Raw genomic sequence first — 55,145 nt, 5'->3', positions numbered from 1 at the left:
CAGTTGGAAGAGTTTGTATATCATTTGTGATTCCATTTTGAATCTCCTTTAAGTAGCATATAGTTTTAGTGGTGTCCTGTGTGTGTGGCCGCTTTAACACTTCCTCTCCCGAAAAAAAAAGCTTCTCAATGGCACTACCTTGAAAAATACAGGACACATGAATTAACAAAGCCCAAAAGACAGTCAGATGGTGAAAATAATGGAAAAGCACAGTATTCTAAGCAGACTTTAGTTTAGCAGACAAAGTGCTTTATTGTATTTGAGCAAATGCTTATGGAATGGAGTTTATTATTATTATCGTTGTGTTGAACAATAAACATCATAGAACATGAGTTAGCCTCCCTCACAGCACACAACAGTTTACTCCCACTGACCACCAGCAGACAGCAATACACACACAACACTTTAGCAACAGTTAGCAAGGACTCTGGGTCATCATTACAGACCGGACACAATCTGCAGGGAAGATCTCTCACCAAAACCTTTATAGTCATCTAGTCTGTCTGCCTATTAATTCCAACAAACTTTTTATTTTGTAACAGTATTTTGTTTTATTGGAGTTGATTCCATGAGTATTATCAACTTCAAATCCTTTCTGAGGAGAAATTGAGAAAATTCTGCCCCTGCAGATTCTGTCAAGCCCAAGTCATCATGTCTTATTTCCCAAAACAGTTAAAACTCCACATATAAACCTCACACTAGTCTGTCCCAACAGCTGTGAACATTAAACACCCATCTGTAACACACACTCACACACACGCACACGCACACACACATTAAAAAATGTACAGATTCAGTCAAACCGGTACATTTACACCTTACAATATGTTAAAGCTAATGGGTGGGGTCGTTTTGACTGTAGATGAACGCACATAGATAGGAAAAGTTGCTTTTGGCAAAATGGTAGGTTTAGTAGGGGGATATTGAAGCCTTTACACAGAGGGTGAGGGTTGAAGGACCAGCCAACGATGGACAAAACCAGCCACCTATATCCAACTGGACTGGGGCTCAGTGGGTAAGGATATGTGTCATTGTCCAAGTCTGTGACATGGCAGCATGTTCTCTATGGATCCAGCCTTCATCCTCCTAGAGCAAAAACAACGCTCTGTTTTCTCTCAAAGTGTGCTCACCTTGACTACAGGAAGCCATCAAGGCCAAACAGAGCTGTATCCTCTTTTTGAGTCCTGTTCGTGAGGAAAGTGAGAGCTGGCCAGTGGGTGGGACGTTTCCCCTTAACCTAAAAGGTTAGGGCTTAGTGAGCAGTGACAATGCAGTGACGTTAACATAAGATGGTGGACAGGGGGGAGCAACTCCTAAGAGTTTAGACCGCGTCTGAAATAGCACCCGATTTCCTAAATAGTGCACGATCTATGACCAGAACCCATCTAACCCTAATCCTTAACACTAAGTGGGCTCTTGTCAAAATAATTGCACTGTTATGGGGAATATGGTGCAATTTCAGACACACTCAAACTTGAGAGGAAGCCGTCAGAGGACAAGCACGACAAACACCATCACGACAGTCACGGACACACACCACTGCCACGACAAAACAAACAGGTCTCTACTGAGACAGAAGCAGCGAGGAACGAAGGGTTAATATCAGCACAGATGCCATCTCCACACCAGGGAGGAGGTAGACGTTGTCCCTAGACACTGATCTATGTTCAGATTTGCAGATGGTAAGGTTAGGATTTGGGGAAGGTAAACTAGATCAGTGCCTAATGACTAAGTTCTACCCATAAAATTACCACAACAGAAACTGATATTTTAGTTTTGTTTGAAAACTGAAAGTCAATAAAATTGTCAATTTGACTCCATAACAATAATAGATTGAAAACACCTACTACACAGGGAAAAGGCGGAAAATAAAGCTGGGGATACATCTCAAAGTAACCACCCTATTATTAAAATAAACTTTAAACTTTGTAAAAAAAAAAAATAATAAAAAAAAAGTAAAAATGTAAATAATTTGGAGTATAAAGGCACACCTCTTACACAGTGTATATGATACAAACACAGTTTAAAGCACGGTAAGGAGAGACTCAGATGGGGTTAAGTCTAGGAGAGCTACAATGGATATAAACAGCCATAGACAGCAGGAAGAAAGCGTATTCCTGCAACATGCATTTCTTTTGTTTTTACAGTACGTACAAGCATTGTACAAATTCAAGCAGTATCATTCTTCATATAACACAACACTGTCATTCACTCAAAGGGTGGTGCTTTAAAATACAATTATATTTAATGACTTAAATGCAATGTAAAAATATATGTGAATATAATCTATGCATCTAAAACAATATGGAAGATTTTTGCTTGGGATAGAATAGTAGAGGACGATGTTACTGGTTTTATGTTGGTTACCCATCACAGATAAAACACCAAACTCTTCTCACTTGGTACAAGTCAGAGCTATATATATATATATGTATACAAAACATTAGGAACACCTGCTCTTTCCATAACATACTGACCAGGTGAATCCAGGTGACCACTATGATCCCTTATTGATGTCACCTGTTAAATCCACTTCAAATCAGGGTATGAAGGGGAGGAGACAGGTTAATGAAGGATTTTTAGCCTTGATACATGGATTGTGTATGTGTACCATTCAGAGGGTGAATGGGCAAGACAAAAGATTGAAGTGCCTTTTGAACGGGGTATGGTAGTAGGTGCCAAGCGCACCGGTTTGAGTATGTCAAGAACTGCAACGCTGCTGGGTTTTAAATGCGCAACAGTTTCCCATGTGTATCAAGAATGGTCCCCCACTAAAAGGACTTCCGGCCAACTTGATAACTGTGGGAAGCCTGAGTCAACATCGGCCAGCATCCCTGTAGAACGCTTGACACCTTGTAGAGTCTATGCCCCGATGAATTGAGTCTGTTCTGATGGAAAAGGGGGTGAAACTAAATATTAGGTAGGCGTTCCTAATGTTTTGTACACTCAGTGTGTATATGGTTCTGGTACAGGTATAATGATATTGTGTTTCCCTTGTTAAGACCACAGCAACCAGTCAGGATCGTATGCATAACATTTGGTTCCTTTTTGTGCAAAATATACAAATTTACCAAGTCAATTCAAACCTGCCAAATTCCGAGACAAACAACCTTTCAAAAACACCAACAAGTCTGAATAACAGGCAGACAATGTTAAAAGGAGAGGTTGACAGGTTGGCATGACATCACCACTTAAACAAAAGCATATTTTTCTACAACCCAGCACCTCTTCCCCACCCTCCCCTTCTCCCTCTCTCATGAAACCCTGAGACACACGTCCGATTCAGGCCTGAAACATATGTAGAGATCTTTGTATGTCTCGGGCTCCTCCAACTCCGGTCCTGGAGAGCTACTGGGTGTGCAGGCTTTTGTTCCAGCCCAGCTTTAACACACCTGAAGCAACACAAACATAGGCGCAGACATATGCATACGTACTATACACACACGTACACATGGATTTTGTTTGGTAGATATGTGGTAGTGGAGTAGAGGCCTGAGGGCACACTGTTAAATCTCTTATGAATGTATTGTAATGTTTTTAAAATTGTATAACTGCCTTAATTGTGCCGGACCCCAGGAAGAGTAGCTGGTGTCTTGGCAGCAGCTAATGGGGATCCATAATAACTACACATACAGATTCAAATAACCAACTAATCAAGGTCTTCAGTCTGGACCACAATTAGCTGAATCTGGTGTGCTAGTGCTGGGCTGGAGTAAAAGCCTCCATACCCAGTACCTCTTCAGGGCCGGGGTTGGAGACCCGAGACAGACAGATGTGGGTAAGACTCTGGTTCAGGCTGGTACGATGCCAGAGGTAAACACTGGGCTGTCTGTCCTGAACACACCCCTCCTCTCCCTCTGCTGCTCACTACATTCAGGCCCTGTCCCAAACCCACCTGTAGTCCCTCCTACTCCCTAGTGCCTTCCAGCCTAGACACTTTCCCTCGTCCCTACTACACCCCCATCAGAAATCTTGGGGCACAGTTCGATAGCTTCAAACAGTGCTTTTGTTGCAGCACATGTAACGGAACAAAAAAATCCTATGTTTAACAACATAAAAGTGCAATGATTTGTTTAAGGTGCTGATGGCAATGCAGGATCAAAAGGTCCATGAAAGATCACAACACCGCCCTGCCCTGTCCCACAGGAAGTCACACACCAACTTCCTAATATCCAGAATGACACAAACCAGATCAGTCAGTGATGTCATAAATCACACCCAGCTCTACTGACCAGCTCCCTGTCTTACTAAACCAGGCTCTACTGACCAGCTCCCTGTCTTACTAAACCCAGCGCTACTGACCAGCTCCCTGTCTTACTAAACCCAGCGCTACTGACCAGCTCCCTGTCTTACTAAACCCAGCGCTACTGACCAGCTCCCTGTCTTACTAAACCCAGCTCTACTGACCAGCTCCCCGTCTTACTAAACCCAGCTCTACTGACCACCTCCCTGTCTTACTAAACCCAGCGCTACTGACCAGCTCCCTGTCTTACTAAACCCAGCTCTACTGACCAGCTCCCTGTCTTACTAAACCCAGCGCTACTGACCAGCTCCCCGTCTTACTAAACCCAGCGCTACTGACCAGCTCCCCGTCTTACTAAACACAACTCATCTTAACTTATCTTGTATATCGAGGGAGGGGTAGAGGAGAGCAGTGTGTGTGACAGGAGGATAGCAGTGTAAGTTGAGAATGGAGGAGTAACATCCACTGCCAGGAGGAGGGTCTAAAGGGAAAGTGATGGATGATGGGACAAATAAGAAAGTAGCTTTGGCTGGGGCAGGGCTGTACTAAATGGCGATTGGATGGTCTGGCTGAAGGCCAATTGGAAGACTGCTTCATACTTCCTGAAGACGAGCGATTGGATAAGCCTCAAGGTGCACTTCCTGTTTACTTCATCCTATACTATTTACTCCGAGTGACCGCACTATTGTTATCCAATCACAGCCCTGTTCATCCTCATTCTAAACACCCCCCCCCCAAACAGGAATGCAGAACAACAAACAAAAACAATGCAGGGTGAGGACGTGGTGTTAAGAGGCAGTAAAAAAAACATTCCCAAAGTAAACAAAACAAACTAATATAAAAGTACTGACTAGAACCTAGAATACCATTTCCCCTGTTCAATGTAACAGAGATCAACGTAACAGAGGAGAAGATGAATGTAAACAAATGATGGTATTAGCTGCTGAGAGGGACACCCTTGCTGACGGAGAGATAGAGCGCAATACCCCCACCCTCAACCATCCCTTCTCTCCATCTCTCCTCTCCCTAAGTGCCCCCTCCCCTTCCCCTGGGGGCTATGAGAGAATGGTGGTGATGAAGTCGTAGAACCTCTTGGAGTACTGCTCTGGGTTTACCGTGGAGATTTCAGCTCCCGCCTGCAGGGGGAGACACACGGTGGAAGACAGTCAGTCAAGGGAGGAAACCCAAACACACAACATTTACACCAACAGAGAAGTAGGCATGCGACACACACACACACACACACACACACACACACACACACACACACACCCCCGTGTTTGACGGTCTTAGCAGCATGAGCAGCCTTCTTCTTGGCATCGTAATGTTGCAGAATGTCAATGACCGCCATGAAGTACACCTCCTTCCTAGGAGCACCTGGACACAGACACACAGGATTATCCCTATATTATGAACTGGGTGGTTCAAGCCCTGAATGCTGATTGGCTGACAGCCGTATACCACGGGTATGACTAAACATTTATTTTTACTGTTCTAATTATGTTGGTAACCAGTTTATAATAACAATAAAGCACCTCAGGTGTTTGTGGTATATGGCCAATATGCCACGGCTAAGGGCTGTATCCAGGCACACAGTGCTGCGTAGTGCCTAAGAACAGCCCTTAGCCGTGGTATATTGCTTAATTATATAACATGAAGCCACCAGAGGGCTACAACCACACTGCTCATCTATTTGGTATTTCTGACCCACTGTTTTGAAGTGAACCCTTTGCTTTTTAGTCTCCTGTACCCCTCCTTCTATCCCTTTCCTTCTCCGCCCTCCTTGCCCCTCTCCACTCACTGTCGTTGCTCTTGATGGCATAGACGTCTATGGTGGGGTCAAACTCCCCCGGGGACAGGGGCTTGGTGCTGTCCAGGGTGTTACTGGGGGAGTCAGGGGGAGTGCCAATCCCTCCGTCACTCTCCCCCTCATCATCCCCCTCGTTATCTTCACTCTCCACTTCCTCCTGCTCAGCCCGCTCCACGTCATGGATCCCCACCAGCAGACTGTAGTCCATCAGCTTCAACTGGGCCAGGAACTGGAGGGAGGGAGAGGGAGGAAGGAGACATAGAATAAAGTCATGGAGAGAGTAAAAGGGGAGAATGACATTTTTGGTAAGAGTGAGACCAGGATGAATCCAACCCAAGTATTTATTCACTCACACCAGAAGAAATAACAGAACCACACACACCTCCACGTCTTTACGTAGTTTCTCCAGGAACATCTTCTTGTTGTCATCGTCAATGTAGATCTTCTGTCCATCGTTGATGAAGTCGTTGTCCTTGTAGGTGGGCAGCTCCTTGGCCTGACACACCACACAGACAAACACAGTCAGGACAGCAGAGGACACACCTGGACTTTATAACTAATTACATTATTAGAAAGGAGTCCGAAGGTACACTCTTTAAAATGATCCAACTAACTAACTGACTCATTGAATAAAGTGATCTGTGACACATAACGACAGTTAAAGACAGTGGGAGCTGTATGGAGGCTTGTGAGTTTCCAATGAGCCATCTGGCTACACAGAGGAAGGAGTGAGCAGGAAATGAGGTCACAGCAGCAGCACTGCTCAGAGAGCTGACAGAAGCAGTTCTACGGCAGCACGAGAAAAGCGGCCACACAAACCCACACACATATAGCAACAAAGACCACAAACAATTCTGCAATGGCCGAGGCTCCCTTGCACACTGAAATAGGTGAACGTTGTAATAATGTGGAGAGTCAACCAGCAGGTAGAGGCACACTAGTACCAGCTACAGACATCATCCTGAAAATAATATACATTGCAAATATCCATCCACCCATTCTATGCATCCTCAATCTCTTCCCAAACACTCATCTTCCTGATCAACCACTAAATCGCTCAATGATCAGTTCAGATATCAGAGAAAGTATAGAGCATCTCATACAAGCAGTAGATCAGGTACTGTACGTAATGGTTGTGGTTCAGAGGTAGACCGGTCTGACATGGTAGAGTAGCAGTAATAGGCAGAATAGATGAAGTGAGATGAAAATAGCCGAGAGAGAGAGAGAGAGAATGTGAGAGAAAGAGGGAGAAAATGAGAGAGAGAGACAATGAGAGCAGGGTAGAGAAGAGATCGATCAGAGGACCATTGCACAAGGCCTTCAATCAGGTGACCAAAGGCAGTTTTTTGAACGGCATCATCATAGAATGACATGAAGGATCTCTTTGGGCTCGATCATCATTACCAGTGCGCTACAGGAAGTTTGTGGCACATCGGATGTGAGTGAGGTCGCTCGATAGTGAATTTGTCTCAGCTTGGCGAGAGAGAACAGGAGAATTGTAACAGATCACCAACTGAAGTATCAAAAAATATACAGTCAAACCTCCAGGTAAATAAAAGGTCAATAAAACCAAAAGCGGTCAGTGAAACGGCTCGGTGTGATGATAGTACAGCAGGATTGTGATTATTGGTCAGGAAGGACAGGAGAGGAATGGAGAGGCCTGGTGGGGAGCAGCTGCAGCTCAGTGGTGCTGTGCTCTGGGCATGCTCAGACAACAGCTGTTCTAACCAGTCACGTGTCTCTCTCTGCCTGCTCGTCAACACCGAATGGGAATCTGGGTCAGTTACACACAGGTTGTCTCTGAAATAGCACCCGTTTTCCCTATATAGCGCACTACTTTTAGCCAGGGGGACTGATGGGCCCTGGTCAAAAGCAGTGCACTATATAGGGAATAGGGTGCCATTTCAGACGCAGACACACACTCCCTGAGGTACAGCATCATTACACTGTGTGTGTGTATTTGTGAGGGACAGGAAGTGAAAGTGATTGGTTGTGAGTCAATAGCCCTAGACGAAAGGGGGAAAAAACAACAGTGTGAATAACTGTTCCAGAATAAGCCAGTTCCCATCTGCCTGTTTCCTACATGTCAGTCCATTGCAGGTGTCCTGTATCTGTCATTACAGGAATCTGAAAAAGCTATGAAAATAAAATGAGATACGATTGATCTGATAAATTGAGCATGCCTGGACTTGGTTCTATAATATGATTTGATAGGTAGATAGATTGAGCATGCCTGGCCTTGTTCCTTACGTCTCTTACGTGTTTCATGGCGCAGTAAAAGCGCGTGGCGATCCGCAGCGTTTGCAGCCTTTGCTGAACGTTAGATTTGGGCCGCGGTGGCGCATCCTCAGGAGGGCGTGGCTGCTAGAAGAGGGGAGCGAGGGAGGGATGGAGGGAGGAGGATGAGAGGAGAGAGCCGGGGACAGGAAGGAAGGAAGTTTTAAGGAAAGGCAAGTGTTTAAGAAATATACAAACTGTATTAGTCTAGTTTAAAGCGCGGCAAGGAAAGAGAGCTTCTGAAAGAGCGTACAGCCTGGCAAGTGCTGCTAGAAAAGCCAAGGTTGCAGGTTCAATTCCCGCAGGGATCACATACACATACTACATTTTATGCTCTCACTGTACTGCAAATCTCTTTGGATATAGCATCTGCTAAGTGTAAACAGAATCTGCATATCCTCCGGTTTTGTGCGCATAAGAAAGCGCTGTAACAGCTAGGGTGGCATTTCAGGTGTTCTTTTAGACTGCTGCTAAGACGGACTATGTCAGGTAAATGCCATGTCGCCTGTAGGGAAGGCCAGCCGGTAGCTAACAGTGTTAACACCACTACCAGCGGGCAGGAGGAGCCCAGGGAGAGGAAACAACAACGTTAGATAGCAGAGATCTATAGTGGTAAACAGGTACCATGACAAATCTCTGGAACCAGGGAGAAGCTGGGAGTGCAGACTTTTGTTCCAGCCCAGCATTAACACAACTGATCCCTAATCACATCACTATTCATGGTCTAAACATTGACTGTGATTAGATCACTTGAATTAGGTGTGTTAAGAGCAGGAACAAAACCCCGCACAGTGCATAGTGCAGCCCCATTGCCCACCCTGGCTGTAAAGTATGAATATGTTGATGTGAAAGAAAAGTCCAGGTTCCATGTGAGGACAGTAGGCCAAGTGAGTCTACAGCATGCAGAACAGAGCGGTTGGTGGAGGTGTTGGAGACGAACCTAGAGATGTAGGACCATGCAGAGAACGTGCATGGGGGGGGGGGCATGCAGTCAGTCAAGAGTGCTTGTTGTTTGTGTGTGAAACACTACACACCATACGGCTGTTACGCACATTACATTACACCACCTAACACATACTAACTACCATGTACCTCAACACACACCTAATATCCTGTACCTCCATTCACCCCTACTGTATTCATGAATACACAGCAGTGCCTATGGATACCACTCAGTCACAGCTTTTTACCAACTAACCAATGAATCAACCTAACCTGAAAATGTAGAAAATGTGTATTTCTAAAGCCAGTCTGCCATTAGAGATGAAACATGATAGTGGAAGTAGTCATGCCTGAACACACACACACACGACTGCTCAATGTGAGAAGGCCTTTAATTCATTCACAAGTCATGTAATTGAACAGTGATGGTGGGTGGTCATGGCATGCCTGTTCACGGATTTCTGTGCGCATACAGTGTGTGTGTGTGTGTGTGTGTGTGTACACACTATGTCAAACTTTTAGGTAAAAACAGTGTACAACTGTGAATGCTGTAGGCCTGTGAATGCTGTAGGCCTGTGAATGCTGTAGGCCTGTGAATGCTGTAGGCCTGTGGTAAAAGCAGCAGCAGTAGGTACTTGTATTATCTTGTATTAGTACTACAGCCGTTGTGTTTGTAAATGGAACAATTCAAGTCGTTCCACATCTTGGCTAGTCCGTTATCGCTGATCTGTCAGAAAAAACTATTGGCATTCTGTAATAGTGACACATTAAGCTGAGAGAAGAGAGCTTACTGTGTAGTACAGTGTGTGATCAACAGCTTCTGTACTCCCATTTAAGTCCCTATTCTCTTCCTCAGAGGGCTATATTTAGACTGAGGGGTTCCCCGAAGTTACAACGCCCCGCTGGTTTTGGTGTTCCACCCGGCCGAGCTTCTACAGTTTCAGGAGGAAAGATCCGGCCTGTCGGGGTCAAATGATGATCTAGCTACTCAGACACACACACACAACGTCCAAATATGCAGAAAAGTTCAGTCTCACACGCCAGTTCACACCACATCACACTTTCCCACACTGCAGGGAAGATTCCTGCCAACAGGGAAGGTTGCAGAATCACAAAGCCTGTGTTCTGTTTGTACAACTGCCATTGGCTGAATCAAAGCCATATATTTAGACCACACGGCTCTGGGCTGATTCACTCATTCACTCTCAGAGAAAGTCTGCTCTTATTACCAGAAAACAAAGAGCATCTGATCAAATAATCCAGGAATGTAAACGCACACACACACAAAACATTCACTCTCTAGAAGACAAACAAAGCATTTGGCACACACATCGGTCTCTCACACACAGACAGCAAGCAGGGGAAGCAATGGGACTGCTGTAGCAGCAGCAAACTGAAGACACACGGAGCGTGCAAGAGTATGGTGAGTGTAATGGGCAGGGGTCTTAACAGAAGATGAACAGTTTGAACTACCCCCCCCCCACTCCCACCCCAAAAACCAACGCAAACCAGCTCAGTAGAAGTGGAGCCATGTAGTTGATGACATAAGGTAAGGCAGGTAGGTAAATGAACAGAAGCTGTTGGTTTAATGGACCAGGTGTTAACACACAGCTCCCTCCCTCGGTCCCCCCTCTCCCTCCCTCGGTTCCTCTCCCTCCCTCGGTTCCTCTCCCTCCCTCCCTTTCTCGGTCCATCCCTCCTCCCTCGGTCCCTCCCTTTCTCGGTCCCTCCCCTCGGGCCGTCGGTCCCTCCCCTCGGGCCGTCGGTCCCTCCTGTCGGTCCCGCTGTCCCCTCCCTCCGTCGGTCGGTCCCTTGCTTCCTTCCCCCACCCCTGTCGGTCCCCCACCCCTGTTGGTCCCTCCCTCCCCTCCGTTGGGCCCTCCCTTCCCTCCCTCCCTCTGTCCGTCCCCCCCCCCTTCCGTCCCTCCCTCCCTCCTTCCGTCCGTCCCTTCCTCCCCCCCTCCCTTCGTCCCTCCCCCGTCAGTCCCTCCCTCCCCCCGGTCCCTGCCCCCAGTCCCTCCGTCCGTCCGTCCGTCAGTTCCTCCCCCTCACCCTGTCCGTCCGTCAGTCCCTCCCCCCACCCTCCGTCCGTCAGTCCATTCCTTCCTCGGTTCCCGCCCTCATGGCTTTTATAGGACAGGGAGTGGCCAGGAATCAGAATCAAACTCCATAATTAGTGTCTATATCAATACACTAAAACACACCATGTATAGGTCTGGTTGTTTTGTGTGTGTGTGTGTGAGTGTGAGTAAATTACTGTACCTTCTCCTTGTCGCTGGCCTCCCTGGCCACAGTGGAGCCCTGATAGACAGAAAGATGTCAGACATTCCTTTTTCCTTATGAAAGTCTCCAATTATCCCCTCCCTCCCTCCCACCCCTACCTACCTAGCTACCTACCTTGAGGTCATATTTTTTGTAGACAGAGAGGCGGTGGGAGAAGACATTCCTGGTGACGATCATGTAGGTCTCGTCTCCGTCCACTGTGAGGCGGTACATCCCCAGGAACTGAGGCAGCAGCGTGTTGCCATGACACTCCACTATGAACTAGAGAAATAGAAGCATTGGAGGAGAGTTTGATTAAGACTCACTTTCGTACTTCTTGAGGTGTGTGTGTGTGTGTGTGTGTGTGTGTGTACCTGGTGGTACTTCTTGAGGATGTTGTGCATCTCAGCCACATCCTCACTGGTGATGGTTTTGATGACGTAGCGTTTGTCGTAGGAGGTGTGGAAGCGAGCCCCACTCCGACCCTGGGAATCACTGTTTAACGGAGCCGCACGGGTCAGGGAGTTCTACAAAGAGAGAGAGAACAGTGAATCACACATTTCTGTAAAAATCTGAAACTGTTTTTGAATCTACAGAGAGAATGTGAGCAAGAAATTGTGGGAGAGAGAGAGAGAGAGAGAGAGAGAGAGAGAGAGAGAGAGAGTGAGTGTGTGATTGTCAGAGTTCAGTCTGCTTCTGCGTGCGTGTACCTGGAAATCCTGGTCGTCGATGCCAAAACGTTCTCTAAGGTTGCGGAACACCAGAGGACAGTACTCCTTAAACTTGAAATGGCTCGGCATGTTTTCCCTACACACACACACACACAGTACAAGCTGTTATTGAGATAGACATTTAACATCAGAGCATTTTGATTAGTGTGTCTTGTGTGTGTCTGTACACTTACTTGTTGAAGAGGTGATTGTCCACCTTGATCTTGGAGTAGGCCTTGAAGTCATCAGGCATCAGCATGATGGGGATCTGAACATGGCTCAACTCATTGATCTGAGTGCGAGAGAAAGAGAAAGCATAGTGTTATTGTAGAGTAATGACTAAACATAAACATCCCATCAGATTGAACTAATGTTAGTCAAATCCAGAGGCCTGTTCTTTTAATCAAGATGAGCATACAGCACCTCTGACCTCCATACTCATCACACCCCCTTCATCTGTCTCTTTAGCTCAGTGACCATCATTCCTGCTTGTGCAGGCTTTTGTTTCAGCACAGTACTAAAACACCTAAACAACAACAACGTTGACTAGACATTCTGTATTTCCTCTACTGCAAGAAATGTGAAACCAACACGAGACAGAGAGTGTGTGGGGAGGCGGCGGCAGGCAGGGACAGGGTTGTAGTCTAGCTAGCTTCAAGACAGCAGGGATCTTTAGAACTGCCTGCCTGCTGGCATCAGTGGCTGTGACTCACACAGATTGAGGGATGGGGCTGGAGACAGATTGTCATAATCAGTTTCCAGCTCTGTGTGTCACCATGTGCGTGTGTCATGCTGAGAGGCTGTTCAGGTCCACACAGTCTATGGTTTTATTAACTACTTCATTAACTACTTACTATAGCAGCCACTCTAGTCTTATAGGTCTGTTACAAACATAATGAGTCTATATTTGAGACATTAAGGCATTATACATTTTTTTCACCCAAAACATTTGATTTCTGGTCGAACAGATGGAAAAGGGGTCTTAGAAAAAACATCCAGCAGAAAAAGTCAAAGAGTAACTCTCAACCCCAATCTCAGCCTTTGCCCAACCCCTTCAAATGTAAAACAAAAATGCATTCAGGTGAGAAGTTGGGGGTTCGGGGAATTGCTCATAAATATACATTTAGGTGGAGGGTAAATGTAGTTGTTTCTGATCAACTCTTTCTCACTAAAACATACCTACCAGAAGTCCAATGGCACACACTGATAATATAATTGTGCATTACAAGCGCCGACGGCTCTGGACGGTTAGATCACAGTGGTATGGGGCCAAGTTCCTGACATCTATTGCCACTTGTGGTGCAAGTTCAAATCCTCCATGGGGCGCACGCCTTTCCATCTGATTTGCACTTAGTGGAAATATTGTTTTTTTAACAGAACAATGACCCAAAACACACCGAGGCTGTGTAAAGGCTAATTGACCAAGAAGGAGAGTGATGAGTGCTGCATCAGATGACCTGGCATCCACAATCACCCAACAACCCAATTGACATGGTTTGGGATGAGTTGGACCGCAGAGATAAGGAAAAGCAGCCAACAAGTGCTCGGCATATGTGGGAACTCCTTCAAGACTGTTGGAAAAGCATTCCAGGTGACTACCTCATGAAGCTCGTTGAGAGAATGCCTAGTGTGCAAAGCTGTCATCAAGGCAAAGGGTGGCTACTTTGAAGAATCTAAAATATATTTAAGATTTGTTTAACACTTTTTTGGTTACTACATGATTCCATATGTGTTATTTTATAGTTTTGATGTCTTCACTATTATTCTACAATTTAGAAAATAGCAAAAAATTAAGAAAAACCCTCAAATGAGTAGGTGTGTCCAAACTTTTGACTGGTACAGCATGCATGCATATGCACATACATACATATACATCTTATACACATTTTACAGACACAATCTATTTTACAATAGTTACATTTTGTTTGTTTTTAGTACTTCCTCTATTTCTGATGTCCATCCAGTTTGATTTCTATTTGTAACTGTGCTATTTCACAAAATGTCTGAACCTATATACATTTTACAGACCCCGTATGTTTTACATTGGTTATTTTGTTATTAGTCCCACCCTTCAGCTGCATTCAACCCCTCCCATCTATCAACACCATCCATTTTGGATTTCTATTTGCCATATATTTTTCAACTGTGCTGTGATGCTTCACAAAAGTACTGAACCTTTCTATTCTCATAGCTTCTACAGACTGTAAATTAAAAATAAACATTTTTGCTAAAATAATTATTCTATTATTGATTATGGCTTTTTAAAATCACCCAGTATTGCTATCTGCAGTGTTAGTTCTAGGCAAATGTTGCAATTTTTCAGCCATTCCTGGACCTGTGACCAAAAATGAGCTACATATGGACAATACCAAAATCAATGATCTAATGACTCTGCCTCCTCACAGCAAAATCTGCAGAGCTGGGAAGATTGTATCCCCCATATATATAACATTCTATTAGTTGCAAAAATTTTGTATAGTAATTTAAATGGAAAAATGTGAAGTTCTGAATCCGGCGTTTTGCGTATCAATTCATAAAGCAAGTGCCATGGAATGGGTACATCGAAAATCTCTTCCCAACTATTTTGCAATTTATATGGCACAGCTGTCAATTTTTTGGTCCTTAAATGAAATTGGAAAATGTTTTTATTTATCCACACTTGTCTTTAACCATTTATGTTCTTTAATACAGGGCCAACATACAAGTTCCATACTTTTTCCCCTTCTACTTGCCTCTTCCATTTTTGTGGTAATGCTGCAATTAGTTGGTTGTAATTTTGGGTAGAGCAGACATTTCCATATGTCTGTCTGTTTGCTGCATGTGTGACATAACTCCACCAGTCCTATTTTTGATATCATTCACTAAAATTATGTTTTTTAAACATTTCTTCGAAAAATATATATATTTTTTTATCAATTAGTATATTTGAGTTTAACCACAATATTTGTTGTATTATTTGTTCTGTCTTTTCAGGTGGATTAAACTGAAATTGCAACCAACTTCCTAAGGCTTGTTTAAAAAAATAACGACATTTTGGAGATTATTTCCTTTTCAAAACAACCCGAAAGTGAGCAGGTGTAATCTGAATAAAGGGGAAAAGGCCATTCTTGAACATGGGATGAGACATTCCTACCAATTTACTAGAGAACCAGTTTGGATTTAAGTATAACTTTTGTATGACTGATGCCTTTAGTGAGATGTCTAATGCTTTAATATTGAATCATTTCTGCCCCCCGAATTCATATTCGTTATATAAATAGGCCCTTTTAATTTTGTCTGGCTTGCCATTCAAAATAAAATGGAATATTTTTTGTTCATATAATTTAAAAAGCAGGTCACTAGGTGTAGGCAAAACCATTAGCAAATAGGTAAACTGAGATATGACTAAAGAGTTAATCAGAGTGATTTTTCCACAACTAGACAGGTATTTTACTTTCCATGGTAGCAAGATCTTATATATTTCTGCTAACTTTCTATAAAAATGTATTGGAGTGAGATCATTTCTTTCTTTTGGGATATGTATACCGAGTATGTCCACATCTCCGTCAGACCGTTTAATTGGTAAACTACACGGTAATGTAAAATTAGCATTTTTTTTGTGATCCAATACATAATATAGTACACTTATCATAATTTGGTTTTAATCCAGAGAGGATAGCAAAAGTATCTAGATCCTCTATGAGGCCGTGGAGAGATCCTAATTGTGGTTTTAAAAGAAAACATGAATCAGCGTAAAAAGACACCTTTGTTTTTAAGCCACGGATTTCTAATCCTTTAATATTGTTTGATCTAATTTTAAAAGCTAACACTTCGATGGCAATAATAAATAGATATGCTGATAGTGGACACCCTTGTTTTACTCCTCTAGATAGTTTCTAACATGTAGCCATTATTTACTATTCAACACCTAGGGTTACTATACATAACTTTAACCCATTTTATAAGACATTCCCCAAAATTGAAATATAAACTCCAGTCATACTTTATCAAAAGCCTTTTCAAAATCAGCTATGAAAACCAGGCCTGGTGTCCCCGATATTTCATAGTATTCTATTGTTTCCAGTACTTGTCTTTTATTATCTCCAATGCATTGTCCATGTAAAAATCCCGCCTGATTAGGATGAATAATCTCTGACAATACTTTTTTAATTCTATGCGCCAAGCATTTTTGCATCACAACACTGAAGTGTAAGGGGTCTCCATTTTTTTTTATGGACTGGATCAATAAAGGGAACACTTAAACAACACATCCTAGATCTGAATGAAAGAAATAATCTTATTAAATACTTTTTTCTTTACATAGTTGAATGTGCTGACAACAACATCACACAAAAATAATCAATGGAATCCAATTTATCAACCCATGGAGGTCTGGATTTGGAGTCACACTCAAAATTAAAGTGGAAAACCACACTACAGGCTGATCCAACTTTGATGTAATTTCCTTAAAACAAGTCAAAATGAGACTCAGTAGTGTGTGTGGCCTCCACGTGGCTGTATGACCTCCCTACAACGCCTGGGCATGCTCCTGATGAGGTGGCGGATGGTCTCCTGAGGGATCTCCTCCCAGACCTGGACTAAAGCATCCGCCAACTCCTGGACAGTCTGTGGTGCAATGTGGCGTTGGTGGATGGAGCGAGACATGATGTCCCAGATGTGCTCAATTGGATTCAGGTCTGGGGAACGGGCGGGCCAGTCCATAGCATCAATGCCTTCCTCTTGCAGGAACTGCTGACACACTCCAGCCACATGAGGTCTAGCATTGTCTTGCATTAGGAGGAACCCAGGGCCAACCGCACCAGCATATGGTCTCACAAGGGGTCTGAGGATCTCATCTCGGTACCTAATGGCAGTCAGGCTACCTCTGGCGAGCACATGGAGGGCTGTGCGGCCCCCAAAGAAATTCCACCCCACACCATGACTGACCCACCGCCAAACCGGTCATGCTGGAGGATGTTGCAGGCAGCAGAACGTTCTCCACGGCGTCTCCAGACTCTGTCACGTCTGTCATGTGCTCAGTGTGAACCTGCTTTCATCTGTGTAGAGCACAGGGCGCCAGTGGCGAATTTTCCAATCTTGGTGTTCTCGGGCAAATGCCAAACGTCCTGCACGGTGTTGGGCTGTAAGCACAACACCCAGCTGTGGACGTCGGGCCCTCATACCACCCTCATGTTTCTGACCGTTTGAGCAGACACATGCACATTAGTGGCCTGCAGGAGGTCATTTTGCAGGGCTCTGGCAGTGCTTCTCCTGCTCCTCCTTGCACAAAGGCGGAGGTAGCGGTCCTGCTGCTGGGTTGTTGCCCTCCTACGGCCTCCACGTCTCCTGATGTACTGGCCTGTCTCCTGGTAGTGCCTCCATGCTCTGGACACTACGCTGACAGACACAGCAAACCTTCTTGGCACAGCTCGCATTGATGTGCCATCCTGGATGAGCTGCACTACCTGAGCCACTTGTGTGGGTTGTAGACTCCGTCTCATGCTACCACTAGAGTGAAAGCACCGCCAGCATTCAAAAGTGACCAAAACATCAGCCAGGAAGCATAGGAACTGAGAAGTGGTCTGTGGTCCCCACCTGCAGAACCACTCCTTTATTGGGGGTGTCTTGCTAATTGCCTATAATTTCCACCTGTTGTCTATTCCATTTGCACAACAGCATGTGAAATTTATTGTCAATCAGTGTTGCTTCCTAAGTGGACAGTTTGATTTCACAGAAGTGTGATTGACTTGGAGTTACATTGTGTTGTTTAAGTGTTCCCTTTATTTTTTTGAGCAGTAATTAATATATATATATATATATATATCACTTGGGTCCTGTTTCAGTAATAATCAAATCAGACATTCTTGTTGCGTGTCTGATAATCTACCATTTATATAGGAGTGGTTAAATCATGGTAATGGTCCTCTGAATATATCAAAAAAAGTTTTGTACACTTCCACCGATATGCCATACAGCCCTGGAGTTTTCCCCCGCCTTAAAGGCTTTAATTGCATCAAGAAGTTCCTCCTCTGTAATTTGGCCTTCACATGAGTCTTTCTGTACAGATGTTCATTTTACATTATTATTAGGAAAAAGATCCATACAATTAGTTCCAGTTAGAGGAGATGGAGGAGACTGAAACGAAAACATATTCTTAAAGTACTTTACTTCCTCTTTCAAAATATCATTCGGTGAATCATGCGTGACTCCATCATTTATAACAAGTTTCAATACATTTTTTTTGGTAGCATTTATATATTGAAGATTGAAAAATAAATTTGGTGCATTTTTTCCCATATTCCATCCAGTTCGCTTTATTTTTATAATATATTACACTGGATCTTTCTTGAATAAGTTCCTCCATTTATTTTTCCTCTAACTTATTCTGTGCCTCTATGGTACAGTTTTTATTGCTATATAACTGTGCTGTTAGTCCTTCAAATTTCCTTTGTTAATATGGACTCTTTTGATCTAAATTGCTTTTTTTTTTATAGATGAGTACTGAATTGCACGGCCTCTAAAGGCACATTTTAAAGTGTCCCATACAGTAAGGGGATCTGCCGTACCTATGTTATGTCTGAAAAAGTCAGTTATAAATTCTTCTGTCCTAGTTCTAAACAATATCATCATCTAGTAGGCTTTGATTAAATTTCCAATATCCTCGCCCACGTGGAAATTCTGTAAGAGTAATATATGTCAATTATGTGATGATCTGACCGCATTCTGTCCCCTATCAACACTTTTGAAACTTTTGGTGCCAGAGAGAATGGCATAAGAAAGTAGTCAAGACGACTAGCTCGATTAAGCCTCCGCCATGTATATGTCACTAGGTCAGGGTAATTAAGTCTCCATATATCCACTAATTCCAATATATCCATGACATTCATGATTTCCTTAAGTGCCTGAGGGTGATAGTTTGTAGTGTGATTTCCTTTGCGGTCCATAGAGGTATTTAAGACCGTATTAAAATCTCCCACAATAATAATAATAATAATAATAATATAGTCTAGTGTTGCTTGTAGAGTTGATAAATTCTTATATATATTTTCAAAGAAGCTTGGATCATCATTATTTGGTCCGTATAGGTTAATAAGCCACATCTGTTTATTGTCCAATAACATATTTAAAATAATCCATCTACCTTGATGATCTGTTTGGACAATTTGCACATTTGGATCAAAATAACTGTTAATTAAAACCAACACCCCTTTTGAATTTCTTTGCCTATGGGAGAAATATATTTCGCCCCCGCAGTCCTTTTTCCACAAAATTGCAACTAAAATTGTTGAATGAGTTTCCTGTAAACAATAGATATGGTATTCCTTCTCTGATCGTCTTTTCTTATTATCGGCTAAGCTATTACCGTTGTAAGTGGCTATACTTATTTCACCACTTACCGTAATGAGACAACTTTGAACTCTATTTATCAAAATATATGTTTGTAAACGTACCATTAAAAAGTAACATGATGATTGAGTGTCTATATAACTGTACCATGATATTTGCATTGCCACTAAGTAAACCTCCAATTGGTCCACACTATTCCACCCACTAAAAGCCCTCCCCATCCCGAGTTGGGTTGTCATCCCAATGCCCGGCAGACCACCCCCGACCCCCTTGGATCCCATAGCCCTGAACAGACTGGGATCCATCTTTGGAAAAGAGCACACAGTGCCATTTACAGATCAGAAGTAGATCAACCGCCAAATGCATTTCCATCACCCTCACCTCGATTTGTATTATCTATAGCTATCAAAAAAATATATATAATTTAAAAAAAAATATATATATAAAACATTTGTAAAAGATATATATATATTTAAAAAATCCTGTTTCTTAATTTCCATAATTAGCTATTAATATTTGTAGTAATGTAGGCAATTTATGCAAAGGATTTGCAAGCGTGTGCAAGCAAAGCGGCCTACAAACCTGACTCAGTTACACCACCAGGAATGGGCCAAAATTCACCCAACTTATTGTAGGAAGCTTGTGGAAGGCTACCCGAAACGTTTGACCAAAGTTAAACAATTTAAAGGCAATGCTACCAAATACTAATTGAGTGTATGTAAACTTCTGACCCACTGGGAATGTGATGAAAGAAATTAAAGCTGAAATAAATCATTCTCTGTATGTGTATCTCACACACACACTACCGTTCCAAAGTTTGGGGTCATTGTTAATGTTGTAAATGACTATTATAGCTAGAAACGGTTGATTTTTTATGGAATATCTACATAGGCGTAGAGGCCCATTATCAGCAACCATCACTCCTGTGTTCCAATGGCACGTTGTGTTAGATAATCCAAGTTTATCATTTGAAATGGCTAATTGATCATTAGAAAACCCTTTTTCAACTATGTTTGCACAGCTGAAAACTGTTGTTCTGACTTAAGCAGCAATAAAACTGGCCTTCTTTAGACTAGTTGAGTATCTGGAGCAATGGAGTGAAGAGGTGACTCCGGGATGCTGGCCTTCTAGGCAGAGTTGCAAAGAAAAAGCCCTCTCTCAGACTGGCAAATAAAAATAAAAGATTAAGATGGGCAAAATAACAGACACTGGACATTATCCTGGAGTCGCCTCTTCACTGTTGACGTTGAGACTGGTGTTTTGCAGGTACTATTTAATGAAGCTGCCAGTTGAGGACTTGTGAGGCGTCTGTTTCTCAAAACTAGACACTAATGTACTTGTCCTCTTGCTCAGTTGTGCACTGGGGCCTTCCACTCCTCTTTCTATTCTGGTTAGAGCCAGTTTGCACTGTTCTGTGAAGGGAGTAGTACACAGCGCAATTCTGTTGCCGTGGAATTGCCCAGAGTCGATTCTATAGTCCATTTCTGTGAGAACTTGATAAAAAAAAAAAGTGCAATAGCTAAGCGTTTATGTTGTAATCCAATATAGACGAAAAGTATCGGTATCATATCATTCTGTTTTAATAGGCGGTGGGCCAATATGCCCCTGTCATGTGGGATTGATGCCTGCATCTCTCGCCTAATGCTGAAGGATCCAACAACAGATGGTGTAGAATATGGTCTCAGCAGGACTCTCCTCCGCCTCTAGACCAAATGAGGTGTGATAACATCCGGGAAGAGAGCATGCAAGAGAGAGATGCAGCATGGCACAGGAGGAAAGGAGACAAGAGGAGAGACAAGAGGAGAGACAGAGAGAGAGAGAGAGAGAGAGAGAGAGAGAGAGAGAGAGAGAGAGAGACTGTCAGTGATGTGGGGTGCCAGGTAACAACGTTACTCAGAGACTGTCAGTGATGTGGGGTGCCAGGTAACAACGTTACTCAGAGACTGTCAGTGATGTGGGGTGCCAGGTAACAACGTTACTCAGAGACTGTCAGTGATGTGGGGTGCCAGGTAACAACGTTACTCAGAGACTGTCAGTGATGTGGGGTGCCAGGTAACAACGTTACTCAGAGACTGTCAGTGATGTGGGGTGCCAGGTAACAACGTTACTCAGAGACTGTCAGTGATGTGGGGTGCCAGGTAACAACGTTACTCAGAGACTGTCAGCATCCTGTGTACATCAGAAGTAGTCCCCACATCACAAACCTCTATTTCACACACATTACAAAGGCAGGAAAGACGACAATGCCCCTACACACACCTACACTTCCATTCTCATTCCTGTAACTGATCAGATACACATGCAAAGGAGGTGGTGCTCTCCCTTATCAGAGGGGAGATGAGAGACATGACCTCTGTGAAAGTAGTCAGTCAGTCAGCCCCCCCTCCCCCCTCTCTCACACACACACACACACACACAACACACACACAACCAGGAGGACAGCACAGAGGCAGGCAGCAATGTATTCTGGGGGTTGACGGTGACAGAATATAAACATCTCCCCTGAAGGAAGCAGGATTACTAGTCTCTCTGTCTAATTATATCATGGTGCATTCATATGTTCAGTCAGGCAGGCAGGATTTAGCCCAAAATGAAAAGAACCACTTAGAACAGCATTTCCCGGACCTCCAGGTTTTGAATACCCCAACAGGAGGTGTTCCAAATGGCACCCTATTCCCTTTATAGTACACTTTAAACCAGGGTCCAAGAGTAGGGCACTATAAAGGGAATAGGGTGCCATTTGGGATGCATCCTATTATTCTAGTCACTGTGTTCCTTGGCCTGTTCTTATCACCTCAGAGTGAAGCTGAGTGGTGCAGAGTGGAGCTCTCATGTTTATGTTGTGTTTAATCTCCTTCTCCTTTGATGATGGCTGTTATCTCTCTGCAGCGCGCTCTCTCTATCTCAGCATGGCCAACTATCACAGTTCCACTTCCTGTTCTTCGTTGCCTTGGTGACGGAGTCTGGGGTTTCCGCCTCGGAGCAGAGTGAGCGTGCTCCATGGCCCCAGTGGACAGGAAGTGGGAGAGGAACTCAGCACAGGGAGCCTAATTTCTCATAACACCGCTCCCTGACAGACCGACAGACGCACACCGCTCCCTGACTGACCGACAGACGCACACCGCTCCCTGACTGACCGACAGACGCACACCGCTCCCTGACTGACCGACAGACGCACACCGCTCCCTGACTGACCGACAGACGCACACCGCTCCCTGACTGACCGACAGACGCACACCGCTCCCTGACTGACCGACAGACGCACACCGCTCCCTGACTGACCGACAGACGCACACCGCTCCCTGACTGACCGACAGACGCACACCGCTCCCTGACTGACCGACAGACGCACACCGCTCCCTGACTGACCGACAGACGCACACCGCTCCCTGACTGACAGACAGACGCACACCGCTCCCTGACTGACAGACAGACGCACACCGCTCCCTGACTGACAGACAGACGCACACCGCTCCCTGACTGACTGACAGACACACCGCCCTGACTGACATACAGCTGGCTGGTGTACCTGCTGACAGATCACTGTTACTTAAGTCAAGATAACATGTTGTTACATGTATGGTAGATTTAACAAGTACAACCAGTCTATACTCAAACAGAGCATGTAGGCTAGACATTTCTATGGTACAGTCACAGTACATAGGCCTACAATAGCAGTTGGTGCTTACTGCTTAGTGACTGATTTGATGTTTGTTTGACTATAAAAAGGGACAGATTTAGTAAGTGTACCTGGTATGTAATCTCTCCTAGTAGCACTAACAGAGATATACTGCTCTAAACCTGGATGACACCTGTCAAGGCTAGTGGATATATTGAGCACATGGACATCCAGCACATTTCATGAGTCAATTGTGTACAAATCAGGCATATCACATGAAAGGATGCAGAATGCGCAGTTAGGCTAGTTAGCAGTATTTCCACCACTGTGTGTCTTGGAACAAATAGTTTGATGTGATGAATCCAATAGGGTAAATCCTGTTCAATCTGACTTCTGCACCCCCCAACCGTAACATCTCAAAGACAGACAGACAACTCAGGCCTTGTGGTGGTTAACAATTCAGCCTGTTAGTCTCATTTCAGTCACCATCATGTGAAGAGAAACACGCATCACTGCGTTTAGTGTAGAATTCAATTATCGGTCTCCCTAAATCCCGTAAACCCACCTGCAGCCTCAAGTCAAGCGACAACCTGCTTCTCCACGCCCCCTGAAACAAACTGGGCTGCTTGGCGATATGGGCTTACAGCTCGACCACCCTCAGCGTCTAGAATGCCCTCCCGGACCACCTGAAGGTAGAGCTGGGCGATATATCGAATTCATTCAAATGAATGTTTTTGCGCAATATTCCAAATGCCTGCATCGCAAGAATAAAGTTTTTTTTTTTTTTTTTTTTAAGCGTTTATGTTCACTTGTCTTTTTGGTCTCGTTTCCTTTGCTCCTTCTGTGCACCTTCCCATTTACACCAGAAATCTGTATATAATGACGAGATGCACATGTCTCCGCCTGAACAATGGGAGTCTTTCTCCCAAAGGCAGGAAGTCAGGAGACAAGCTTAGGTCCAAAATAAACCCATTGGGCTTATTTGACAGATATTTGCCAGAGTGAAAACGCACGCGTCGCCTCTTTCTCTGGTTTACACACACACACACACACACACACACACACACACACACACACACACACACACACACACACACACACACACACACACACACCAAGCCCTTCTCCATGCCACTGACAACAACAAAGATGAGAGATCACGTCTTCCTCTCTGACATGCGGTTTCAACGCGCTATTTGCATTTGAGGTTTGGTCCAACAGAATGGGTCATATGGACACAGAAACACAGAGACATTAATATACTGTAATAGAGGAGAAATAGAACTTTCTACTGACACTACTAAAACGAAAGTATCAATGAAAACTGAGTCTAGAAATGAAAGGTCAGTTTGTTGTGTGCAGCATTGCAGTACCAAGTACCGCTACCAGCATTTTAGCCAAAGACTGTTATACTAGCTGACTAGTCTGTTTTATAAACGCGCAATAAGCATAAAACACAAAATAAGGAATTGGGAACTCGTTCTCATTCTGATAAATAAGGAAGGATACTTTATTTCAACATCTGAACAAAGTGGACAGGCTAACATGCTGTTCAAACAGTTGGAGACAGACAGTATGGTGCGTTCATAACAACTCCACTGTTCTGCCTTGTTAGCTAGCAAAAAGATCCAAGTTGGCTAAACTTGACATATACAGGTTAGCTGGCTACTCACTAGCACGTGGGCTTATGCTTGAGATAATGTTTATATTAGACCTGTGTTCATTTTCTATAGCCAAATGCCTGTCACAAGAAATGAGTAATTATTACTGAATGTGCATAATGTTTTTATTTTGTATTTGTTATTTAGCAGATGCTCATATCCAGAGCAATTAGGGTTAAGTGCCTTGCACAAGGAACATCAGCTTTTTTTACCTAGTTGGCTCAGGGATTCGAACCAGCAACTTTTTGTTTATTGAACCAACGCTCTTAACCACTAAATGGTTACATTTGTAACAAAAAAGTGCATTTTCATCAACAGACTCGAAACCCAGATCAGTGATTGCAAAAAAGCAGGTTCAACTATTTTGATTAAATAATTGTCTAGTGAACAGGGAAAGGAAAGGGGGATACCTAGTCAGTTATACAACAATGCATTCAACTGAAATGTGTCTTCCGCATTTTAACACAACCCCCCTGGGTCTTATGGTTGTGGAAGGCTTACGTTTAACTTAGGTATAACTTCACAAGCCCTGAATTCATTAGGATTATTGCTGACTGTTTGAAAATCGAGATATCTTGAATCGTCCCCCCCCCAAAAAAATGTAGATATGATTTTTAGGCCGTATCGCCCTGCCCTACCTTAAAAAGGAGCCTGAAGACTTTGTTCTTTAGGAAGGCTTTCTGTTGATAGCTGTGCTCCTTGGTGGCCTTGTCTCTTGTAGCGTCAGTGGTGTTCTTTATGTCAGTTTCCGTGGATAGTTGTTTTTTATTTTATGCACTGAGATTATTCTGTATAATGAAAAGCACTTTACAAATGTAATATATTAAATGATTAACCCTGTGTGTGGTTGTACTGTATTAGTACTAGCCTTTTCATGGGGGTATAGCCTAATTCTCTCTGACTGCCTGCCTGCAATAAATCAAATCAGGACCAATTTCACACGATCATACTAATTACACCCTCAGTTACATAAGATATACACACCCCACTAACACACCATTTCATGGTCTGTACCCTTTTCATATAGTACTTTTAAAGAAAATCAGGGGTATTTGTGACACTACTGTCATGGTTCAGGTTAAGGTATGCACCAATGATTAGAATGTGTTTGTTTTCTGCATAGAAAAGTCTTGGGCAGGCCTCCTAAGCGTTTGAAATGCAAACATGACTACACCGCCAAGATGGGGGGCCTCTAAAATTCAGCCGTGCCAACCGCTCTCCCTGCCACACCCACCACCTAACTAAAACCCGGGCCTCGCAGTCTATGATGATGTCATATGGATGAGTCTAACTTTAAAGCTTTGTTGGTGGTATGATTTCTTTGTTTGTGGGGGGAAAAAAACACGTGGCTAAAATGTCACATGCAGAGAAACTTGAATGGTCAATTCACCAGACATGTTTAGGGAGTAGCCAAGATAATGAGGCTCTAAAAGGTCGCAGATTACAACTGTATAGAAACCAGGGGACCTGGTTGGCCTTTAAACAATGGGACCACTACCTCATCAGCCTCTACTGTACATTAGCCTATTCATCATCACAGGCTGTAGACAGCATAGGCCCTATAGACAATCACCATTCAACATGACCTGTTCATTATTTTTATTACCTTTATTAAACTAGGCAAGTTGAACAAATTCTTATTTACAATGACGCCCTACTCCGGCCAAACCCTAACCCGGGTGTGCGTCGCCCTATGGGAATCATGGCAGGTTGTGATACAGCCTGGAATCAAACCAGGCTCTGTAGTGACGCCTCTAGCACTGAGATGCAATGCCACTCGGGAGCCCCATCACAATGTTAACAACTTGAATACAAGGAACCTGCCCTGCTCTTATCACTCCATGATTAACTAGATTACTCATTAGAGGTATAAATCATATTAGCAATAGAGTACATCTGTTTTATTAGTTCCTGGCTGATATGATGTGAGCGAGGAGAAAGGTCTGTATTGGCTAGGGGAGTATGAGGGTCCTGCCGGCTAAACTAAGCTAACTGCTAGCTAGGCTAAACCTGTGAGGCTATAAGGAAGGAACCCGTTCTGTTTCAGGGTCAGCAGCCCTGCAGTAGCTGTTCTTATTAAAACATTGCTAATTTAGCAGGCTCCTCTCACCTCCTTCCCTCCGCCATCTCTCTCATTACTCCCTTGTTTCCCCTTCACAGCAGAGGGTTAATGAGCACACACCACTAGGGCTGAGCTATGATAGGGAATGTACACATGCACTCTATTCGCTTCTCTTCTCGTGGGGGCTACTGTACACACATTGATAGGACATCGCATGACAACGAGGGCACACGTGTGCTGCAGCTTCAATATCTACTGTTGGTGGCTTAATGTGGCAATCAGCAGATGCTACGCCCATTTTTAGACTTAAATGAATTATATGTATGAAGACTTATAAATGCCTCATGAGCTTAGTTCAAAAAGGTTACATTTCTCCAGCCCCATCCCTCAGCTTCTTACCAAAACATGGGAGAACGCATTGTTATTGTTACAACTGCTGATCGCCAGTTTAAGCTATATTCAGTTTACATCAATGTCATGCAATGTCATCGTCTCCTCAGACATGACGCATAATATTTACTTCTGTTGTATGGCAAGCTACAGTCATATGCTGCAGAATCGTGTCTGAGAGACCGCATGCACACACACACACACACAGTGGATGTGCTTGTCTGGTCCCCGGGGACTCCAGGTACTTTGTGAGATCCCATCTATTCTGTTCTTCACCCATATTCACCACATATTAGTTGCAGGTCACTCCTGTGGCTATTAATAGAAACAGCCTCTTATGCAACACACAGACCCAGACAGTCACTGGCTCAGAGAGAGGGGGAATACTTTGATCATGTTTCGCTACACCCGCAATAACATCTGCTAAATATGTGTATGTGATTTGATTTTTAGCATTCCAAGCGTTACAGCACTCCACATCCATTCTCTCACTTCGTCTGCTTGGTTACTGACTGACTGTACATTCCTCTAGAGTCTTTCACTGATTTATAATGTAGAATGCTACTACACATCAAATTATCACTGAAATAGTACATGTCTACAACGTGCCCATTAGAGCCAACCGCTGTATGTATGATGATTCGCCAGAGATTTGTACTGACATTCTAGAGAGCTCCTGTCCATGGATGGAGCACTACAGGTCCCTGTTGTACGGCTGAGCTGCGTGTCAACAGTCAGTGTCTCTCTCTAAGCTAAGTCCTATATCCTCAAGGCCTTAAGACAGTAGGGATGTCTGAGGCTTTGGCTGTCAGACTGAGTTAGTTATCTCGCCACACAAGGAGATTAAGGATTATAGACCGAGATGTCTAGCTGCTGTCACTCATGCACTTCTACCAATCACACAGCTGGAAGGACCGAGGCACAGCGGAGGCTAGCACTTTAAAAATCACAAATGCAATTTGTGCTCAAACAACTACAGTAGAGGTGCTGCCGCAAATCAAGAAAAGCTCTCGAGCCAGGTAATCTAGTGACTTCTCTCTGTCCTTTCTACCATGGCCGTCTAGTGACTAACAATTGAATTGTCTAGTCCTGTCACTGGTTTCCCATGATACTAGAGCTGCAGGAATGCAGTGAGCTGGTGAGTTTCCAGGAAGTGCTAGTGAGTGGATGGGTTTGATTCATGTGTCCCTGAGGAGATAAGGGTTCTGTTTAGTTGCCTGCCTCAGTGTGTGTGTGTCTTGCCTCTGCACAGTTCTACTGGTGGACCACATTGTCAGGCCTCCCCTCTCTCCATTCCATTGTTCCGTCACTAGCAGACATTACATCTGAACCCTACTCAAACCTGGGGCATAGACATCAGCTCAAACACAATCAGCAGGCTTTCTATTTCTAACTATCGCCCTCACTAACTGACCAATTTAGAGCTTGTTGCAAGTCTGCAAGAAAGAGAAAGTCATTGCGACCATGAGGAGTTAAACTGTAAATCAAGCAGCTTCAGGCATAAAACATGGTTATCCGTCACCCTGTCAGGAAATGCAAAAAGAGCAGTTTGAACATGCAGGCTACGCCACATTGGCTGGGAATCAAACACAGATACTGTCTGTGTGACTAAAGTGGACAACATTAGCCCACTGAGCTAAAGCCTAGGGCATCAACTCTCTGGGAGCTAATTGAAGTATTCCTGTCACAGGTGTGGTCACAACATCACACAAGCCTGATGCAGTAAACTACCAGTGGGATAGAATACCATCTAGGCTAGGCTGTTGTGGTCATGACACACTTATTGTGTAACCTCCCTTGGTTCCCCTCCCTGGCTTAACAACGATATTAGTTAGGGGCAATTCCATGGTAACAGAATTATGCTGAAACGCAGATTTTTCACTAAAAAGATTTCACATACCATACAACTCTATGCACAATGACTACTTTGAACAATTTACACAGTCAATAAAATAAAAACATTTACTGGAAAAACTATACAGATGCAAGGTTTGGTAACAGACTTACGGTAAAATCTCCCTCAGTTCTATTCTGTTACCAAATGTATTTTTGTAATATTATTTTTTTATTTAACTAGGCAAGTCAGTTAAAAACAAATTCTTATTTACAATGACGGCCTAGTGGGTTAACTGCCTTGTTCAGGGGCAAAATTATAGATTTTTACCTTGTCAGCTCAGGGATTCGATCTAGCAACCTTTCGTTAACTGGCCCAACACTAACCACTAGGCTACCTGCTGCCCCGTATCTGTACAGTTCTTCCTGTAAATGTGTTTCCATAAAATGTTCTGTGTAAATTGTTAAAAGTAGTCCTTGTGCATAAATTCTATGGGTGGTTAAACTTTTAAAATCGATGTTTTTTGTTTGGTATACATTTTAAATAGAAAAATCTGAGTCTCAGCATAATTCCATTACCATGTAATTGCCCTTCGGGCCTGTGCAGTGGAGAGCATAGCACAATCAAGGCTCTTTCCATGAGAGAGAGTGTGTGTGTGTGTGTCCCCTCTTCTCATTCACATTAGTAACCCTGCACCAAAAGAGACTGTTTTATTATAGAAGTTTGAGCTGGGCTGACCAGCCTCTGATGCAGCGTGAATGAGGGAGAACAACTGAGGGGGGTGGGGGGGGGCTCAACATCTGTCTGGAACAGTAGAGGACCACCACATACACCGCTAGAGAGATAGCGAGACCACCGTGTCTGGCCAACACTTCACTGTTAAGGCGTCAGCATGCTTCCGTTTGGCTGGCGCCTAGCCCAACTCAGCTAGCTGAACTGAAGGAGTGTTCTCTTGCATTCTCCCTTAAAAAAAAGGCCTTTGTTTGGGACCTCCCGAATGGCGCAGCGGTGTTAGACACTGCATCGTAGTGCTAGAGTCTTCACTACAGATCAGGGTTAGATCCCGGGCTGTGTCGCAGCTGCGATGTCCTTATCCCATCGTGCTCTAGTGATTCCTTGTGGCGGCCGGGCGCATGCACGCTAACGTCGGTCGTCAGCTGTCAGTGTTTCCTCTGACACATTGGTGTGGCTGGCTTCCGGGTTAAGCGAGCAGTGTGTCAAGAAGCAGTGCGGCTTGGCAGGGTCGTGTTTTGGAGGACAAATGGCTCTCGACCTTCGCCTCTCCCAAGTTCGTATGGGAGTTGCAGCGATGGGACAAGACTAACTACCAATTGGATATCACAAAATTGGGGAGAAAACGGGGTGAATTTTTTTTGAAATAACAAAGAAAAAAAACTATGAAAAAAAATGAGCGTTTGAAAAATGAGAAAAAAGTGGCAATAGTACTGGTTGTCCATTTTGCAACACTGTAGCCAGTATAAACTTCCTCAAAATAGTCAGAATTCATTTTAGATAACTTAATAAATTGGTCATTCATTTTGACGTTTTTGCTGAAGAGATCTTAGTTGTGCAATTCTACATCTAACTAGAGGTCGACCGATTAATCGGAATGGCCGATTAATTAGGGCCGATTTCAAGTTTTCATAACAATCGGAAATCGGGAATTTTTGGCTGCCAAATTTTATATATATATACACATATATATTTTTTTTTAATTCACACACACACACACACACACACACACACACACACACACACACACACACACACACACACACACACACACACACACCTTTATTAAACTAGGCAAGTCAGTTAAGAACACATTCTTATTTTCAATGACGGCCTAGGAACTTTGGGTTAACTGCCTTGTTCAGGGGCAGAATGACAGATTTTTACCTTGTCAGCTCAGGGGTTCAATCTTGCAACCTTACGGTTAACCAGTCCAACGCTCTAACCACCTGCATTACATTGCACTCCACGAGGTTACGCGAATGCAGTATCAAGCCAAGGTAAGTTGCTAGCTAGCATTAAACTTATCTTATAGAAAACAATCAGTCAATCATAATCACTAGTTAACTACACATGGTTGATGATATTACTAGTTTATCTAGCGTGTCCTGCGTTGCATATAATCGCTTAGGTACACGTTGCTCCAACCATAAACATCAAAGCCTTTCTTAAAATTAATACACAAGTATATATTTTTAAACCTGCATATTTAGTTAATATTGCCTGCTAACATTAATTTCTTTTAACTAGGGAAAATGTGTCACTTCTCTTGCAAACAGAGTCAGGGTATATGCAGCAGTTTGGGCCGCCTGGCTCGTTGCGAACTGTGAAGACTATTTCTTCCTAACAAAGGCAGCCGACTTCGCCAAACGGGGGATGATTTAACAAAAGCGCATTTGCCAAAAAAGCACAATCGTTGCACGACTGTACCTAACCATAAACATCAATGCCTTTCTTAAAATCAATACACAGAAGTATATATTTTTAAAACTGCATATTTAGCTAAAAGAAATCCAGGTTAGCAGGCAATATTAACCAGGTGAAATTGTGTCATTTTGCGTTCATTGCACGCAGTCAGGGTATATGCAACAGTTTGGGCCGCCTAGCTCGTTGCGAACTAATTTGCCAGAATTTTACGTAATTATGACATAACGCTGAGGGTTGTGCAATGTAACAGGAATAACGTTTTGTTTTCGAGATGATAGTTTCCGGATTCGACCATATTAATGACCTAAGGCTTGTATTTCTGTGTGTTATTATATTAGAATTAAGTCTATGATTTGAAAGAGTAGTCTGACTGAGCAGTGGTAGGCAGCAGCAGGCTCGTAAGCATTCATTCAAAATAGCACTTTCGTACATTTTGCCAGCAGCCCTTCGCAATGCATTGCGCTGTTTATGACTTCAAGCGTGTCAACTCCCAAGATGAGGCTGGTGTAACCGATGTAAAATGGCTAGCTAGTTAGCCAGGTGCGCGCTAATAGCGTTTCAAACGTCACTCGCTCTGAGACTTGGAGTAGTTGTTTCCCTTGCTCTACATGGGTAACGCTGCTTCAAGGGTGGCTGTTGTCGTTGTGTTCCTGGTTCAAGCCCAGGTAGGAGCGAGGAGCGGGACGGAAGCTATACTGTTACACTGGCAATACTAAAGTGCCTATAAGAACATCCAATAGTCAAAGGTATATGAAATACAAATCGTATAGAGAGAAATAGTCCTATAATTCCTATAATAACTACAACCTAAAACATCTTACCTGGGAATATTGAAGACTCACGTTAAGGAACCACCAGTGTTCATATGTTCTCATGTTCTGAGAAAGGAACTTAAACGTTAGCTTTTTTACATGGCACATATTGCACTTTTACTTTCTTCTCCAACACTTTGTTTTTGCATTATGTAAACCAAATTGAACATGTTTCATTATTTATTTGAGGCTAAATTGATTTTATTGATGTATTATATTAAGTTAAAATAAGTGTTCATTAAGTATTGTTGTAATTGTCATTATTACAAATAAATACATTTTTAAAAAGCGGCCGATTAATCGGTATCAGCTTTTTTTGGGCCCTCCAATAACCGGTATCGGCGTTGAAAAATCATAATCGGTCGACCTCTACATCTAACTAAGGTGTTTGGTGAAGTATCTTTCAATTAAAAAATGTGCATGATGATGAATCGTCTCTCGTTGAATGACAACAAAGACTTTATTGAAGAATCCCTACTGTTGACCAATCACCGACGAAGGGGCGTAGACTTCGGCGCCAAACTTTGGCTTGCGTCCTGAACAATTTCAGTCCGAACAGTCAAAAAAAATAAAAATCACTTAAGTCCAAAACAAACAAAAATGTCACAAAATGTCATAATATATGCACAAACTCTACCAAACTGTTCCGGCTGAGAAGCATGCGGACGCCTTTACAGTAACACAGCCAAGGTTTATTCTTGGGCTTCTTTTCTGTTTAATGTAATCTCTGGTTTACTCAGTTGGCTAGACTGGAGTAATCATTTCATGTCCATCTACTAAATAACCTCTACTCACTATTTAAAACTCCTCAGTTTATGTTTACATGGCATACAGTGAGTAAAAATGTCAATTATTTTAAACAGCCAGTGTAGCATTGCAGAGAGAATCTACTGTAAATGCTGACATACCCAGAATATGGTGATCATTCACTCTTTGCCTAGCCACTCTTCCACAGACATATGCTAAAGAATTCAGCAAACTCTATTTGAGGTTTAGAACTTCAATGTTGTATCCAAAACAATAACAACGTTCTAGTAAAAATGCTAATTAGTATTTTATGTGATGAAACATGGGGACAGTGAGCCAACGTTAAGCTACATGGCTCTGACTGAGACTTCCTTCTGTGTACAGTGAATGACATAGAGGAAGGGACAGAGAGTGATGATAAGCTCTGACATGGAAATATCTGCTCTCTCATGACACTGGACCCTGGGAGCTCAGAGAGCTTATCCCACACACACACTCACTCACTCACAATCACACACACAGGGTAAGCTACTTAGTGTCACATTGACAATGCAAAATAGAACAGTTATCATAATATTAGTCTATCAGCAATTCACATTTACCCCAGGCAGTGTGGTATGTGGAGTAGGATAAATTACTCATGATATGGTTGACAATCTAGCCCAACACCATGAGAATGCCCACTTAGCTACCTAGTTAGTATTGCATTTCTGCCAAAGCTCTATTGAAAACCAACTAACGTTAAACTTCAATTCAAAATCAAGCCTAATGTGACCAGATGCTGATTTGCATTAACAGGACGATAACCACTGCTAGCCGTCATCGCTGATTTGCGCCTGCCAGTCTCTAGTATGGCAAGTCAACCACATTCTGACACATAGATGACACTATTGTTAGCTAGCTGAGCTTTAGGTTTAACTTAGTAGTAGCGTTACAGGGCCATGAAACATCGATTTGCCCACCACCAACCAACCCCAATGGACCGACTTACCGAATGGTTGACTCCCCACATAAGGACGCTGAGCAGAGGGTCACTGGCTCGGAAAAGCTTCACTTTCTGAGCCACAAAGTGTTTCTTCTTCGTCTTCGTCTTGCTCGCAATAGATGCGGCAATGCTGCTCGCTGTAGCCATCTTTAGTTACGTGAAATAGGCTGGATATCACTCAGTCAGTGACAGTTATTTATGGAGTTGGGAGAGTAGCCACTCAATGATCACCCTCCCTCTGCATTTAGCTTGCGAGCAAGCCGAAAACAACAGTATTTTCTGTATTACCTAGCCTCTCTAATTTGCATTAGCTTTTAGTTAGCTGGTTAACGAAATGACGGTCGTTGATAATGTATTGTAAAATATTAACGTTATTTCCTTCACTGTCAGCTAACGCACCACTAGCTCATTAACCCAACACTTCCCCCCAACATCGTAAGTCACCTCTTCCTTCCTCAAACTCCTCACCCCCGACACGACAGCCTCACCGAGTCGACGTCGTCACTTAGCATTGCTCTCTGGCTAACCAAGCAACTGACTGGACGCATCCAGGCAAAACATTTAGGAAGCTAACACCGCAATGGTCAAATAAAATAAAAACGTTAATGCAGCCTTAGCAATAATTTTTCCAACGAACTACACTAAAATGCCAACGCAGCTCGCCTGCCTACTGGTACTGCATACTCCTACCTAACGCTTTAGCAGAGCAGTGGCAGCACTGGCCAAAGCTAACGGTCGTTAGCTTGCTAACTAGCTAGCTATTCAGTCCTTTTGGTTTTTCTCCCTCCTACGCGTTCGTTGGTCAGCCTCGAAATATGACAGTGGCCCAACCGTTCCAGTGCCAAAGAGGAGAAATCTCAAATCTACGTTTTATCAAAACTGTTCTTTCCTACGATGCTTTCGGCTCGGTGTTGTACTGTCAACTGACAGCTCGAGGGAAGGATGACAGCCAGAGCGACATTCCCTCGTGCAGACAGATTGGACAATAGTAGCGTTCCAGGTAGCATAAATTGGCAGAAGCCTTGCGCTATTGAACACATTGTTGAATCCAGTGCTGCATTTATGTAGATTTTAGAGATTACAGATCTGTATCAGATATCTAAAAATACGGAAGTAATGTTTATCATTGCAAGAACCCCAGCAATATGACTTAACGTTATGATAATATGCGTCATGTAGGCGGCCTGGAACGTTCCCATTCGATTCAGTCTTTCACTCTGCTAATGTCGCGTTCAAGACCACTCAGAACACGGAACTAGGAATCCTCCGACTTCAGAAACACTGGCATCTTCCTACAGCTCCGACATTCTGACCTGAATATCACTGACGTCATGATTTGTCCTCGTTTTTTTCCAAGTTCCCAGTTGTCTTGAAAGCACAATGATACCCGAGTTTCCCACTTGGGATGTATCAGAATCAACCAACAGGAAGCTCCACGTAAATAACTTACATGACGTGAACGCGGCATGAGCCCTTTTTTTATCCATAGTTCACAGTGTTCTTGAACGCACCAACACACTGCAGTCCAACCTCCTCAAGTATGGTCTCTCTCTCGCCCTCTCTTTAGTGTAATTCCCTTCCTCAAATAAAATACTGTATTCATACAAAATGTGACACATTTTAGAAAAAGGACATTGATAAATGCTGGTCCTTTTTATTTTAAAGTAATATTATCAGCCGTGTGCATGTGTGTGTGTGTGTGTGTGTCTATGTAGGCTACTGTATGCATGTCCCTTTGCAAACCTTAATAATACATAGTGAAAAGCTATAAAATATCTGCACACCCCCATCCCCTAATCTTGAACCTTTATTTGAGATTAATCTGTATCACTCAGGGCAGGCAGGCCGCTGACAATGACAGTGTCCCGCATGGCCAGAGGTGCTTTAATGCTTTTAGAGGTCGTTTGGGTGTTTTGGTGCAGAGCAGTGCAGAGTGTGCTGTTTCCAGCCGCTGTGCTGTGTCAGGGCGTCGTTGTGGTGGAGGAAGCCCCGCTCTGTCTGCTGGTGATGATGTGGAGCTCATTTGGTTTATGACTCACCCTCCTCATGCCAGGAGCCTCTTGTGCTGCTGTGGGAGACAGGCAAGCCAACTCTTAAAGGCACAGCCACACCATTACTACTGAATAGAATATAATTGAAAGTGGGTGTGGGTGACATTCAGACAGTAAAATAAATACAAAACAGCAAAATGACACACATGTATATTGCCCTATATGAAGGTAAACCAATAATCCCTAACCAAACAGTTCATAAAATGTTCAGGTTGTTATTTTAATGCAAAATTAGTCTCCAAGCCACTAAAAATGCAGGTAAGCTTTGCAAATTGTCTTTTTGTGTTAGCAGTGTTAACTGTACAAGCAGTGCATGCAAAATAAGGCTACAGGGCAAATATTATCATCTGCTGTGTGAAATGTAAATTGTTCTTTGTGTTGCGAAGGCATGCAAAGCTAACATCTTGCTGAGGATGTTGGCAAATGACCAGAACAACCAGTTGATAAAAAGCCACAGTATGTGATTTGCAGGAATTAACTGATGAAATATAGTCTATCTTGATTTTGTATGACGGTCATCATCAAATAAAGGACCTACCTACTCTATCGTTTTTGTTGCACATTCCATGCGCACCACTTCAAGTGCCAATTGCATGTGAAAATGTCATGGGATGCATTTTATTGTTTATGTTTTGGCTAGTGGTCCAATCCATATAATTAGGAATTAAAATACAAATCTTTATTATTCACATAAAAGAGTGTGGCACATTCTAAACCAAAGGCTTTCCTTCATTTCATGAAAATCTTCCAACTTCTGGCTTCCAGTTTGGACCACACACACAAAAAAACATAGAACTAAGAATTAGATAGGATCTCTATGACTAAAACTATGTGGCATTCGTCGTCTTGGAATAAAATGTTAAACTTGCTTTCCAAAACATAATTTGCTAGCTAGCTAACAGACTAGCTGAAAACCTGTATGCAAGATACCTAGGTACTGATCGTCCGCGGACTTGAACAACAGGTAAGAAACGGTTAATTATTCAAATGGTAATCAGGAAGGTCATCATAAATTTCCTAAAAGCAACCTCATTTGGACGTCCTGGGTAATTGTGTTAGCAAGCTCTCTTACAACCTTAGCATGCAGGTTAGTTAACACGTTAGTTAACAAGCTAAGTTCAGCCAGTGCATGCCAAAGTTGACACCCATGTAAACATTGACAGCATGTTATAAATGGGTAAATAAGTTTTCTGAAAAATATGTTGTTTGTATTTTCAGGATGGGAAGAAAATTTAGAAAGAGAGTGAGCCTCCATCTAAGGATCTGGTAAGAAGATTAAGATATGTGGTGGCGGGGGTCAATTTAATGAGAAGTCAAGCAACTTAATCTCTGCCTCTGTCAATTAAATTCAAAGGGCTTTATTGGCATGGGAAACACATGTTTACATTGCCAAAGCAAATGGAATAGTCTCTCTCTTCTTCTCCTCTCTAGTTTGCTAGTTTGACACCCTGCCGATCAAGAGTAAGAAGGCAGCCCCTGTGGTCCTCATGCTCAATTCCCCTGAAGAGGTTTTGGCTAAAGCTTGCTAAGCCATCCACAAATTTGCAGGGAAAGGTGTTTTTACCCTTGATGTTGCTGAGAGAACTAACGTCTTAGCAATATGGTATCCTTTCTTCATTGAAATAATCACATTATCTGAAAAAACTGGATTGTGGAAAGCTGTGGAATGAAAGCGATATATTAATTTGAGCCTGGACCAAAGCTTGGGAGCAGCTTACCTATTGAGCATAAAGCCCTATCTATCTATCTATCTATCTATCTATCTTCTATCTTCTATCTATTCTCAATTTTCTTTATTCTTTCCTCTGTCTGTCTGTCTGTCGTCTGTCTGTCTGTCTGTCTGTCTGTCTGTCTGTCTGTCTGTCTGTCTGTCTGTCTGTCTGTCTGTCTGTCTGTCTGTCTGTCTGTCTGTCTGTCTGTCTGTCTGTCTGTCTGTCTGTCTGTCTGTCTGTCTGTCTGTCTGTCTGTCTGTCTGTCTGTCTGTCTGTCTGTCTGTCTATCTCTTTCTCTCTTGCTCTTTCTCAATCTCTCTCTCCACCATCTATCTCCCTGTCTCTCTGTCTCCCCATGGTGGTAGGTGATGAAAACAGGAGCTCTCTGCTGGGGCTGGGGACAGTGGAGCCTCTGTCTCATCTCATATCCCACGAAGACAAGCTGGTCCACCACAACGCCTTCATGGCCCTGGGGGTCATGGCTGCCAACAGTAAAGGAACCCTTCTCTAGCTACTGCTGTAGGATAGTAACAACTACTGATATAGGATTAGTAACACAATGCAGTAACGAAATCAGTTACGAAATCAACACACAGGTCGGTCACACTATACACAGTGGTGAATTGTGGCTGAAGACAAGATTGTTGCCAGAAACATTAGGTCATTTCGGATTCTGCTCTGTTTGAAATGTGATATAAAAAAAATTCTGAAGAAACTGGATGTCATTCCTTCTGTCATCGGAAAGCTGTCACCTGAAAGTATGCTTTGGCTGAGCGTTTGGTGGCGGCGTGGCTCTCATATCTTCTTGAGTATCAATCATATGTTTCCACCAGTCATTAAATCATTGTGACATTTCACATTTCATTGTATCTGTCTGTATCTGTGTGTATCTTTCTGTGTGTGTGTGTGTGTGTGTGTGTGTGTTATGTGTTTATATGTGTGTGTTCCTGTGCCAGAGGATGTGGTGGTCCGTGAGTTGTGCCTGGCCTCCCTGTTGGTGGCTTCAACTGTAAGGTCCAGATCTCGGACCAGGAAGGACTAGAGCCGCTCATACAGCTGCTATCCATCCCTGATCCTGATGTCAAGAGGAACTCTGAGGAGTCTATCTACAACCTGGTGCAGGTGTGTGTTTTGTGTGTGTGACCGATGGGGCTTGAACTCAAGTCTCCTGCTCGCCACGAGACTATATTAGCCTGTTGAGCTAAAGCCCCATTTTACATGTGTGTAGGACCTCCCCAGCCGCGTGTCTGTGCATGAGATGAATGGCGATTTCCTCTCCTGTAGCTGTTGAGATCTGATTTCCCGGGTCATTTAGCAGTTTGTCTGAGGACCCCGGCAAGCGTAACCATGGATAATAACACACAGGTCACCTTCAGGGAGAAGCATGGCTTTGACAGGCTGCTGGAGTTCCTCTGCAACAAGGTCTGTGCGGGTCATATATTTATATTTATCACATACTTGAAAGTACTGTACTTGTGAAGTATTTAACATGCTCTTGATCGAACTTGTAGTTTGATCTTTCTATTGAATTCATTCTACCAGGTAAACAAAATCAAGCAAAGCTCAAGTATTTTAAAGAATTTGACTCATTCCTTGTGTTTGTGTCTTGTAGTTGTTCAGTGATCTGCATGTAGCAGCTGGTACAGGTGGTCTCTATCTGTTTGGAGGACAGAGACCGTCTCCAGCTGATCCATGAGACTGGAGGTCTCCAGAGGTTACTGCAGTTCATCACCACTCCCAACATGCTGGACATTCAGACACACGTTGTCAAGGCCATCTCCAGGGTGCCTCAGAGCTGCAAGGGCTAAGTGTGTGTGTATGTCCACCCCCGTTATCTCTTCATTTTATTTCATTAAATAAGTGTCATTGGCTTAGTTCAGCAGCTCCATCACATGATTCCCGGTATGGTGGCTCACGCTGTGGTCATTCTCACCAACATGGCCGAACAGGAATTCCTGCACGGCAGCATCCTGTCCCACGGGGTCATGACCGCCCTCCTGGAGCCGCTGCAGTCTGTGCACACACACACCCTTGTCAGAGCCATGCAGGCCCTCACCGCTCGCCTGCGACGCTGAGGAACAGGCAGACATGAGTGTGTCTTTGCCCGTAGTGTGGGTTTCAAATCTGGGTCAAATACATCAAATTCTTGAGTTTTCCCGGTACGATGGAACCAATGGAATATTCCCAAAGTACAAACTCCCTCCTCTCATTCCAACTCTTCCTGTTTAGCTGAGGAATGAGGAAGGCCTTGTCCCATTGGTCAAACTGCTACGGTCCAATCACAGGAGGTATGCCACAATGCATGCTGGGCTATCAGCGTGTGCACCAACAATGCCATGGAAATGTGCAAGCTGGGGTGAGTGTGGACGTGTTTAACTATACATGTAGGGACCAGAAGTACCCACAAGAATAGTAAACTAACACAAATTGAACCAACTGGGGTTATTTTGTTAGTCCCCACAAGGTCAAATGCTTTTTCTAGGGGGTTTAGGGTTAAGGTTAGGGTTAGAATTAGGGTTAGGGTCTAGGGTTGGTTTTAGCATTAGGTTTAAGGTTAGGTTTTGGGGTCAGGGTCAGGGTAAGGCTTAGGGGTTAGGGAAAATAGGATTTTGAATGGGACTGAATTGTGTGTCCCAACAAGGTTAGTTATACAAGAGAGTGTGTGTCTGTGCGTGTGTGGGTTGTGTTTTCCATTATTAAATGGCTTTGGCTTCCATACAATACCACAGATGGATAGCTAGTCAGTCGTACAACTTAATGATTGCAACTGAAATGTGTCTTCTGCATTTAACCCAACCCTTCTGACATTTCAAGACAGATTGCATAATGAAATGCTTTTGTGATTCTAATCACCAGAGAGGTAGGAGGGTTTTAGTGGTGATCCACAGGAGAGATTTACTAAGCTACCAGCAGATGGCAGTATAGCTCTGTAATATTTTTTTTTTTTAGCTCTGTAGTAGTTGCATTTAGTGTCTGCTCTGAAGTTGTGTGTTGATCTGTGTGCATTGTGTAGGACACAATTGTTTATTTTGTTTGTGTGTGTTCTGTATGTTTGGTGTGTTTGTCCATGCGTGTGTGTGTGTGTGTGTGTGCACATGTGCGTAGACTCCAACCTGTCTCTCGAATACAGCCTGTCCAACACACTGGCCTCCAAGGACATCACTATGGACGGCTTCTTCGACCCCGGACAGTAAGGGAGGACTGTGTGTGTGTAACATCTCAGCACTACCTCCTCCATTCTCTCGCTCTCTCTGACTCTATCTCTCTCTCGCTCTATATCTGTCTGTCTGTCTGTCTGTCTGTCTGTCTGTCTGTCTGTCTGTCTGTCTGTCTGTCTGTCTGTCTGTCTGTCTGTCTGTCTGTCTGTCTGTCTGTCTGTCTGTCTGTCTGTCTGTCTGTCTGTCTGTCTGTCTGTCTGTCTGTCTGTCTGTCTGTCTGTCTGTCTGTCTGTCTGTCTGTCTGTCTGTCTGTCTGTCTGTCTGTCAGGCTCGTTCTGGCCAGAGGACATTTACTCTAGAGGATCTGCCGAAACAGCCAGTCAACCAGCGATGGCCTGTCATTGCTATTAACGCCAAACCCTCCGATGTGTGAGTATATCATCGCTCACACCAACCCAATGACAAGTACAGTTTTTGACTTAACCGGGTGTTTGAGTCCTTAGTTTAGGGCTGATATATCTGCGTAGCTGTCACGTTCTGACCTGTAAAGGTGTTATTTGTTAGTGTTTAGTATGGTCAGGACGTGGCAGGGGGTATTTTGTTTATATGTTTCGGGGATTGTTAGTCTATGTGTATAGACAAGGGGTGTTTGATTAGAGTGGTCTAGAGTTTTGGTATATGTTCTAGGTTAGGGCATTTTCTATGTTTATTCTAGTCACTCTGTTTCTATGTGCAGTTTTGTTCTTGACCTTCAATTGGAAGCAGCGGCTCCTCGTTGCTTCTGATTGAAGGTCCTATAATTAGGGGTTTGTTTGTATTGTGGGTAGTTGTATTCTGTTTTGTGCTTATCACCTCACAGAACTGTTAGTGTCATTTCCGTTAATTGTATATTTGTTTCTACTTCTATATTAAAAAAAAGAAGATGAGTATACACTTCCCTGTTGCGTCTTGGTCCTCCACACACACGACACGCGTTACAGTAGCTTGTAGAGTCCCTCTTTTATATTTTTCTGGACCTCTCACTGCCCAGGGCTGTGTTCCAAAACTCTTCAAACTCTGGACCTCCTCTCATTTGACATAGCATTGTTTGCACTCCCCTCAGTGTGTCTGGTCTATGAGCCCTGACTCTGAAAGCCATCTGATCTTTCTTCCGCTGTGCCATTCACCTCTCCTGTCATTCTCCTGTAAAGATAATACTTTTTTTAATTGCAGCTGCAGAGTTTTAAAACAGCCTATCACGCGAATATTGTTGCTTTAAATCAGTGCACGCGTGAGCCCTCTTGTAGTCTTTCTTCATCAACTCTTTTTCAAATTGCATCCAAAATATATAATCCTGTTCAGTGGTGATTTTAGCATGTAAATCTTGGTCGTGTCACGTCCTGACCATTGTAAGAGGTAATTTGCCATAGTGGAGTGGTCAGGGCGTGACAGGTGGTTGTTTTGGGCTTTTCTGTTTCTAGGTGGGATCGTGCTAGAATTCTATTTCTATGTTTCGTTTTCCATGTTTTGGCCGGGTATGGTTTCCAATCAGAGGCAGGTGTCTTTCGTTGTCTCTGATTGGAAGCCATACTTAGGCAGCCTGTTTTCCTTTGGGGTTTGTGGGTAGTTGTTTCCGTTTAGTCTAGTGTACCTGACGGGACTGTTGTTGGTCGTTTGTTGTTAAAATGTATTTATTAAAGACAAAGAATGAGCACTATGCACGCTGCGCCTTGGTCTCCATTCAACGACCCCTATGACAGGTCGGGCAAAACAAAAACAAAAAAGTGGGATGCATGCCAGCAAAGCCACTACACAACACCACACAAAATACTACATTAATTGCAGTATAACCTTGACAAACGGTGCCCACAAACTGTTAGGGCCTACATAAAGCAGTCCCAACATCTTACCACTGCTACACCTGGCTATCAGCGGAGCCTTGTCTGGCAGCGAAACAGTTAATTCAGCCTCATTTACTGCCTTTAAAAAAAACCTAGCTGATATGGCTGACTTGCTTAAACAAATGTGGTTTCTACTGACAATTGAGATTTGTACAAACTATGTTCATAAGGGGATGACAAGCGGATAAGAGGCAATCTGTAATTTCTATTAAGACATTAATGAGCGAGCTATAACGGACGTAGTCAATATAACTATTTGTTTAGCACTTTTGAAATGTACAGCGACAGAATTCAGAACATGGGCCGTTCTTACAGTGCTCTCCTTGTACACCAAGTCAGAACCGTAGGACAAATAAATCTAGCATATACTGTATGCAGACAATGAAAGCTCTTACAATATTCAGTGATTACATTTCTCTAAAACAGGTTATAGGCTACATGTGCACCACCAAGTCAGAACAGTAGGCGAAATTAAGAGGGGTAAATAGACCAAATTATTAGGGTGAGGCAAATGGGCTACTAACAGCTTACTACACAACATACACTTAGTATTACTTTCTTAGCTACAGTATACATATCTCCCTGTGTAACGGCTGTCGTTGGGATTGGATGACCAAAATGCAAGCGGGATGTGGATACTCATCTTTAATATTTATTTTAAATAAAGTGAACACCAAAACAAGAATGACTCACGACAGGCTAACAGGCTATACATACAAAATAATAGCAGTGCTAGCGCAACAACCCACAAACCCAAGTGAAAAACACACACCTAAAATATGACTCCCAATCAGGAACAACGATAACCAGCTGTCCCTGATCGGGAGCCACACAGACCAACATAGAAACATACAACCCAGAACAAACATACACAGACATCTTCTGCCACGTCCTGACCAAAATACTAGACAACTACACCCTCTGCTGCTCAGGACGTGACACCCTGGCATATTACATCATTTATGCAGCAACATCAATACATTTTTGGACTCACCTTGTTGTGCTGTGCTCACTTGAACAGGAAGGTGCCGGGGCGGACCTTCGTGGGCAAATTTTGTGATCAAAGTGGCATTCTCTGGATTTATGGTGCTTTCAAAACAACTAGGGAAAAAACAAGGTTGAGTCATGATGACGTCATTGATCTTCAGGTTGTAGCTCTAGAAAGAGGTCGGATTTACAATTCCGAGTTGGATGACCGTTCAAAACGTATTTACCCAGTCGGAGCTCGTTTATTCCCGACTTCCCAGTTGTCTTGAACTCACTGAAGTCAAGTTTTCGCAGTTCGGAGTTTTGTGTGCGGCACAAATCATGCTTCATTAACAGCATGGCCAGTGTTGAATGTTTATAATTTTAAACTTGGAAAAGAGCCCCTTAATCCCAGATTCGGGATCACACAGCCACTCCACTGAATAGCAGGCTAGTGATTGCTTTGCAATGCTTGCAGTTAGCCACTGTCACTGATTCCGTCCATACCTCATTGTTGAACTTGCGATTTCCAACCAATACGTTTTATTTGTAATTTCTCTTAATTATTTATCTTCATATGCCAAGGATGAAAAAGGATTTGCCAGTAGATCGTCGACTTGATTCATGATGATGACTGCTAGCTAAGATTTTGAAAGTATGATGTTGACATGATCAGACCAATCAAAGCTACTCTACATATAATGTGATTTGATGTCATTTTATCTGTGGCTAATGACCTTGAGCCTTCTTGGATGGGCACTTCTAATGTAACTCTATGGCAGCACCGAAGGGCTAGAATTTTCTAGCTCTACCCTTATACTTGGCGGTGACGTAGTGTCCCCATGAGTGGTAGAATACTGAGCCAATCACGGCGCAACGCTCCGTATTTTCTGCTGGCTGGCCCACCACCACAGAAAGCACTGAGCTAGGCTGAAACACCTGCATTTTGGAGCTGCCTTACTCAAGAAAATAAAAAGAGACCATGTTTGTATGCTGCTTTATTAACTCAATGATATATATTTTTACAATGTTTATAAACTGATATATAACATATTCATTCCAAAATAACATGCAAAACAGGCAAGCCCCTCCAAAAGTTTGGGGTCACTTAGAAATGTCTCACAAGTCCTAAACTGGCAGCTTCATTAAATAGTACCCGCAAAACACCAGTCTCAACGTCAACAGAGAAGAGGCGACTCCGGGATACTGGCCTTCTAGGCAGAGTTCCTCTGTCCAGTGTCTGTTCTTTTGCCATCTTAATCTTTTCTTTTATTGGCCAGTCTGAGATATGTATTTTTCTTTGCAACTCTGCCTAGAAGGCCAGCTTCCTGGAGTCGACTCTTCGATGTTGACGTTGAGACTGGTGTTTTGCGGGTACTATTTAATGAAGCTGCCAGTTGAGTACTTTTTATTTTATTTCACCTTTATTTAACCAGGTAGGCTAGTTGAGAACAAGTTCTCATTTGCAACTGCGACCTGGCCAAGATAAAGCATAGCAATTTGACACATACAACAACACAGAGTTACACGTGGAATAAACAAAACATAAAGTAAATAATACAGTAAAAAAAAGAATGAAAAAAAAGTCTATATACAGTGAGTGCAAATGAGGTAAGATAAGGGAGTTAAGGCAATAAATAGGCCATGGTGGCGAAGTAATTACAATATAGCAATTAAACACTGGAATGGTGGAAGTGCAGAAGATGAATGTGCAAGTATAGATACTGGGGTGCAAAGGAGCAAGATAAATAAATAAATAAATACAGTATGGGAATGAGGTAGATAGATGGGCTATTTACAGATGGGCTATGTACAGGTGCAGTTTTCTGTGAGCTGCTCTGACAGCTGGTGCTTAAAGCTAGTGAGGGAGATATGAGTCTCAAGCTTCAGTGATTTTTGCAGTTCGTTCCAGTCATTGGCAGCAGAGAACTGGAAGGAAAGGCGACCAAAGAAGGAATTGGCTTTGGGGGTGACCAGTGAGATATACCTGCTGGAGCGCGTGCTACCCCAGGGTGCTGCTATGGTGACAGGTGAGCTGAGATAAGGCGGGGCTTTACCTAGCAGAGACTTGTAGATAACCTGTAGCCAGTGGGTTTGGCGATGAGTATGAAGCGAGGGCCATCCAACGAGAGCGTACAGGTCGCAATGGTGGGTAGTGTATGGGGCTTTGGTGACAAAACGGATGGCACTGTGATAGACTGCATCCAGTTTGTTGAGTAGAGTGTTGGAGGCTATTTTATAGATGACCTCACCGAAGTCGAGGATCGGTAGGATGGTCAGTTTTACGATGGTATGTTTGGCAGCATGAGTGAAGGATGCTTTGTTGCGATATAGGAAGCCGATTCTAGATTTAATTTTGGATTGGAGATGCTTAATGTGAGTCTGGAAGGAGAGTTTACAGTCTAACCAGACACCCAGGTATTTGTAGTTGTCCACGTATTCTAAGTCAGAGCCGTCCAGAGTAGTGATGCTGGACGGGCGAGCAGGTGCGGGCAGTGATCGATTGAATAGCATGCATTTAGTTTTACTTGTGTTTAAAAGCAGTTGGAGGCCACGGAAGGAGAGTTGTATGGCATTGAAGCTCGTCTGGAGGTTAGTTAACACAGTGTCCAATGAGGGGCCAGAAGTATACAGAATGGTATCGTCTGCGTAGAGGTTGATCAGATAATCACCAGCAGCAAGAGCAACATCATTGATGTATACAGAGAAGAGAGTCGGCCCGAGAATTGAACCCTGTGGCACACCCATAGAGACTGCCAGAGGTCCGGACAACAGGCCCTCCGATTTGACACACTGAACTCTATCAGAGAAGTAGTTGGTAAACCAGGCGAGGCAATCATTTGAGAAACCAAGGCTGTCGAGTCTGCCAATAAGAATGTGGTGATTGACAGAGTCGAAAGCCTTGGCCAGGTCAATGAATTTCGGCTGCACAGTAGGATAAGGGTACGGCTAAAGGCTATATGAACTGGCCGTCTAGGACGTCTGGTTAATGCATATTGAGCAGGGCTAGAGGCTCTACAGTGAAATAAGACAGTAATCACTAACCAGGACAGTAATGGATGAGGCATGTTGATATTAGAAAGAGGCATGCGTAGCCAAGTGAACATATGGGTCCAGTGAGTAGTTGGGCTGGCTGGAGACATGGCGATTCAGACAGTTAGCAGGCCGGTGCTAACAAGCTAGCAGTTAGTAGGCCGGGGCCAACAAGCTAGCAGTTAGCAGACAGGGGCTAGCAAGCAAGCAGTTCGCAGACCGGGGCAAGCAAGCTAGTAGTTAGCAGACCGGGGCTAGCAAGTTAGCAGAAGGGCCTTTGGGGGACGTCGCGATGGAGGTAAGTCAGTTTTTGCCTCTTCGTGCGGTGACGTCGATAGACCAGTCGTGGATTAGTAGGGTTCCAAGTAGCTCTAGGTAGCTAGCAGGCCGTGGTTAGCAGAAACGTTAGCTGATGACCGCTAGCAGTGGTTTGCTGACTGATAGCTGGTAGGTAGTTAGCTGGCTAGCTTCAGTTGAGGGATTCCAGATCCGAAGTAAATAGAAATACTTTAGAAAAAAACAGATCCACGCCACATTGGGTGAGGCTGGTTGCAGGAGAGTATTTAGAAGTTGAGGTTTAGGAAAATATTTAAAAAAGATATGCAAAGAAAAATATATAAAAAGATATATATACTGCTCAAAAAAATAAAGGGAACACTTAAACAACACAATGTAAATCCAAGTCAATCACACTTCTGTGAAATCAAACTGTCCACTTAGGAAGCAACACTGATTGACAATAAATTTCACATGCTGTTGTGCAAATGGAATAGATAACAGGTGGAAATTATAGGCAATAAGCAAGACACCCCCAATAAAGGAGTGGTTCTGCAGGTGGAGACCACAGACCACTTCTCAGTTCCTATGCTTCCTGGCTGATGTTTTGGTCACTTTTGAATGCTGGCGGTGCTTTCACTCTAGTGGTAACATGAGACGGAGTCTACAACCCACACAAGTGGCTCAGGTAGTGCAGCTCATCCAGGATGGCACATCAATGCGAGCTGTGGCAAGAAGGTTTGCATTTTTTAAATTTTTTTTAAAATCTTTATTTTAACAGGGAAAACAGACTGAGACCTGGATCTCTTTTACGGCTGTGCCCTGTGTAAACATGTTGACATGTACAGTTTTAGGCATACAGACAAGAACATTTCAAACATACAAAACAAAGACACAATTCAACAGAAACAATCACAGACAACATCATATTGATCCTCCATAACATTTTTAAAATGGGCAAGGGACACCAGAGTGTCTAACTTAAGTTGGATCTGCAGTTTGTTCCATAAATAAGGCGCAAAGGAACTAAAGACAGTCCTACCCAACTCTGTAGAGACCGCAGGAGTCTCTAATGTAATCCACATCTGTGATCTGGTTTTAAAATGTGTATATCTAGTGGAAATGAATGATGATATTTCTGGAGGTAATTTTAAAAGAAGTGCTTTATAAATTAACAAGAGAGCATGTTGCTCTCGCCTCACAGATAGAGAGGCCCAGAGAGGCTGTGTCTGTCAGCGTAGTGTCCAGAGCATGGAGGCGCTACCAGGAGACAGGCCAGTACATCAGGAGACGTGGAAGAGGCCGTAGGAGGGCAACAACCCAGCAGCAGGACCGCTACCTCCGCCTTTGTGCAAGGAGAAGCAGGAGGAGCACTGCCAGAGCCCTGCAAAATGACCTCCAGCAGGCCACAAATGTGCATGTGTCTGCTCAAACGGTCAGAAACAGACTCCATGAGGGTGGTATGAGGGCCCGACGTCCACAGGTGGGGGTTGTGCTTACAGCCCAACATCGTGCAGGACGTTTGGCATTTGCCAGAGAACACCAAGATTGGCAAATTCGCCACTGGCGCCCTGTGCTCTTCACAGATGAAAGCAGGTTCACACTGAGCACGTGACAGACGTGACAAAGTCTGGAGATGCAGTGGAGAACGTTCTGCTGCCTGCAACATCCTCCAGCATGACCGGTTTGGCGGTGAGTCAGTCATGGTGTGGGGTGGCATTTATTTGGGGGGCCGCACAGCCCTCCATGTGCTCGCCAGAGGTAGCCTGACTGCCATTAGGTACCGAGATGAGATCCTCAGACGCTGTGTTCCTCCTATGCAAGACAATGCTAGACCTCATGTGGCTGGAGTGTGTCAGCAGTTCCTGCAAGAGGAAGGCATTGATGCTATGGACTGGCCCGCCCGTTCCCCAGACCTGAATCCAATTGAGCACATCTGGGACATCATGTCTCGCTCCATCCACCAACACCACGTTGCACCACAGACTGTCCAGGAGTTGGCGGATGCTTTAGTCCAGGTCTGGGAGGAGATCCCTCAGGAGACCATCCGCCACCTCATCAGGAGCATGCCCAGGCATTGTAGGGAGGTCATACAGGCACGTGGAGGCCACACACACTACTGAGCCTCATTTTGACTTGTTTTAAGGACATTACATCAAAGCTGGATCAGCCTGTAGTGTGGTTTTCCACTTTAATTTTGAGTGTGACTCCAAATCCAGACCTCCATGGGTTGATAAATTGGATTTCCATTGATTATTTTTGTGTGATTTTGTTGTCAGCACATTCAACTATGTAAAGAAAAAAGTATTTAATAAGATTATTTTTTTCATTCAGATCTAGGATGTGTTGTTTAAGTGTTCCCTTTATTTTTTGGAGCAGTGTACAAGGGACACGACAGGACAAAGACAAATACGTCTGACTGCTACGCCATCTTGGACTGCATACATACTTGTGAGGCGTCTGTTTCTAAAACTAGACACTCTAATATACTTGTCCTCTTGCTCAGTTGTGCACCGGGGCCTCCCATTTCTCTTTATTTTCTGGTTAGGGACAGTTTGCGCTGTTCTGTGAAGGGAGTAGTACGCAGCGTTGTACGAGATCTTCAGTTTCTTGGCAATTTCTCGCATGGAATAGCCTTCATGTCTCAGAACAAGACTGACGAGTTTCAGAAGAAAGTTCTTTGTTTCTGGCCATTTTGAGCCTGTAATCAAACCCACAAATGCTGATGCTCCAGATACTCAACTAGTCTAAAGAAGGCCAGTTTTATTGCTTCTTTAATCAGAACAACAGTTTTGAGCTGTGCTAAAATAATTGCAAAAGGGTTTTCTAATGATCAATTAGCCTTTTAAAATGATAAACTTGAATTTGCTAACACAACGTGCCATTGGAACACTGGAGTGATAGTTGCTGATATTAGGCCTCTGTACGCCTATGTAGATATTCCATAAAAAAATCTGCCGTTTCCAGCTACAATAGTCATTTACAACATTAACAATATCTACACTGTATTTCTGATCAATATGATGTTATTTTAATGGACCAAAAATTTACTTTTCTTTCAAAAACAAGGACATTTCTAAGTGAGCTCAAACGTTTGAACGGTAGTGTATATTTTTTTTAATACATTTTTTGCAAGAAATGTGGGGCTGAAAACAGGTGGGGCTCTGACGGGTCGCCACTGATCCTGTTATGATTGATATATAGCCCTATATGTAGATGTACTACTCTACATCTTTCAGGTAATACATTCAATGCAGTATTAGCCTTATATTTAACTAATTAATGATGGTTTATGCATAATAAGCTTCTAACTTATAGCCTCTGTCTGTTTTGCAATACGCAAGCACCTGTGCTCCATTGGCCTCTCCTTAAAAAACGCTCCCATGCAGGAAAAGTTAGACTAGAATAGCTTGTTGGACATCATTTTTTTAGCATTTCTTATACCAATAGACTATTTGAAGAGGGACGCAAGCTCTTTTTTGCTTAACATTAAATACAGAAACCAATAGAACTCACGGGTAGTTTGAAAGACGAGCTAACGCATGATGGTGGTAGGCTATAGCAGTTATTTATTCAGACCCATAACCATCCAATCTTCGTGAAGAGAAGTGAAAGCCTTCTGCATCTAATTCTAGTCCTATATTTTTCAAGGTTGTCATTAGAAGGACAAAATGTATTTAATTTAACTGTTGAAAGCAAGGAAGGAATGAAGCAAGAATAGAGAAAAAGGAGGTAGGCTAATAACATTAGGGGAATATTATGAAAGATATCTTATACCCTACTTATTACACAAATAGGCCCTATTATATTTCAAAATGTAAATCCAATTTGCTAGTCTATACTTTGTAGGCAGCATGTGGTGCACCAGAATCGCATGTTCTCTTCTGCTTTATCATCGCTTGAATGATGTTTTTAATTCCGGTCCATATAATACAGTACAGTAATACAGTTCACACTCAAAACGATTAGCCTACTGGAGCTAGTTTCATTTATTTACCCAAGAGAGCGTTTAACTAGCTACGTCTATGGCCTTTATTATTTTTATGTTGTGGGTAATGTGCAGTAGCCTATATCATATTCACCAAATGGACAAAAGTATGTGGACAAATTAGGGATTTTGGCTATTTCAGCCTCACCAGTTACTGACCGAAATATTAAATTGAGCACACAGCCATGAAATATCCATAGACAAAATTTGGCAGTAGAATGGCCTTACTGAAGAGCTCTGTGACTTTCAACTTCTAGAGCTGCCCCGGTCAACAGTACGTGCTGTTATTGTGAAGTGGAAACGTCTAGGAGCAACAATGGCTCAACCATGAAGTGGTAGGCCACACAAGCTCACAGAACAAGACTGCTGAGTGCTGAAGCGTGTAGCGTGTAAAAATCGTCTGTCCTCGGTTGCAACACTCAAGTTCTAAACTGCCTCTGGAAGCAACATCAGCACAAGAACTGTTCGTCAGGAGCTTCATGAAATGGGTTTCCATGGCCGAGCAGCCGCACACAAGTCTAAGGTCGACATGTGCAATGCCAAGTGTCAACTGGAGTGGCGTAAAGCTCGCCGCCATTGGACTCTGGAGCACTGGAAACGCATTCTCTGGAGTGATGAATCACGCTTCACCATCTGGCAGTCCGATGGACAAATCTGGGTTTGGCTGTTGCCAGGAGAACGCTACCTGTCCGAATGCATAGTACCAACTGTAAAGTTTGGTGGAGGAGGAATAATGGTCTGGGGCTGTTTTTCATGGTTCGGGCTAGACCCCTTAGTACCAGTGAAGCGAGGTCCATACAGAAATGGTTTGTCGAGATTGGTATGGAAGAACTTGACTGGCCTGCACAAAGCCCTGACCTCCACCCCTTTGAACACCTTTGGGGTGAATTGGAACGCCAACTGCAAGCCAGGCCTAATCGCCCAACATAAGTGCCCAACTTCACTTATGCTCTTGTGGCCGAATGGAAGCAAGTCCCCTTAGCAATGTTCCAACATCTAGTGGAAAGCATTCACAGAAGAGTGGAGGCTGTTATAGCAGCAAAGGGGGCACCAACTCCATATTAATGCACATGATTTTGGAATGAGATACTTGAACAGCAGGTGTCCACATGTTTTTGGCCATATAGTGTACGTATTGGATAACGGCACAATCATTTGGGCTTTTTTGGGCTTGGGCTCATTAAATATCGTTAATGTGGGCTCATAAAATGTATTTAATATATGGCTCATCATGCTAGTCAAAGCTTTAATCAAAAAATTATAATGCTTTTGAATGACACTTCCTGTTTTGGCAGGAAATACCGGGTTACCCGGGAGAAAAATGATTTATTCTCTGGATGGAACATTTGTAAAATACCGGGAAAATATTCAACCCTAATCAGTATCCTCTCACCCAAATGTTGTGTGGCTCCATATTCATTTGTCTCATATTTAATATTCAAATATTTCTAGCTTTACTGTAACCTAGACCTTGTTGTTTTCATGTGGTGTGTGTAGAGTTCTGGTTGTCTGTAGTGAGAGAGTGGTCAGTAGGCGCTGTGCTTCTGTTATTTGTTAGTGTATTGGAGGAGAGGAGAGAGGGGAGTGAATGTAGGACTGATGCTGCTGCATGTTAAACAGGCCTGCTCTGGTTGAGAGAGAGGCCCAGTCAGGGACAGGAGCTATGGAGCCTCAGAAAGACACAACAAAATCAAATCAAATTATATTTGTCACATGTGCCGAATACGACAGGTGTAGACTTTATCTTGGAATGCTTGCTTATGAGCACTTCCTACAATGCAGAATTTAAAAAGTAATATCAATTAAAAATAGGAATAAAATACAGCCGTTCGTCCTCCGAAACAAAATCCAAACAAGCCGTACTACTTCTTGACACAATGCCCACTTAACCCTTTAGCCAGCCGCACCAATGTGTCAGAGGAAACACCATACACCTGGCCACCGTGTCAGCGTGCCCTGCGCCCGGCCTTCCACAGGAGTCGCTAGTGCGCGATAGGACATCCCTGCCGGCCAAGCCCTCCCCTAACCTGGACAATGCTGGGCCAATTGTGCACTGTCCCATGGGTCTCCTGGTCACGGCCAGCTGCAACAAAGCCTGGACTCGAACCCAGAATCTCTAGTGGTACAGCTATTGTCTTAGACCACTGCGCCACTCGGGAGGTCCCTCAATGTGTTGGTATGCGTGTGTGTGTTGTGAGTGAGCGTGTGTTATATACTGTATAGTCTTGTGAGTGTTCATAGGGTCAGTGCAGATGGACAGGGTAACAATTTAATTAGCTATTTAGCAGTTGTATTGCTATTTAGCAGTCTTATGGCTTGGGGTAGAAGCTGTCTCAGCGGGGTGTATGGATGTGCGTATGCAGACCCACGAGCCACTCCGGCCCCTCATGCTGAGTTCCGTTTTTTGTGTCCCCCACCCCCATCAAATTTGCCCGTCCTTGTTATAGACCATAGACCTCATACACTACCCTGGGAGGCTGCTCAGGACCAACGCACCACACGACCCCAGGTTATACAATACCAGACTATGCCTTACCAGTCTGAACTAAGCTGTTATCAACTGTCTAAACTAGACTGTGCAGCTATCCCATTCTATCTTTGTGCTAAGTTGTTTTACCTAGAAGACACTGTTGTCATTCAAGTATTATTCAACATCACATGGACTTGATTGATTTATAATTCTCAGCGTCTGACCTTAGTAAAGTTGGGTAATGTCTTGTCAACAAACCACAGACGGTGTTGAAATATCTGTTCCCAAGACAGACACTGGGATTATTGTGTATGTTGCGTATTCACCTTTGGCATGGTTCCATAGTGTAAGGTTGGGTCTGCGACTGTTCCAGATCAACCAGTCAGTCCCTCTATGCAGGCTGGGGCTGTCTGCTTATCTGTTATTTCAACTCCAACTGAGTTCAAAAGTGTTAAAACATATATTCATTAGCTTCTATCTTCATGTAGTCTTAAGGATCAAATGTGAATTACTCTTTTGAAATGCTTCTCCCCCCCACCTCAAAGTAAAGTCTCTGGTATTACTCTCTGTTTAAAATCAGACAATTACTCTCATCATTTCCATAATTGCTACAGAATATTTAATGTGTTGACTTATATATATATATATATACCTGGAATGCATTTCAATTAACAAGTGTGCCTTGTTAGAAGTTAATTTGTGGAATTTCTTTCCTTCTTAATGCATTTGAGCCAATCTGTTGTCTTGTGACAAGGTAGAGGGGGTATACAGAAGATAGCCCTATTTGGTAAAAGATTAAGTCCACTCTGAAAGAGCTGCAAAACCTGGACCCCTACAAATCAGCAGGGTTAGACAATCTGGACCCTCTCTTCCTAAAATGATCTGCCGAAATTGTTGCAACCCCTATTACTAGCTTGTTCAACCTCTCTTTCGTATCGTCTGAGATCCCCAAAGATTGGAAAGCTGCCGCGGTCATCCCCCTCTTAAAAGGGGGAGACTCTCTAGACCCAAACTGTTACAGACCTATATCTATCCTACCCTGCCTTTCTAAGGTCTTCGAAAGCCAAGTTAACAAACAGATCACCGACCATTTCGAATCCCACCGTACCTTCTCGCTATGCAATCTGGTTTCCGAGCTGGTCAAGGGTGCACGTCAGCCACGCTCAAGGTCCTAAACGATATCATAACCGCCATCGATAAGAGACAATACTGTGCAGCTGTATTCATCGACCTGGCCAAGGCTTTCGACTCTGTCAATCACCACATTCTTATCGGCAGAGTCAACAGCCTTGGTTTCTCAAATGACTGCCTTGCCTGTTTCACCAACTACTTCTCTGACAGAGTTCAGTGTGTCAAATCGGAGGGCCTGTTGTCCGGACCTCTGGCAGTCTCTATGGGGGTGCCACAGGGTTCAATCCTTGGGCCAACTCTCTTCTCTGTATACATGCTGGTGATTCTCTGATCCACCTCTACGCAGATGACACCATTCTGT

General features: G+C 43.5%; 2 protein-coding genes across 4 annotated transcripts; one reads left to right on the top strand and one right to left on the bottom strand.

Moving 5' to 3' along the window:
• Nucleotides 1–227: 227 nt before the first annotated feature.
• On the bottom strand, nucleotides 228–35,119 carry pip4k2aa (phosphatidylinositol-5-phosphate 4-kinase, type II, alpha a). 3 transcript variants are annotated; one of them, XM_045702046.1, is made up of 11 exons: nucleotides 34,126–35,119; nucleotides 12,439–12,536; nucleotides 12,245–12,341; nucleotides 11,909–12,061; nucleotides 11,670–11,816; nucleotides 11,535–11,573; nucleotides 8,304–8,417; nucleotides 6,436–6,549; nucleotides 6,045–6,282; nucleotides 5,516–5,620; nucleotides 228–5,378 (listed from the first exon to the last, which is right to left on the bottom strand). In XM_045702046.1, the coding sequence occupies exons 1-11, from the start codon at nucleotides 34,264–34,266 to the stop codon at nucleotides 5,299–5,301; spliced, it is 1,326 nt and encodes a 441-aa protein (XP_045558002.1). In that variant the 5' UTR covers nucleotides 34,267–35,119; the 3' UTR covers nucleotides 228–5,298. The 3 variants fall into 3 exon arrangements, with proteins under 3 accessions (XP_045558002.1, XP_045558003.1, XP_045558004.1); XM_045702047.1 differs by having other exon boundaries at nucleotides 8,313–8,417; XM_045702048.1 differs by lacking the exon at nucleotides 8,304–8,417 and having other exon boundaries at nucleotides 34,126–35,117.
• A 2,132-nt stretch (nucleotides 35,120–37,251) lies between these two features.
• On the top strand, nucleotides 37,252–39,690 carry LOC106578391 (armadillo repeat-containing protein 3). Its single transcript, XM_074112238.1, is given in 10 exon segments — nucleotides 37,252–37,257; nucleotides 37,389–37,436; nucleotides 37,610–37,724; nucleotides 38,248–38,373; nucleotides 38,572–38,640; nucleotides 38,839–38,880; nucleotides 38,883–39,004; nucleotides 39,111–39,150; nucleotides 39,153–39,304; nucleotides 39,517–39,690. Coding segments are annotated over 10 exon segments (894 nt in total).
• Nucleotides 39,691–55,145: the final 15,455 nt, after the last annotated feature.

Source organism: Salmo salar, chromosome ssa19, assembly GCF_905237065.1.
Source record: "Salmo salar chromosome ssa19, Ssal_v3.1, whole genome shotgun sequence".
Classification (NCBI taxonomy): Eukaryota; Metazoa; Chordata; class Actinopteri; order Salmoniformes; family Salmonidae; genus Salmo; species Salmo salar.
This window is presented reverse-complemented; position numbering and strand designations above follow the sequence as displayed.

Coding starts and splice junctions, on each gene's coding strand:
- pip4k2aa (XM_045702046.1), bottom strand. CDS start 34,266: ATGGCTACAGCGAGCAGCATTGCCGCATCTATTGCGAGCAAGACGAAG. Junction 12,062..12,244: donor TCGACGACCAGGATTTCCAG/GTACACGCACGC, acceptor CTCTCTTTGTAG/AACTCCCTGACCCGTGCGGC. Junction 5,379..5,515: donor TAAGACCGTCAAACACGGGG/GTGTGTGTGTGT, acceptor TCCCCCTGCAGG/CGGGAGCTGAAATCTCCACG.